Source organism: Canis lupus, chromosome 12 (assembly GCF_011100685.1).
Source record: "Canis lupus familiaris isolate Mischka breed German Shepherd chromosome 12, alternate assembly UU_Cfam_GSD_1.0, whole genome shotgun sequence".
Classification (NCBI taxonomy): domain Eukaryota; kingdom Metazoa; phylum Chordata; class Mammalia; order Carnivora; family Canidae; genus Canis; species Canis lupus.
The window spans coordinates 27,051,939-27,124,027 of NC_049233.1; the positions used below are offsets into that span (position 1 = coordinate 27,051,939).

The 72,089-nt window shown below is 36.6% G+C and overlaps 1 protein-coding gene across 1 annotated transcript; it reads right to left on the minus strand.

The window, feature by feature from the left end:
* Positions 1–22,089: 22,089 nt before the first annotated feature.
* On the minus strand, positions 22,090–51,863 carry LGSN (lengsin, lens protein with glutamine synthetase domain). Its single transcript, NM_001048103.1, is given in 5 exon segments — positions 22,090–23,664; positions 29,440–29,606; positions 35,826–36,023; positions 36,780–36,909; positions 51,814–51,863. Coding segments are annotated over 5 exon segments (1,725 nt in total). The 5' UTR covers positions 51,844–51,863; the 3' UTR covers positions 22,090–22,464.
* Positions 51,864–72,089: the final 20,226 nt, after the last annotated feature.

A 72,089-nucleotide genomic window follows, 5' to 3' on the forward strand; every position in this document is an offset into this window, starting at 1 on the left:
AAAAGTATTCTAACCTGTCTTTTGTGAGGATTTGCAAAATTCGTAAAGGGCTTTTTCCTTTTTAGTTTTTAAAGACAGTTTGAAGACTAAATGTCTGTGGATGTCAGTAATTTATTCAGGAAAGAATGTCATTTAATTAAATTGTAACTAGTATAGTTGTTGCAACTGTACCCTCAGGACCCTTTGAAAATAAGAAAAGAACGATTCAAAGGGTTTCTTCTGATTAGAAGTAAGCAAGTTGCTGGGAGACAGGAGTGGCCCTAGTAGAGAAGAAAATTAAAAGCTCTGTGAAGGTTCTAATGCTAAATCTGATTTTTTTTTTTTCTGACAATGCCAACAGTATGAGTAACAGAGAAGCCTGGATTAGTGGTTTGAGCTAAAGGAAAAAGCAGTGTAGTGGAACCCCAACCAGTACAATAAGCACAGTGAACTCATTTCACTTACTAGAGAATGAAAGTCTGTCTTGTCATTTCTACCAGATATAGTTCAGAAAAATGCCTCTTCATAGAAAAAGAGTATTATTTTTAAGAAAAATAAAATGCTTTAAATTCTCCAAAAATTTCTCCTAAGTTTCCAGAGTACTTAAGAAGAGAAGACATTTTATACTGATTTTCACAAAAGCCAAAATATGTTCACTTTCTAAGAAATAACTCTATGGCAAACACAAATCAAATATTTTATTAATAGGGATGCCTGGGTGGCTCAGTGGTTGAGCAATCACCTTAGCCCCAGGGCATGATCCCAGGTCTGGGGATTGAGTCCCACATCAGGCTCCCTGCGAGGAGCCTGCTTCTCCCTCTATGTCTCTGCCTCTTTCTGTGCCTTTCATGAATGGATAAATAAAATCTTTAAATATATATATATATATTTATTTATTAATATAATTATTATTAATATTGAGTCAAGGGGCATCTGGGTTCAGTTAAGTGTCTGCTTTCGGCTCATGTCAAGATCTGGGGGTCCCAGGATAGATGGAGCTCTGCCTGGGCCCCCTTGCTCAGCAGGGAGGCTGTTTCTCCCTCTCCCTCTGCTTCTCCCTCTGCTTGTGCTCTTGCACCCACACACATTCTCTCTTCCTCTGTCAAAGAAATCAAATAAAATCTTTAAAAATAATAATACTTAGTCAACCTAGAAGGTTGACAATAAGCTGACAGAAATTCCTTGTATTTTGTTTATCACTTTGGCATGCTACAGATGCAACCAAAATTTTATTCTGATTAAAGAAAATCATAAATAAAAACCTAAATATAAATTTCAATTCACAAACATCATGAGATGTGCAATGGATGTCCACTGTGTTCAATGCACTAAATGTGAATAGAAGTCAGATCATGTCATCTTTGCTCAAAGTCCCAGTTGGATCCAAAGGAAAGCTAAAATATATTCAGAGGCCTACAAGGCCCCAAATGTTCTGCTATCAACATCCCCCCTTACTTCTCTGACTCATTTGCTGCTCTTCTCCCCACTTGCTCATATGATAACAACCTCACCAAAGAATCCCTAGGCTGGCTCCTCTGAGGACATTGGCCAACCCTAGACCCATCCTCCTCCAGGTATCTACTTAGCTAACACGCTCCCCTCACTCCAATTGTTACTTACATCTCACCCTCACCATGAGGCCTCCTCTGAATACCTTATCCACCACTGATGTGGCTCCTGCCCCACCATCACCATAGTTCCAATCCTCTCATCTCTGTTCTTTTTTTCTTTCTATGGCACTTGTGGCCTTCCAACATCCTCTACAACTGATTGATTGGTTTCATTATTGTTTCTCCTGCACTACAATACAAGTTCTATAAGGGAGTTTTTGTCTCTTCCATTTATTGATGTATCCCAAGGTCATAGAACTGTCTGAAGCAGAGCAGGTATCATTAACTGTATGTTGAATAAATGAATACAAACTGAGGACAGGAATTTTTTAAATTAACTTTAATCCTTGCAATAAACTGTAAATTAGATACCATTATAACTTACTTTTATAAGTAAACTAAAGAACTAAGAACTTGTCAAGTTAAATGATTTACCTATATCATGCAGCTAGTAAATAACCAAGCTGAAACTCAACTCAAAATCTTAAACATTTTCCAACATACCACACAGAATACCAGTTTTCATTTTTTAATTCAGTAATTATTTCCTGAGTGCCTAGGCCATACAAAGACTACAGGAATTATAAAGCATGAAATATGGTACTTGTCTTCAAAGAGGTTACTATCTGATAGATTTTCAAATGAGAACATGTGAAGATGGGATGGAATCCATCTAATCATCCAGCAGAACATGCAGAGTTCTTAAACTTTTCCCTGACTCACCTATCACAGTGAATTTTGTTGTTCCTGGTTGGAAGGTTTTAGCATAAATACCACCTTCTCTAATATCCTACCTTTTATCATCTGAGAAAATGGAAGGCCCTCTGAATTCTATTTTGTTTGGAAATGTTTTACAGCCTGTAATTAGACTATAGTTACTCTTCCATTACCCTTATCCTATTTGTTCTGCAGAGTTTCTCTAAGATGGGTTCTCATTTTCTAATAACTTATAGATTATGGATATGGAGAGAACAAATAATAACTTAAGTAGAGTACTTCAGGCCAAAGACTCAGACATCCTCCAAAACATCTAGAACTTGTCCTGGAAACTTAGCAGGAGCAATATATTAAGATAGTGTTAACCAAATGGTTATGTCCCTTCAAAATTCGTATGTTGAAGAAGTAATCTTTGGGGTCTTTGGGAGGTAATTAGGTTTGGAATAGGTCATGAGAATGGAACCCTCATGATGAGATTAGTTCCTTTAAAAGGAAAGGAATACATTACTTTCTCTTTCCACTGGCATGCATCAAGAGAGACCATGTGTGCACACAAGAGATGGCAGCCATCTGCAAGGCAGGAAGAGAGCCCTTGCCAAGGCCCAAATCTTCTGGCACCTTGATTTTGGACTTCTTAGCTTACAGAAAGAACTGTGAAAAACAAATGAATGTCTGTTGTTTAAGCCACCCCAGTCTATGGCATTTTGTTACAGCAGCTTGAGCTGACTAAGACAAGAAGACATTACAAAATAAGAGTACCAGATGAAATGAGTAGAGAGAAATATCAAAAGCTTCCTCCATCTGCATTCCCCTCTGGCTCTGTTAATAATGGACCTTGTCAAAACAAGGATTTTCCTGCTGTGGGAAGGGAGGTGAACGAATAAGCCTTTTAGAAAAGACACTGGACCGTTAACACGGGAATTGTTCATACTAAATGTGAGAAAATGTTTACTCCTTTGAGTCTCGATATTACATTGATTACTCACAAGACCCTGATTGGGTTTGTGAGGTCTATAAAATCTCCTGCTAATGGGCCAGCTAGTCTAGGAGCTCAAAAAATGTATTTTTAATTTTGCTTGTGGCTTAAAGAAAATAAGAGATGGAGTGGTAAAGAATATCGTAGCTAGCTTGTGAAGGATACAAGACTTGGACGGATAAAGATGTGGATAAATGGAAGTTCAGATGAAAGGGACACCAAGAAAAAAAGCAGACACATTGATGCAAAAACACCAAGTGAAAATAAAAACTGTGAATAGTTCAGTTTAGCTGGGCTATGGAGAGTGCAGAGGGTAGATAAAGGCTAAGGAATATAAATATTGTTTCCAGGCAGCTGTGAGTCACTAATGTTTTCTGTTGGGGCAGGAGTGATTATATCTGAACTATATTTCAAAAAGATTCATCCATGTATAAGAAGAATTAAATATCCATATTATTAGTAGAAAAATAAAAAATAAGAAAAAGATATCTTGCATATAAGATGTCAACACATGAAAGTGTTTATAAGATGACATATACTTATTTTGTCATCTGAGAACAAAATAGGGGACATACGGCTGGACTCATACTTAGATCACCTAAATTACCTACACCTAATGACTAGGTGTATGCCACCCTGTGAGATCTTAAATTTGAATAGGATTTTGGATTATTTATTATTCTGTCTGAAAAGTTCTCTGGAGAACCCACCAACTGAGAAGATCTGAGTCCTCCAGCCTGGAAGAATCGATCTTTTTGTTAATTACATGAGTCAAATCCTCGGAGATATTACTCTTCCACATGAATAATGAGAAACACATTAAGCCCCCATGAACAACTGCTATTCAGGTATTAGAAGAATGCCTGGCACTCTTGGCCTGCCCTCATGCATAATAACTGCTCTGATGCAGCCCACTCTGGTAGTATCTCAGAAAAGGGGTGAGCCACTGGAGAATAAACCACACATTTAAGCTAATTATTCTATAGTTCTGATCAAATACGAATTACTTTTCATAAGCTATTCCCCATCAACATCATGATGTTATATAATGTTATACATGTCCTTCATTAGAGAAGTCTATTTGAAGCCTCTCTTTCCTTGTCTTCGAAACCATTAATTTCTTAAGTTTGTTTTGCAGCATCTCATCTCTTGAACCTTGAAGCTCTCACTCCGTAACCTGAAGCTGTTGTTTGAATTCCACATCCTCCATTCATTCTCCTGGTACAATTACTCCCCTCGAGAACCTAAGGCTATGGTTCTCATATCCTTATACCACTAGGTCTTGGAAGTCTTCTTTTTCTATTCATCTGTTTGTGCATTTCTGGGGCTATGGTAGTTACCAATGATACTTTTAAAATAGGTCACCAGTACTATATTTTTATAAAGGGATAATTATATTATGACCCATTCAGAGGTCTTGAGGGCATTGTGTGAAGGGTTCATACTAAGAAAAAAAGGAAATCCTGCAATGGTAAAAACATACCTTCCTTGTTCTCTCTCTGAAACTAGGCTATCAGAATAGTACATGTGATGATTTTCCATTGCCAGATCAGGAGATATTTTAAGTCTTCTTGCCGTTTATAATCATAGGCTTTACCAAGGAAGCCAAAGGAACTTAGCCAGCCTGCTTTTCATATTTACATAGTTTGTATTGTCTATAAATATAGACTATTGAGAGGCTTGAATATATTAAAATTGATACATCAGATCAAATGGATATCCTATTTAATAATATCAGACATTATGTTTTCCTGTAATTTAAGAAACTAATAGGGTTTTGGAGAAGAGAAAGAAAACTCAATATAATGAAGCCAAAATTGATCTTTTAAGCTATTTTTGCATATCTAGGATAGAAAAATAATAATTCTATGGATGATGATTATAATACCAGTGATAATTGCAAACATTCTTGGATAGATATGTTCTTGATTAGATAGAAGTCACTAATGATCTTAAAATTAAATGTTTCAAAATACAATTGCATTTTTGAGACTGCCTACATTTTTAAAAGCAACATAATAAATAAGATTCAAATAAAAAAAAACTTGAAATTTTTGTTTTTCTTAATAGATGGCAATTAAGTTTTACGATTGTTCCAGGCTTGATATGCTTCTGCTTAATTATCCTCTCCTTGTCATCCTCCCTACATGTATTATTGCTCAGAAAAAAATTATGTATATGTGATAAAAGTAATGGCTGCCTCTTACTCTCTTCCACACAATGACTGTACTAGACACATTACATATGTTATTTCATAATACCCCACCAAAAATGTAGGATTATTGTGAAATAATAAATAAAATAGAAAGTAAAAACATCAGAGCTGAAAACACAGATCTCTCGAGTTTACATGAGAATAAGTGGCTGCCCCAGGATGCAAATCCAGATCTTTTTGCATCAGTAGAGACTCAATCAATTTATACCTAGCTCAAGAGAGGTTTATCAATAAATAGTATTAAAATTGCACAAAGATTTTCTCCTCCTTTTCTATATTCCCTCCTATTCTTCTTCCCACTTGGAAGGTGTTTCTAGCATAACTTGGACTTCTCTGTAAACTCTGTAAACCATCCCATTCCTCAGCTATGAAGAGTACTGTCAGCAGAAACTCCTATGGAGCTTTAAGGACACAAGTCAGTAGAAATTGTTGTGTAGTTGTCAGAATGATAAGCAATTCTCTATTTCTCAAGTAGCTGGCTGCATAAAATATCACTGAGGAGGTATTTTCTTAAAAGCAGATTTTTGGGACCCGCCCTCAAGTAATTCTGTTTAGTTAAGCAAGATAAGGTTAGGAATCTGTGTCATTAACAGCCTCCCAAGGCAATTCCCATTCACAGGCAGGTTTGAGAATTATTGGTTAAATCAGAAGCAGAAATGATAGTCAATAGTTCCTTAAGGCCAAGATTAACAACTCCCCTGCACATTATAATCACCTTGGGAGGTTTTTGAAAAATCCTGATGTTCATGCCCCACTCCAGACCAACTGCAGCAGGATATTTGAGGGTGGGACCTAAAGCATCAGGGTTTTTCAAAGCTCCCCAGGTAACTGCAATGTGCAGCCAAGGAGAGAACCACTGCTTTAAGGGGTGGAAATAATCAGTCAGAGTTGTTTGGTTTTGTGTTTCCCCGGCTCACCTCTCTCTCTCTCTGCCTTCTCTCTCCCCCCGCCCCTCTTCGGCTGCAGTCATAGAGTCATCACCTCTGAATGTGATGACACGTGAACATCTGACGCCAGTTTGGCTGTAGCTTCCAACAGAGAGCAGAGAACTGGGTCCGAAGCTTCTAGTTAACCTGCCTTCCACTGGATCAGAATACTTAAACATTCTAAACTGAAATGCCAGAGAAATGTCTCTTCATTTCACTCATTTACCCAACAGATATTTAAGCTAAATGTAAATATTACCTTTCACTCTTAAAAATATATACGGATGATTTTCTATTTCTAACTTGTTTACCTGCATCCACACCCACACTCTGAAACACACACACGCGCTTACTCATGTAATGTCCATTGCAAACTCTTGCTTAAAACTTTGTCCCCTTGAGTATTTCAAGACTTCAATGGGAAGAAAGGAAGGTCGGAATGTTGCAAGTTTTGGGCTGGACTAGCCACAAAGAAGATAAAGTAAAAATCTCAAAGATCATTGAAGATAGAGGTAAAGGTGCACAAAACAGAACCAGTATGTTTACACAGTATTTCTCTGCTACTGGGATTCCCAGATATTGTCAGTAAAAGCTTTAGGTTGAGTGGGGGGATAATTCAGATGTCTGAGACAAATAGGAAACCAGAAGCCGGCACTGACATAGCCATGAGCATCCAGAGTCAGACAGTCAGAAGCTAATGAGGTGATAAAGGACTGGAGGACTATGAGTCAGCAACACTTGCTGGCATTTTTTCTGGAACAGGTTTGAATATACTTTTTATCTAAAATCTACCACTACTCTTTTTCTTCCCCCCTTAATGTATTTGAATCTGGTCCAAGATTCTCTAAATCATCTCAAGGGTTGGAGGCTTTCCTCAGTTTCTGTCATAAGAACGTAAAACAGGATAGCAAAAGTCTGACTGATGATTGGGAAGTAAAGGAAAATTGGAAATTACCTCCAGTTTATGTCTAAGTCAATTTAAATCAGGGGATGGGCCCAAACTCAAGCAGGACAAGCTCACAGTTTTATGAGCCAATTCAAAATGAGTTTTAAAACAAATTTAGAACCCAAAAGGCAATTTAATTCAAAATTCCTCTAGGCAGAAAACCAATGGGGCTTTAAAACATGGCAAAACGCAAATAAAAGGGCAGATTCAAGGGTAAAAATATTTTACAAGTTCCAGTGACAGCACAAAAATTCTATTTAAATATGGGATAATAAGAAGATGACATTGTACAGCATTAAAAAAAAAAAAAAAAAGCACTAGACTGGAAATTAGCAGATCCTGATACAATTTTGGCTCTGCCAGTGACTAACAGCCCTAGGCAAGTAGTATAAAACTTTCTGGGCCTTAGGTTCCTCATTTTTAAAAGAAAGGTGAGGGATAATTGATATCTTTCATATTCCTAAAGTGTTTGGTTCTATATCTACGTAAAAGCCTCACACTTTGAATTGTCTGAAAGTTCTACATTATTTGATTGTCTCATAAGCGAAAATCGCTTTAAAATAAAATTTGATACATATAATTCTCTCCCACTACAATAGACTAAAACCCAGTCTGAACTCACCCTACTTAAATTTAGTCTGTAGAAAATTAATAGCATTGTACTAAAAAGGCAAGATGTTTTCAGAATTGAGAAAACATTTCCAGATTAGTAAAATATTTTCTCTAGAAATTATTTTTCCTTAATTCCTAAAATGTCATAATTAAAAGAGACCATGGAATCAAGTAACTATTTCTCTCTGGCAATAAAGAATAAAATTTTTAGTAATTGCTGGATGGGACTTTTCAGTCAATGTTTGACAAGCATCCCATTCTCTTCCATCTTACAACTTTCCTCAATCTTTCTAAATCCTTTTTCCCATACTCGTCTTACCTCTTCCCAACAGAAAGATTTCTTAGACCTTGGTTTCTTCATGACTTTGTGGTTCAGAAAATTGTCTTGCACTTCCAGTAAGTTTTGCTCCTTTTGTCCAAGTAGCTCCAATATTTGACGTCATAGAAGCTCCTATCATTATTCTTGAGAAACTCATTATCTTGGGGCAAGTGTTGGAAATAAGACTTCATTCTTATCAGAAATGTTATGCCTATAGCTTTATTGCCTAATGTAATGGCAACTATCCAGTTTTAAAATAAATAAAGCTACTTGATTTACCATGCAATTCATAGAAGCTAAAAGGTGAATCCTATTGTGAATCTCCATTGATTTAGAGTAAAGCACAGGGAAGCTTACCATATAATTCTGTTGTAAAATGCTATTGATTTACTGTACAATATATAGAAGCTCATGGTGTGGCTTTATTGAGAGACTCTTATTCATTGTGCGGTAGCATGAAACCAACTCAGTCACAGAGGGTAGTGAAACCCTCTGATTTAATACAGATCCCAGAGGATTTTATTGTGTCACTCTATAGTAACAAAACTTGAAATTTCATTAATTCATTGTGAATTTCTCAGTAGAAGCCCTTCATAGACTGAGATGTGGCTCTAACCAACCATGAACAGTAGCAAGCACAGTGTTCTGTATGGAACTCATGAAAAAACAACCTCAGGAGAACAGTTTCTGGCATAAGACATGTGTTGCTAATCTTCATCTTAGTAAGAAGGATGAAAGATTTTATCCTCACAAAAAAAGTCTTAATACCAAAGTTCATAGTATAAATTTGGAAGGAGAAATAACAATGTGATCATTCATTTTAAGATTAGCTATACTTTATAAAATACTTTGAGATTGCTTGTGAATATCTAAATTTGCTCATATTTTTTTTCCATTTAGAAAAGTCTGTTTAATCACTATTTGAACTATGTAGAGCTAAATGAGGTAGCACAAAACACAATAGATTGCTATACTAGGGATGATTTTTTTTTAAGACTTCAGGAAAAAAGTCTTCCAAGATTGCAAATTTGAAAATAATATAGAAAAAACATAAAATATATAAAACTATATGTTTCTTGGTCCAAAAGCTGTTGTCAGTTTGTAATATTTGATTTCTAAATTTAATTATAGATACTCCTCATTGAGATAATTTTTTGTTGAAAAAGTTATAAATTTATTAGTCTTTAGAATAAGCTTGCTTTCCTTGAAATCTAATAAAGTGAGCTCTTTTCAGAAGAAACCCCAGTGTCAAACATTATTTTGAGTGTATGTTAGGTTTCTATCCTTTATATAAATTATTCAAATCTGCCTTTCTCTTAACCCTGGATATTTCTTCTTTGACTTAACATGAAAATTGTACTTGGTAGTAAGCAAAGGAATGAATAGTCTTGCATTTCAGTCCTTTGTATTGTTCAAGAAACACATCGTGATTTAGTATGCTAGAAAGATTCCTTTCAACTTCACAGGCAGGTGAAAATCCATGCTACATGGGATTTCTTCCAGGAACTTCCATTTGCAAAAGCTGTCTTCTTCTTACATATGTATAAAATATATCCACAAAGAATAATGTTTGAAGGACTGCTTGAATCTGATATACTATTATATTTCCTGTCAGTCAAAGATTACCTGTGAAGTGTATTACAGGTAATAAAGTAAATTTTTAGAAACTATAAAGACTAAGAAAAGAAGAAAGGAAAGGAAAGGAAAGGAAAGGAAAGGAAAGGAAAGGAAAGGAAAGGAAAGGAAAGGAAAGGAAAGGAAAGGAAAGGAAAGGAAAGGAAAAAAGAAAAAAGAAGGCTCCCTTATCCTGTCCAGGAATTATTTACAATGGGAAGGAGGAGAACAATATAGAGGTCAGAAGACATCAGGATTAAAGCCAAAGTTTTTGGCTTTAATCCTTAAATCCTAAATTTAGGGATCCCTAAATTTGCCTCCTGTGTACAAGCCCATGATAAATGTCTCCACAAGAACTTCTTTTTTAAAACTATAGCCCCCAGCTAGGAAGGTCTCAAACCAAATAGACAGGGTAAAAGGAAATCCCGTTTTCTCTTGTCACAAAACTTAAATAATATTACAATTTGTTTGCAAAATTTACTGTATGTTTAACAAATGTCAGGCACTATTTCAAGGGCTTTCCATGCATTAACTAATTTAATCCTCACTTTGACTTTTGAGGTTTTATTTTGAGCCTCCTTTTATAGATGCAGAAACTGTGCACAGAAAGTTTACAAAACCTTCACAAGGACAGAGAGATAATGAAAGATAGACCTGGGTCTCAAGCCCAGAGTCTAATTCCAGAGATTGCACCGTCGAAGACTCTGCACTAGACTGCCCAATAGGCATAATAACTGCACTTTCCAAATCACACATTTGTGTGTTGTTTTACGTAGAGGTTTAGATCTATTGTGCATAAATACATTTCTTTCTCTCTCATTCCTGTGTATGTGTGTACGTCTGTGTGTGCCTGTGAATCTGATGTGAATAATGCATTTCAGAAATTTCAGAATCTTTTACAAATGCAATGTGTACAATGTGTTTCCTGCTGTGAGTATATATCCTGACACAGTTGTTCCTGTCCTATGAAAAAAAAATGTGCTGCTTATTAGAGAGAATTAAGAGGCATTAAGAGAATTAAGAGGCATTGCATAACCCCAACTAGTACCAAACAAATCCATGTGACTTCTTGATCATGCAAGAATTTTGCCTCCTGGGAATATCAGATAACTCAATAAGGTTAAATGTCCTGCCAAAATTGTATTCTTAAAAATATCCCAAACCCAGTAAGTTGGGAGCCATTCAGTCAAAGACTATTCTTGATAGAGTTTCTCTCCTTCTTTAAAGGAGTAAGTGATGAACTGAAGTGAGATCATTCACATGTCAAGAAGCTTTTAACTGTCTTAGCTACAAACATGATTAATAGTCATCACATTGGACCTAATAGCACAGCAGATAATGTACTTTTTTGAAGCGTGTAAAAGCCTTTCTTGAGTATTAAGAAGATATCCTAGGTGTGAGAACAGCTGTTTGGCTCTGTAGCAGTTTAGAATAGCAAATGTTAGCCCCAGGGACACAAGAAACTAGAAGCACAGAAGTAGCTTCTCAAAAGCAGCAGAGACTTTGTGTGCTTTCCCCTTAGATTTGGGGCTTATCAAAATCTCCATGAACTTCTGGACAGGCCTTGATCTTGCAGGTCAGTGCTTCTCAGACCTAAGCTGCACAGGAATTGCCTAGAGCACTTGTGAGAACACACATTCCTGAGCCTGAGAGTTTGCATTTCTAAAAAGCTCAGAAGTGATGTTTCTGCTGTTGCAAGGATTCCTTTGAGCATCTCCAAGCAACACTGTTTTAGGGCATCCCTTTAACCACTGTGATTCTCAAAGCTGCCTCAATTTCTCACTATTTTTTTCCCTCTTCTTTCATACCAGTGAGACAGAGAAACAGCTCTGGGAACCACAGGACATGCAAAAACAATTACTATGCCCTGACCAAAAAACCAAAACAAACTATAAGGCCACCATGCAGCATGGGGCTTCCTTGAGTACATGAGTATGAAAAATGAGTATCCCTGAAGTGAGAGAATCATTCTATCCCACTGTCTCTATGAGCTCCCACTGTGGCAAGTGACCTTGCCAATTGAATCCTTAGGGTGTTGTTTCATACTGTAAAGAGAAACCAAGAAGATTTGAGGTAGATTGCATGTGGGGTCCAATTCAGATGCTCTCTGCAGATTTCAATCAAAACATTTCTTTATTCTCCATTCAGCTTTAGGTTTCTGCTCATCTAACTCATGACAAAGTTTTCAGTAACTGTTGGATGATTACATCATATGATCATTCATTTAGTGTAATGTTTCTAAAGGAATATCCAAAGAAGGTTAGTATAATTCCTTTTTGAAACTTCTTAGCAATGTGATCTGACTTTATCTATGGTCTCTTTTTTTAAGTAAGCTTCACACCAAGTGTGAAGTCCAACACAGGGCTTGAACTCCTAACCTTGAGATCATGACCTGAGCTAAGCTCAAGAGTCAGATGTTTGTTTTTTTGTTTTTGTTTTGTTTTGTTTTGTTTTTTAGAAAGAGAGAAGGAGCATGCATGAGCTGCTAGGAGGGATAGAGAAGGAGAGAGAGAATCTTTTTTTTTTTTTTTTTTTTACAATTTTATTTATTTATTCATGAGACACAGAGAGAGAGGGGCAGAGACATAGACAGAGGGAGAAGCAGGCTCCTCACAGGGAGCCTGATGTGGGACTGGATCCCTGGACTGGGATCACGCCCTGAGCCAAAGGTGGACGCTCAACCACTGAGCCACCCAAGCATCCCGAGAGAGAGAGAATCTTAAGCAGGCTCCACACCCAGTGCAGAGCCCAACATGGGGCCAGACACTGGGCAAAATCTCAGGACCCTGAGATCATGACCTGGGCCAAAATCAAGAGTTGGATGTTTAACCAGCTGAGCACACGGGTGTTCCTATAGTCTTTTTAAGTTAAAAAGGGTGGCAGGAGGAAGAATTATTGTAAAAGACTTGCTGCTATGGCTAAGGAGGATATCCTTATTTTATTAATGGAGGAAACCTGACTCAAAGAAATTAGATTACCTGCCCAAAATCACATGCCAAAAGCATAGAGAGAAATGGCAGCTGCAAACCAGTGTGCAGGATGAAGTAAAGCTATAGCTGAAGCTGCCCAGTGTACTATGTAGGCCCTTCAGTGGATGGAGGACATGACTGGGACTCAGAGGGCCCTTACTGCCAGAAGAAGCTGGAGCAACACTATCATGAGTGGATAAGAAGAATTGGGGTGAGGGGGAACCCTGACTATGTCAAGAGAAGAGATCACATGTCTTACCAGGCCTCTTGGGCTTAAACTATGGATGGTAGCTGATGACCAGTAACCAGGCATGACAAGGGCCTTCTCCTAGGAGGAGGTCAGCAAAGACTGAAGAAATAGCAGGGGACTGATAGGTAAATTTTTAGGCCAAAGGTCATGAGTTAAACACTGGATACTGAGCTCGAGATGACAGGGGGACGTTCCAGTGGAAGTGCATTTTGAGAAATCATTTTGGCAGTCATCTGCTTGTAGATGGCAACTGGGGAGATGGGACTTAGTGTGGACTCACTGGGTTTTCATGTAATCCTTGTAAGGATCCCCCTTCTCTGTCCCACCCATGCTGTAATAGAGAAAGCAGCCATGTTTGTACACTCTGACTTCTCCCTCGCAGGCCACAGTTAACTGCAGGAGGAGTGGGCACACTGGCCAACTGAACCAGCCAATTTGAAATTGGAACTGGAAAGTCCAGCTATAGGCAGGTGCTTATTGCACATAAAAGATATGAATTTGGTCTATTGTCCCAGCAGCCATTCTCCATTGTACAGAGACAGAAACAGAAAGCCAGGCTATGGCAAGAGAGAAAGCATAATGCTGGCATAAAGAGAAACACAGAGAGCACAGAGACATCCTGGTTTATCTGCAGTGCTTTGGTCCCTAATTAGACCCATTTCTGGGACCAAGCTGCACCCAAGCTCTCATGGCCCATGAGGCACACTTCGACCTCTTCCAGGAAAAAAAAAAAACCAACTTTCCTTTCATTTAATCAAGTTCAATTTGGTTTCTGTTACTTCAAACCAAAAGCATTAATTCATAAAAAGTAATATTAATAATAGAGATAGGATGTTGTGGGGACAGTTTTTAGAACAAGGAGAGGAGAAGGATCCTGAATAATAAAAATCAACAATAGTAATAACCAACAATAAATATCAGACAGAAGACAGAGGTTCATAGGAGGTTGAGACGTGGCCAGAGAGAGAAGAAAACCCAGAGCCTCTTACAAGTCAAGAGAAAAGCATTTCCACAAAAAGGTAGAGGTCAGCTATGTCAAATCCTGCCTGCCTAGCAGTCATGAGACATAAAGAAGACATGGCTAGTGGGCCTCACAAGAGGGAGAGAGGTCACTATTGAACTTGGTGAGAGCAGTTGGAGTAGATTGGTATGGAATTGTCAGGAGTAAATAACAATAGTAAATAACAACAGGTAGAAAGAGCAAGGGTATATAACCTAATCAACAAATTTGGTTTAAAGGGGAGAGTATAGGGGCACCTGGGTGGCTCAGTGGTTGAGCATCTGCCTTTGGCTCAAGTCATGATCTTGGGGTCCTGGGATCCAGTCCCACCTCAGGCCCCCCACAGGGAGCTTTCTTCTCCCTCTGCCTATGTCTCTGCCTCTCTCTCTTGTGTCTCTCATGAATAAATAAATAAAATCTTTAAAAATAATAATAATAATAATAATAATAATAATAATAATAAAGGAGAGTATGAAGGGTTCTTGGGATTGGTACAGTTGTTTTTTCTCCTCTCAGGTTGTGTGTGCATGTATTATACACATTAGAAATGCATCAACATGTTTATATTCTGATGGGAAAGAAACATCAAGAATGGGCCATACAGGAGATGGAGTAGAAAAGGGGTGATCGGTAGCATTAGGGCCTGAGAAGACCAGAAGAGTGGGATCCTGAGAACATCTAAGAGATGCTTCTTGCATTACGTGGCAAAGCAGAGGTGTAGTGCCAGTTCTCTGTCAATGGATGAAGGAAGTGCAACTGTGGAAGAGCTGTTTCTTCTCTTGTTCCTAGCCACACATCTTTTCCTTCTGCACGTCCTGGAGACACGGAACCCTATAACCCCTGCCATCCAGTGGGGAACGAGGTTGGAGTCAAGGACAAGAAACAAACAGACTTTAGTATTGCTTCCTCAATGGCATTCTCCTCTATGCTGTTTTATTCTCTTCTGCAACACATACCTGTCCTCAGTCCATAGACATATATAAACATGTCTTACTCTCTCAGTGAAGTTGAAAATTCTTGGTGAGAGAGAAACATGTGTTGCCCTTCCCCTTCAGTTTTACACCTTTCTCTTCAGTAATTTATGTACCAAAGACTCTCAAAAACAATCATTTAAAAAGTTAGATAGAAATGCTGTTTAGGAGGCACCTGGGTGACTCAGTGGTTGAGCATCTACCTTGGGCTCAGGGCATGATCCCAGGGTTCTGGGATCAAGTTCCACATCAGGCTCTCCTCAGGAAGCCTGCTTCTCTTTCTGCCTATGTCTCTGCCTCTCTCTGTGTCTCTCATGAATAAATAAATAAAATCTTTAAAAAAGAAAAAAAAAGAAATACTGTTTAGTATCTAAGTCAATAACAATCTAAAATCTCACCATCTTTTGCTCATTTCAGCAGCACATATGCTGAAATCTCACCATTTCTTTTCACTTCTGACACTAAAGTATCATAATTTCTGATTTACCTTGTAAAAGGTGAGTTGGCATGAGTGTTTTCTAGTGATCTCAGAAAGAAAACTAGTACTTTGCGGGATTTACTTAATTTGTAGATGTTTTAGAGGCTTTTATAATCTGATTCATTGAAGTGAACCTCCAAACAAGTGACAAATTATAGCTAGGTTTTTTATCATTCCTTTCATAGCTTGTTAAATATTAAACATTTCTTCTTTAGTCCCTTTCAGAACTATTTATTCCAAATCCATTGCAGAGTCATCCAGAATTTTAAAAACCTGGATTAATTTCAGGCTTCACATAATGAAGCTAATGTTTCCATGGTTTCATATTTCTAATGGCTCTTGAATCTACTCTTCAGTGTCAGTAATAATATATCCTTCCAATGCTCTTTTCTTCTCTCCCCCACCCTGCCCCGATATTGAGCCTGTACTTAATATCTGTTAACCTGAAGATATTCAAATGCAAGTCATGTGATTGGAAATGCATTTCTGCTGTTAGTATTTCTAATACATTTTTTTCAATTTCCATTCATTTAAGATCTGGTTACTTTCATGTTTAATATTAGGTTTCGTGATGAATTCTGAGCCACCGATACTGAATGTTTGATGGTACACTGCCGCCCTCTAGCTTACTTTTGCAAAGTTCTCCACCACATAACAATTTATTCAGTAAATCCCTCATATATGTCCAATCAACAGATATCCGTTGGTTTTCAATGAATGATATACTGAAAGCTCTATCTTTGCACAGCTATTAATTGGAGTTATACATTTCTTTGCTTTCCAGATAAGATTAAATGATCAGAGTTATACATTTCTTTGCTTTCCAGATAAGATTAAATGATCATCTAATCAACTTATCATATTCTAAAAGAAAATAAAAGTCTTAAAAAGGAAAAAAAAAGAAAAGGCTCCCCCATTGTGTGCCAGGTTCTCAGCCGATTCTCTTTTCACCTTAATTTACACCTTTTCCCTTCAGGTAAGCTGACTGTTTTTAAAAATCAATGTACTTTCTCTTATCTTTTATTCCTTAAGCAGCCAGAGAAAAGTATCAAATCTTTTATGCTCTCGGTGAATGCTGAACACTTGTCAGAGGATATCTCTGAAGATGGAACAAAATAATTTCAGTTCAAATTCCCAGGACTGTCAGAAACTTCAACCAGGTGTTTTTATGTTCAAAAAATTATAAAACTATTTAAGGCTTGAATTACTATTCTTCTCTGAAAAAAAGTTCTGAATTAGATACTGTTGTGAGCTGATACTCCTCTGCGATGAGATCTTCTGGCCTGGATAGAGGTATCAGCTATTCATTACCTGAACAATTCCACATCTGGCTTATTGAAATTTATTTATAGTTGAACATATTGACTAAAACTCAATGAAATGACATTAAATTAAACTATATAGTAACAAAAAGGAAAGGTACGTTTATTTAAGTACCTACTTGCACTCTGGTGCTCCAAAGCCTTAAAATTGAAATATGATGTGCAGCTTAATTTTCAGCATTGTTCTTGGCTGGAACTGTGTAGGAAATGACATTTGAGTATAGCATAGAGTTCTGCCTCACTTAACTTCTGAATCCTGCCACTCTTACACTTAAAATGATGAGCACACCATGCTCATGAAATTGTAGAAACCATCAAATGAGACAGTGAATGAGAGAGCGCCAGCATGATGCATGTATAAGCAGCCTAGTCGACCTTTGTTTAATCTAAATCTAATACAAATATTGAATTTTTCCTACTCTTCTAATTAGGGAGCATTCTCTATTATCCTTTTTCCTCTTACCCAAGTTTCTTGTTCCTTGTGTATCCTTATGTACTGTTTTCCAGTCTTTTTGCAAATTCTAGCTATTTTAAGCAGAAAATGAATTTATTAAGAGATATTAGGTAAGTCACAGAATCTGGGAGGGTAAGAAAAGCAGGTTTAGAAGGTATACCAACTGTTGTGCAGAGTTCCAAAGCCACTGTCACTGGGAACAGTACCACCAATGCCACCCCAGGAGGCTACCACTTGTCACTGCTGCCTCCTCAGATTTACCTAGAGTGGAGTCCATGAGGGGTAAATGATTGTGTTTGATTGGAAGACACTGTACCATGGCTGCCAGAAAAACAGGAAAGTTGAGGTTCTAACTTCTAGCTTGGATGAGAGGAGACAAAAGAAATTCTATAAACAGAAGAAAGTTACACAAGGGTTTGATGTGGCCAAAAAGCATAACCACTCCTCTCTGCTCTCTGTGTTTGACGACTCCACATCAAGCTGAGGAAATTGTTTACTCAAGAGTTCCTAGAAATAGAGAAGCTAAAGAAGTTCATCTAATGGCAGATATTTCAGGGCTGGGTGCCTGGGTGACTCAGTGGTTGATCGCCTGCCTTCAGCTCAGGTTATGACCCTAGGGTCCTGGGATCAAGTCCCACATTGGGATCCCCATGGGAAGCCTGCTTCTCCCTCTGCCTCTGCCTCTCTCTGTGTGTTTCTCATGAATAAATAAGTAAAATCTTTAAAAAAGAAAGAAAGAAAGAAATTTCAGGGCAATAACCAACCACAAATCATTGATTCTCTCAGCTGTCTCCATTTCTACTTTTCACTCTCTCTGGACATGTGAACATGTGTGACAGTATCATACTGTACAAGCATAGAACTTATGCTGATGCTATATACATTGATTACTTGATTAAACATTTATTGAATTCCAGAACATCTGCAAGGAATAAGAAATATAAGCACTAATATGAATAAGATCTGTGCCCTTCATTCTTGGAACTCACATTCTACTTAGGAAATCTATCCCATAAACTGCTAACTACAGGCAACATGAAAAACACTTTAACGGAAGATGTAGGGCACTGTGCATATATGTAATGTTTAGAGATACTTGTAGTAGGAAACCTAGGATTAAAGGTATTGTCCAATAATACCTACATGGAAAACATATCGGTAAGTCTATTTTGTTAAACAGGAGACTGGAGATATGTTAATGAACTGTTGTACATTGCTGATAAGTTCAGACCTTACTGTGCACTTTCGATTTTTACTCATATTAAAGTTTTTAGATCTTTCATTGCCTTCAAATCATCATTTCAAGCTTTGCTATTATTCAGACACTGTAAAATGAAATTTTAGATCATAAAGTGTCCTTGAAAATAGATACTTCTTACTATGATACTAATGTTTTAGTTTCCAGTCTTAAAACATTACAGTTTTTCATTTACATTTCTTATGTATACTCATTTAATAACCAACTTTAAATTCAGTAATCACATTTTCCCCTAAGCTTTGATTAGAACAATTATAGTAAATGAAAATAAGAAAGTAATTTCTGTAAAGAGATTCATAAAGCATCCTTTTCAAGCCATAAAGCAGCCATCCAAATAGATTTTTTCAGCATTGGGTCTACCAAAAAAAAAAAAAAAATGATTCTGTTCTGCTGAACATACACAGATTCCAACACATTTTCATTGTCTGCTCATCTTCTTTTTCTGGGTCTAGCCTGGTACTTTGGCTCCCAGCAGAAGGCTTAGCACACAAAATGTGCTAAATAAATGCTGTTGAGTGAGTGTCTCACCCTCTTGCCTAGACTAAAAAGGTAGAAGCATCAGCAGAAAGTCCCCTCTGAGGGGTGCCTAGGTGGCTAGGTTGGTTAAGTATCTGCCTTCGGCTTAGGTTATGATCCTAAAATGGAGCCCCACTCAGGCTCTCTGCTCAGCTGCGAGTTTCCTTTCTCCCTCTCCCTCTGCGCCTCCCCCTGCTCATGCTTTCTTATGCTTTCTGGTGCTCTCTCTCACTCTCAAATGAATAAATAAAAAAATCTTTAAAAAAAGTCCCCTCTGAGATAGAAAGCTTGTGAACAGATAAAGGAAATAGAAAAGAAACAGATAATTGAATTTTTACATCTACCCAATTCTTCTTTAGCCCTAAGCTTTACTCCTGGCCCATGTTTACTTCGGGTTTACCTCACAGAACAAAAATACACATCAGCACACACCTAAGGGAAGTCTCTGTGAAGATTGTCACATCAACTTATTGATTGGTAACACACGGCTGAATATTTTCTGTCAACTCATTGTGGTACAATTAATGCTGAAGGTATTATTGCTAGTTACATAATTCCCTCACACTGCCATCCTGAATATTGTGTTTTTTCAGTTATGCTAATATAATGTAAGAGGAGGAGGCTACAAACAACTTGATTAGCAGAATTTTTATAACATCTTTTATCTGTTGTGGAAAAGCCAAGCCAAAGCGCTAGCTATGCTTCATGAAGGCCCCACAAGGGTGTTTTGCTTTGTTTTGTTTTGTTTTCCCACTGGGGTCTTTATACAGCTCTGTTAGGGTGGGAGTCAGCACAGGGTTTGTTTTTGTTTGTTTGTTTTTGTTTGTTTTGTTTTGTTTTGTTTTGTTTTTTTACATGTGTGTATCCCTCTAATTTAGATTCTCTTCTCAAAAAGTGAAAAGATTGAGGGGCACCTGGGTGGCTCAGTCAATTAAGTGACTGCCTCTTGATTTTGGCTCAGGTCACGATCTCAGGATCCTGGGATTGAACCTCGTGATCAGCTCCACTGTCAGCAGGAGGCTGCTTAAGATTCTCTCTCTCCCTCTCCCTCTGTCCCTCCCTCCTGTTCCTTAGTGCATAATTGCTCTCTCTCTTTGTCTCTCTCAAAAAAAAAAAAAGAGGGAGAGGGAGATTGAGGAAGTGGTCTTTCACTGTTTCTTATATCTTTATTCTTTTATCCCCAAACTCCTCAAATGTTTTCCACACACACATACATACACATTCACCCAGACACAAACACTCATGTACACATACACACACAGTCACACTCACAAGTAGGAAGGAAAGTAAGTTTTGTTACAATAACAAAGACCCCAAATCAGTGTGCCTTAAAGGAGATAGTTTCTTTCTCTTCCAGGTAAAAATCTGAATGTAGGCAAACAGAGCTCAGCTACACTAAGCAGAGCTTCCACCTTGTTACTCCATAATGTGTGGACTCCATTCCCAAGAGCATTACTGTAGCCACAATACCTGCAGGTTAGCCAACAGGAAGGGCAAAGGCAGGACAGAGAAAGGGCAAGAAATAGAGTATCTGTCCTTTAAAGAACTTTCCCAGAGCTTCCATACAACACTTCTACTTCCATCTCTTTGGCCTGAATCTAATAACACAACCACATTCAGCCACAGTGGGAACTCAGAAATGTGATTTTTATTTTCCATAGTGTGTTCCCAACTGACACATTTAGGTACTATTCCTGACAACAGACGGAGAATGGATATAGTAAATAACTAGTGAGCTGCCATGGGGTTCGTTCCTCCCTACTATCCTTCCCATGGCATAATGTGTGGGATTTCATTCTCAGACGTTTCAAGGCAGATTCCTTTCCTTCCCCACCTGCCCTGCGCTGTCTTTTCCTCTACCTTTTAATACACCAAGAACATTATTCTTATGTATTCAAACACATCTCTGCTCAAAGGAGAAAAGAGGGGAATGATTAGTAAAGGACAGATGACTTCTACTATTTAAGCTACTGGGTACTATGAATTTGAATAGGAGGATCTGAGCCAAGTGTAATCCTCTGCTTTTGTGTTTGCTATCTAAATCAAGACCACTGTCAGGTTTAATTGAACAATAAAATCTCTTGTTTGATTCTAAGCAGGAGAATAGGGTTTTCATTTTCTAGTCAGTGGATTTTAGATTTTTCCCCAAAGAAGCTAAACTTTAGTGATAGTTCCAATATTATCTCATTCAAATGAAGGTCTGGAACATTTAGTATTCTCTGGGACATATCAACCTCTGTGGGCAGCAGAACCAGTCATTTAATACAAATTTAAGCCACAAGCATAGCCCTGGTTATATAGGCAGTTCTTCTCACACTTCACAAAGCACTACAGGTGTCTTTGAAATCTTAGCTTCAAAGAACAGAACAAAGCATGAAGAAAGAGCCCATCCATCCCCAAAGAGCCCACCCACCCCCACACACATACCCATTCCACCTGTGTTTTATATCTGGGTTCTATATGAGATATTGTTTAAAGAAAAATTTTCATGACTTTCAAATATTTGACCTCATTGCTCCCCATCAAATCTTACTTCTTCTGAGTTTGTTTCTTGTGGACAGTATAGCCTTGAACTTTCTAGGCCTTTCAGGAGCTAGTAATGAAGGGTAAAAAGAAGGGATGTAACATGAAACTATCTGCTAACTTGCCATCATGACTTACTTTTGATAACTTTTTACAATTATTTGGAAAGATCACAATGATGTTTGCAAAATTTGCTCCACAAAGCAGAGCTTCCACCTTGTTACTCCATCTTTTGCGGGCTCTATTCCCTAGAGTGTTACCCTAACCCTCATGATCTGCAGTTTAGCTGACAGGAAGGGTAATTTCAGAAGGATGGGGGAAGGGCAGGAAATAGAGCATCCATCCTATATATGTTGAGATTAGTGAGATTGCATTAGTAAGCATTTTTTTCTCCCTGGCAGTCACAATGTATGTGCATGATTGAAATTCTCTTTTTTTTTTTTTTTTTTTCAGTCGTTTAAATTTTGCTATGTAATTCTTAAGACTCTTTTATTGTGTGAAGGTATCTGTTGCCTGAAATAACTGAAGGTTTCAATCTAGGTCAACATACACAGAGGAAATGATGACTGACTAACGAGACCTGGGAAATTTGCATATTACAGCTGCACCACAACTTTATTGTTTGTTTCTACTACCAGAATCCTCTCGGCAGTCCCATGTCATCTGTCAAGTGTTCCACCGAGACGAAGAAGAGCGAAAGCATAGGTAGTCTTTTTGTTGTTGATGATAAAAATCCAATCTTTTCTTCCTGGGAGATCAGCTACTTAAGTAAAAGTCACATCTCCAAAAGAATAGTTAAGGGTTCTATCCTAAATAAAATACTCTAAGAATTTATTTCTCTCCGCATCTGTTTCTTCATTTTCCAAATCATATTTTTTCATGGCAACAAAATAGCGAATAAACGTTTCCCCCAGGGCCTGTCTCAGACATTGATCTTCCTCCAGCGCCACAAGAGCGTCTTCCAGTTTCAAGGGGATCTCAGAAGCTTTTGACGGATACAAGTCCGTGCTGTCACCTGGACTGGCCAGGACACCATCGCTGCTTTGAAGTCCATCCAAGCCCGCGGCGACAGTCGCCGCCAGCACCAGGTAAGGATTTGCAGTGGCGGAGCCCAGTTTATTTTCTATCCGGGTGCCTTTCTCACCATGACACTTGATATTAAAAGCACAGCTGTTATCATTGTATCCCCATGTCGTAGGCACGCTCTCCTTGAGGTCTTTACTCTCCTTGGAGTAACGCTTTCGGCAGCTGACAGCAGGAGCCATCAGGCAGCTGAGAGCGGCCGAGTGCTTCAAGAGTCCTGCCAACCATTTTTTCCCCGTGATCGTGAGCTCTTCAATTCCAGAACTACTGCAGAACATATTTTTCTTCCCATCGACATCCCAGAGACTATGAGACAAAATTCCTGAATTGCAAAATCCAGTCTCGATGAAAAAGCTAGCGATGTAATTATATTTCCTTGCCACTTCTTTGACACCTGTTCTGAGGGTAAATGCATTATCAGCTGAACTGATGCCAAATTCGGGCAAAAAACAGATTTCCATCAGACCAGGCCTGGTAGAGGAGGAAAAACTCTCGACATTCGCTCCAGTATGATACAAACCATCAACGAGTTCCTGGATGAAAGGCTGGTCATGATTATTTAGCAATGTGGAGGCAGGAAAAGATATGGTCTTTGAATTGATAATTTCAGGCACAGCAAAAATGCAAAAATCATAGATGAAGGCAGAGAGCAGGGAAAAGCCAGAGTCCTGCAGCTGGCTCAGCTGCCTCTTTGCGATGTACCTTGGGGAAGTCAAAAGAGGCTCGCCAGTCACAGTGAATGTGTCACATATCACTCTTGCAGTTCTCTCAGCCCATGGCAAGACTCTAAAGGTTGAGAGCTCTGGCATTAGGACTATGTCACTATTAAAACATGTTGCTCTTATGTGATCCACTTCATCATCCTTAGGATTTGGTATCAGTTCAAGATAACCTCGGGGCATGCAAACACCATGGATCACTTTTTCCTAAAGAAATGAAAAGACAGAGCAATCAGATTTTGAAACTTGAAAACAAACAAAAAGGGGGGGGGGGGAACATTGCTAATGAGGAAAAATGTGTTTAACATCCGTTGGTTAACACTAGCTTAATATCAAATAAATTTTAAGTATTTTATTTTTTAAAGATATATTTAATTATTTGAGAGAGAAATAGTGGGAAGGAGAGGCAGAGAAGAGAGGGAGAGATAGAATCCTCAAGCCAAATCCCTGCTGAATGCAGAACCCGGATACAGGCTTCATTCCAGGACTCTGAGATCATGACCAGAGCTGAAATCAAGAGTTGGCCACCTGACTGACTGAGCCACCCAGGGGCCCCCAAATTTAAAATATTTTAAAATAACCCCCCAGGTTACTTTTATAAACAGTTCTTAATATTTTTAGCCTTCAAATCTTTACATGCTTTGAGATCTGAAAATAGCGTCATAAATAGAAGGTACAAAGATAAAGAAAATGTCTTTATAGCAAATGACATAGGTAAAGCCTTGTGAAATTATTTGAAATGATTATTACCTAGTCTTTTTGAAAACACTTTTTATTTTATGGCATAGTTGCTAATACTTTAGAGGTTTTATTTTGGCTTATTCTATTGTAATCCCTATAGTTAACTGAGAGTCCTCAGTCCTTCCCAGAGACTTGATTGTGGTTAGTCCTAGCACACACACGACAGTCATCCTAACACCAGAGGAGCCAGATCTGCTGAAAGCTGCACTCCTCTCTTCATTCACTTTTACAACTCAGTAAGAATGAATACATCACAGCCTCAAGGTCCCAGAAACTGCCTGTGAGCGTGGACCTATATCCTCAAAGCTATAGATCCAAAACGTTGTAGCCTTCAAGTCAACCATGAACTGGGTGTCATCAAATCTGACTTCTAGCTCTAGCTCTTTCACTAATTACTTGCTGGAAGTTAAGCAAATCACTGGACTATGTCATCTTCCATGTCTGTGAAACAAGTGTTAGACTCAATGCTTGCTAAGGCACTTTCTAGCCATATACCTCTTGGGGTTAGTGGATTTGGTCATTTATTTAACTTTTGCTATGTACCAGACAACAGGGATATGATGAGGTTATAAAGTTTAGCAGACATGTGAAACAATTTCTAGAAATTGTATCATAATAGAACAAGGCTTCATGTGTTAAAGGTTATATTAATGGTAGCGAAAAAGCTAACTATAAAGTTTGGTTCCCATAATGTCAATGTATATTATAAAACACACTAACCATCTGTAAGCCAAATTGTTTCTTATGTTACCTCCAACTCAAAGAGTATGGCTACCAAAGAGGAGCTATTACTAACAGAGATAACCTACTGGTCACTCTTCTGCCTTTGACCGTAACCCATGACCTCTTTTACTTTCCACCATCTATACATAGACTTTCAAATGTCATTTGACTTGGCTGATACAATCCTGATTTTACCAGTAATAAAGCTGAGAAAGTCAAGCACTATTCAGAGCCTGCTTAATTTTTTCAATTCCATCAGGGACCTGTACACACACACACACACATACACACACAAGCATTATAGAATTCTAGAGGACTTTAGTATGAAATCTTTTAATTTGAATTTCTACTGCAAGAAGTAATGTTATTTCCCTACTTTTCAGTTTTTTAGTTTGAAAATCTGTATGTTAGTTCTATATATTCCTAAAATGAAGGGTAATGTATTTTATTCATGAGACTTCCAAAAGTTCCTACAATTGAAATCTGTGTTTGTATTCACCTGGGTGTGAACAATAGGGAACGGTTGTTACCATTTCCTTCCCCTATGTTTTCACATATTTAAAGAATAGGAAAAAGAGAGAAAAAAAGTAAAAATAAAGAATAGGAAAAAGTCACACTTTATTCTTCAAACTATTTAATATGTGTTTTTCTGAGCACTCTTTTTTAACATTGTAATTTCCTTTATTCTTTTTTTGGACATTCTGAATTCAAACCACTCTTTATTAGTAGTGGGAAATATATATAAACATGTCTTGCTCATGACAACAAATTAAGTTACCTTAAAATGTGTTTCTAAGTACAAAGCACTAGGACAACTTTACACTCCAATGTTGCTCACCAGGGATTCAATAAAAACTCATGTAAAATAGCTCAAATCTGTATGATAACTGAAATTTGGACCACAGTGAAAGCCACCAAACAATTAGTTATAAATTCTATTCTAATATATCATGTTTTGATTAGATCAAAGATAGAAAGAATCCACATTATCTGTATATAATTTAAATAGAAATTAGTCTTTTGATGCAACAGAGACAATATAAGTTGGTGGTAAGTTTTAATCAGCTAATGTTTGTAAGGGACTTAGCACAGTGCCAGGCACCTGATAAATTTTCTTTGAAAAGTAGATACCATCAGAGTTTCCCAATTTGGCTTTTTCCAATTACACAGCAGTCTTTTCCTCTATTCTTAGTAGGTGGCTTGTTTTAAGAAGAAATCAATCTTGTTTTTGTTTTGTTTTTTTTTTTTAATAAGAACGGATACTGGGATCCCTGGGTGGCGCAGCGGTTTGGCGCCTGCCTTTGGCCCAGGGCGCGATCCTGGAGACCCGGGATCGAATCCCACATCAGGCTCCGGGTGCATGGAGCCTGCTTCTCCCTCTGCCTATGTCTCTGCCTCTCTCTCTCTCTCTCTGTGACTATCATAAATAAATAAAAAAAATTAAAAAAAATAAGAACGGATACTTAGCACAAATAAAGAATAAAAAGAAATATAAAAGCTGAGCTGAAAAAAAAAAAAAAAGCTGAGCTGGGGGCACCTGGCTGGCTGAGTCAGTGGAACATGCAACTCTTGATGTTAGGGTTGTGGGTTTGAGCCCCATGTTGGCTGTGGAGATTATTGAAAAATAAAATAATTTTTAAAAAGCTGAGCTGGAGAGTGTAGGTACAGTAAGAAAGAGAAAATAAAGAAGAGAGAAAGGGAGAGGAGGAAAAGGAGGAGGAGGAGAATAGGAACTGGAAGTGAAGAATCACAGGTGAACATCCCAGCTCTGCCTCTAATTATGTGTATAATTTTAAGAAAGCTTTCTTTAACTTTTCTGGGCCTCACTTCACTCATCTACAAATGAAGACGATGGATTATATTCTCTTATATTCCCTTTAAGTGTCTAACAATAATTTTTAAATTGACATTTTGTTTTCCACAAATGGTAAGAGGTTTAAAAATTACTTTAGGAAGATGGAAATTACTTTTCACTAAGTTATAGGCAAATTTAAATCATGGACTCCACTCTTTATTTAATGAGTTCCCCATACAGAATTGTGTTTATAAACAAACACATGTTGTTTATATTATTTTGCATGGCTGAACTTATTTTTTATGTCCATTTGCAATAAATTTTCCAAAATGAATTATTTAATTTTAAATTACAAATACTTGTGATGTCAGTATTCACTATTACCTATACCTCACAAGTTCCAAAATGAATTTAAAATGTTTTGTTAAAAAATAGATACCATATGATCATTAAATAAAAATAAAATAATGACTGGGTAATGAAATGAGAAAGTGAGCTTGTATTAGCAAACTAAGGCTAAAAATAAATGCAGCAATTGAGAGGAAGTATGACAAGATATATTAAAATTCTGATGATAGAAAAATTTTTTCCCCTCATAAACTCCAGGAAAAAAATGATTCTAATATATTGGACACTGAACAAGATAATGAAAAGTATTTTCAATAGTATTTAAAAAAAAAAGAAATGCAAACATTTTCTTTCTATGTCAATTATATCAATCCCCAGCAAGTAGAGGGAGCACATTAAATTATATTTTCATAAGAGTTTCTTTGAGGAACTAGAATAATACTCCAAATATGTAGCTTTGAGATGCCATTAGTGGAATAGAAGATTAGGATTTGACAAAAACTGAATAGCAAACAATTTTATATTGAGGTCTCTGGCAAGTGCCTGAAGTGCCAGTTGTGTTTTCTTATTGATTGAAAGAAATTCATATAAATTAGATTCTCAGCCAGTTCACAGTAAATTTCACATTTTCTTATCAAAATTAGCCAACATGCATTCTTCCCTGAATGAAGAGAAAATAATGTCTGCAGGCAGGTCTAAAGGATTTCTTAAAAGACAAATATGAGGATTTTTGTTTCTTTTTTATTATTGTTATTAAGTATAGTTGACATACAATGTTATATCAGTTTCAGGTGTACAACATAGTGATTTGACAATTGTATACATTATTCTGTGCTCACCAAGAGAAGTGCAGTCACCATGCAACGTTATTACAATAGTGTTGGCTATATTCCCTGTGCTATACTTTTCATCCCCATGACTTATTTATAACTGAAAGTTTTGTACCTCTTCATTGCCCTCACCTATTTCACCCATCCTCTACCCTTGGGAAACTATCAGTTTGTTTTCCGCATTAATGACTCTATTTCAGTTTGTTCATTTGTTTTACTTTTTTAGATTCCACATGTAAGTGAAATCATATAATACTTGTCTTTTTTCTTTCAGACTTATTTCACTTAACCTGACACCCCCTGGTTCCATCCATGCTGTCACAAATGGTAAGATCTCATCATTTTATGGCTGAGAAATAGTCCAGTATATATGTATACTACATCTTCTTTATTCATTTATCAGTGGACACTTGAGCTGCTTCTATATCTTTGCTATTGTAAATAAGGCTGCAATAAACATAGGGGTACATGGATCTTTTTCAGTTTTGGAGGATAAATACCCAGTAATGGAATTACCAGATGGTTTGGTATTTCTACTTTTAATTTTTTGAGTAACCTCCATACTGTGATTTTCCACAGTGCTTACACCAATTTACATTCCCATCAACAGTGCACAAGCATTCCCTTTTCTCCACATCCTTGCCAACACTTATTATTTCTTGTCTTTTTGATACCAGCCATTCTGACTGGTGTGAGGTAATAATATCTCATTGTGATTTTGATTTGCATTTCACTGATGATGAGTGAGGTTGAGCATTTTTAGTAAACAAATTTGAAACTGTTGGAATTATCTTAAAAAGTGTTTTTGATGATGCTCAATGTTTCCAACATAATACAAATGAGAAAATTACAATTAAAATAAATTTGGAGGTTGTTTAGCTTTTATATTTTCCTGTATAATACTAACTGATGTCCCTTCCTTCTAAAAAATGTTTCAGTGACACAACAAATCAGTCAATAAAATAAATACATGACATAAACTGAAAAAAAATCTCAGAAAGTCTCAAAACATATTCAAAAGACAACATTTCTTGGTATCATTATTTTTAAGAACTTAATAGTATTTATTAAGTCATCCAACAACAATAGTGTATTTTTTTATCAGAATTAGAAGCTGAAAGGGATATGCTTTCTACCTAGCAAATTTTAATCTTTTTTTTTCTCATTTTATATTTGCTCTTGGGTCTTCTGTTGCAATTTTCTTATGTCAAACAAAATATAATCTCCATAATTGCAGTAAGAGAGAGAAGATAATTCTATGGAGGCAAATTATTCAAGGCAGAAAGACTAAAATTACCAGTCTTAATTAGTTTTGTATTTCTATTGGGTAAAGGAATTGCTGTTTGAGTCCTGAAAGTGTATGTTCAGCTCCTTAGGGAGCAATGATGTGTTTGGAGAGGGACAAGGGAGAAACAAAATAAATTATTGGTTTTCACCTTTAGTTACTGTATAGATTACAAGAAAATAAGATAGAGTAGTAAGGACCATTTGCTTGCTTACAGTCATGAAATTACATTCAATCATAACTCTATCTGTAAAACTCACTTGGAAAAAGTGTGCAGGGATACTCTTCGATCTGGACACACCATGAAGGTCTGTGGCTTCAAATCTCACAAATTGAAGGTGATTCTTGGCCATCTCTTGTTTAATGTGCTTCATTCTAGAGGAGAGGTGAGGTGTGGTCGGAATTTGAGTGTCCTCCCAGGTGTTATCTGTAGAATAGAAGATGGCCCTAAGACATTAGATCATGATGAATTGAAAAGCAAAAGGAGGCCACAGAGTAGTCTAATCATCATGATTGTCGACAAAATCATCACATACTCATGTCATTGACTTACAATTGGAGATTTTACCTTTCAAACTCTGCCTTTACCATAATCCCAAGAACATGATCTCTAAACAGCCTAAGAGATTGTTTGGCACTTGGGGCTAAGTGAAAGTGACGTTACTTGCATAAGCATAGAGCAATATCATATGTAAGTACTTAACTGAAAATGCCTTTGCTTATGGAAGTTAGGATACATTTGCCTAACTGGACAGCTTGGGCACCATACAAGTCTGCATGCAGATCACTGAGAAAACTGAGTTTCTTGAACTAACTGGTAATACCTAAATTAAAAGTTCTTGTATGTTTAAGGGCAACATTGTTTGGTTTTTGTTTATTTTCTGCAGATCTGCATTTTTTTGTTTTGTTTGCCAAAAGGGCTTTATGATAGCAGCTGAATCTAAGACAGCTACATGTCTCTGTCAAATTTAAACTTTAAAATCAGTATAAATGAGCAAACAAAATTATTTTTCAAGGGTAAGAGTGTAAGAAATGGAAAATCTAGAGTGATTACTCAATATTAAAAACAGAAATCTAAATATATATACATATGTATGTATATGTATGTATATGTGTGTGTGTATATATATATATATATATAAAGATAGACTACAAATTCTAAAACTTCAGAGCTAGAAGAGAGTTTGGCAATAAATTACCTAATCCAACTGACTTGCTAGCTTGAGTCCCAGAGAGGTAGGTACAGTGACGTAGTCCAAATTATTTTCAGTTCATTGCCAAAACTGAAGCTACAAACCAGACCTCTTAACTCCCAGTGGGTGACTCATCACCATAAAATGAATGAATGTATCTAAAACATATAAAAGGGTCAGGCACATAGTACACGTCACAAATGTTAGCTACCGTCCAAACTTTCGGAGAAGTAGCAGACAGTAGAGATTCAACACAAACACTGAAGTCATCTGCCTCCCTCAGAATCCTGCTTGTGCCCTAGATGCTTTCTTACTTCTCTGAGCCTGGGCTTTCTCATTGATACAATATTATCCACTTCATAGGTTTGTTGTGACAATTAAGCAAGTCATTTAACAGTTCCTGGCAGACATTAAGCACCATATAAGTGCTTCTTAAACACATAAAGTGAACACAATTACTCTAACCCTTACTAGGGATCATACATAGTACCATGATCATGTCTGAATCTGAATTCCCATCAATCTGTCACATCACTGATGACGAGCAGCTATAATTTTAAATTATACCTGAATATCCTTTTTTGAGATATAATTGGCTTTAGAAATAAGCATAAAGATTGACAGGTTAAAAAACACAGATTAAGTAGATTTTAAGTACATGAAGCATGAGGAAAACAAATTACTAGTTGCCACCTATACAAATATATTAGAGATAATGTCCTGTCACTGATACATTTGGCTACTCTGAGACTCCTGAGGCTTTATAACTACCTCCCATTTAACACAAACAATTAAGCTGTAGCAATTACAATGTTTCATGCTAAATTAGCAGTTGCTGTCTTCCCAACCTATCCTGAAGTATTGGGTGTTTTGGCCAAGTTGAACAATTCTCCTCACTGAAAAATGAAATTTACAGGCACCTGAAAATATGGAAAATTTCAGAAAAGCAGTATTCTAAAAATAATAAGGACTTATATATAAGCTATAAATATTTTAACAACATAAAAAAATCAGTAGGCATCTCCTATTAAAGGAGTAAAGTCATTTTATTGGCTCACCAGTAATATGATCACAGCCAATCTTACTAATTCTTTGTCTTATCTATATCTTCTAAAGTTTGTAAAATAAATATGCATCCACTCAAGACATGTTGTTTGGTTACCATATACTATTTATTTTGGACATATATCTAGGGCTGGACAATATATTTATTGTATTTGTTTGCCAGGGCTGTCCTAATAAATACCACAGACCAGGTGGCTAAAACAGAAATGTTATGTTCTTACAGTTCCAGAGGGTAGAAGTCTAAGGTCAAAGTGTCAACCATATTGGTCTCTTCTGAGAGCCTCTCTTGTTGGCTTGGTAATGGCTATCTTCGTCACATGATCTTCCCTGTTTGTGGGTGTTCTAATCTTCTTGTATGAACACCCGTCATGTTGGATTAGAGCCCCCCCATAGACTTCATTTAACATTAATTACTTCTTTTAAACCCTATCTCCAAATACAGTCACGATGTGAGGTGTGATGGGATAGGACTCCAACCAGCTATGAATGGGGGGAAACATAATTCAGCCCATAATATATCATACCATTTCCATTTTCTTCAGAGTCCTTATCACCACCCACCATATTGCGTAATCACATGTTTACTTTCTGTCCTTTCCCCCTGCAGGTCAGTTCTAGGAGAATAGGGGCTCAGCTTCACCTGCTGCTGTCAGTGCCTGCAGCAATATAAAAGTATCATAGATGCTCAATGACTAGCCCTTTAACCAGGGGTTTGTGAGTAAATTAACTAATTAATACAGCCTGGGTGATCTGACCTTGTCTAACAAATAGAAATTGTCATCACGTATTTTGGTAAGTATCTTAAGTATCATTTTATTCATTTGAAAGTTTAATTCTTTCACCAAATATGAGAACTCTATCCAATCTAATTTCATTTACAAGGAATCAACCAATCTTACTGAATCATTGTCTGAATTTCTTTTCTTCAAATAAATCATACTTGTTAGTTACAATTAAACCTTTTGGTCAGACCTTCCCAGATGCACATGATGAATAGCAGGCAGATAATTGCTAGTTTGGGGACTCATTTGTTTTTCTTACAGTATAGTTCCTGGGAGGTGTTCTCCTTTCCCATCCCCTCAGAAGACTAATAAATTAAATCAATCTGCTTTAATAGAGGAAGTTTTCCTGCTGTAAGTGTTGGTGGGTGGGGAGGACACTAAAAAAAAAAAAAATTAAAATAAAACCTCAAAGCTCTATAGCAACTAGAAGACCTTGGAGAAATGTTGCCTGTGTTCAGTGATGATGAGGACATATTTCAGTTACAGCAAACAAGCTGTGGTCGCTTATAAAGGCAGATTGAATAGGCATTTGAGCATTCAGAAATATCAATCCATAAAGGAGAAAGTGCATTCAGAAGTAAATACTCTGCAACACATTTATTTAGCTTATGGAATGCCCGGGATGATATGCCATACTACTTTCCCAGGACCCGCTCTCCTTTATCCACATGGCTGCTTTGAGAGACACCCTCTTAGAGCAAATGTGACCCCACCTCCCGTCACAGCATGTTAGCCTGAATAGCAGAATAACCAAGTAAAAGCAGGAACAAAAAGCAAAAACAGTAAAAAACTGGAGAGGAGGAGCTTTTCTTTGAAAAAAAAAATATATTTTTTAAAACGTCAGAAATGGGATGCCTGGGTGGCTCAGGGGTTGAGCGTCTGACTTTGGTTCAGGGCATGATCCCAGGATCCCGGGATCAGGTCCCACAACAGGCTCCCCACATAGAGCCTGCTTTCCCTCTGCCTAAGTCTCTGCCTCTCTCTCTGTGTGTTTCTCATGGATAAATAAATAAAATCTTTTTAAATAAATAAATAAATAAATAAAAATAAAACATCAGAGAAGTATCACAGAGAAGAAAACACCATGTTAAAATTTCTAACACTTATTGAGGAGTAGATTTTCATATTCATCTTTAAATTCTGTATTAGTGGTTTGTTTAAAGCTATAAACTTTTTGGTACTTTGGGTCTATTAAGAAACAATCTAGCCTGGGGCCAAAGAGGGAGCTTCTGAATTAACCAAGTTAAGTGAATAATGATGCCCATCCTCATAGTCACAGTCGGTTGGTACAGAGTTTGTGACACAAGTTTCTTCTTCATATTTTTTTTGATTGAAGACTAAGAAATGGTCAATTTCATCTCAGTGTTATGGCAGAGACTATATAAAACAAGGGTCACAAACTGGAAGAGCCAATGTGGCCAGCAGATGTTTTCTTACTAGTGGTCCCACTGTTTGAAAACTTTTAGAATAGTCAACACTTAAATATCTGAATATTTCATACAAAAATCTTGAGTTCAAGCTTCTCTTGAAGAAATTAAATTTGGTAACACTGGGTGGTTATTTCTCCATAGCAACCACTGGCTAGTGCTCTGAGGTGGCCCGAAATGGGGCGTGTATCCTCTAATTCATGGATTGGCAAATATTTTCTATAAAGGGCCAGATAGTAAATATTTGCAGCTCTGTAAGCCATATGGTATCTGTTGCAACTTTTCAACTGTGCCATTGTAACACAAAAGCAGTCATAGGCAATACACAAACTTTCACAAATAATGGCCAGCAGGCTGAATTTGGCCTGTGGGCCGCCATTTGTCAACGTCTGCTGTAGTTTCTCACAGCCAGCATTATTGACCGTTTCCTTATGCCAGCTCACCTCACTCACTTGTATTATTTACCTGGCCCCTGTGCCATTTGTGTTAATAGTGGAAATGTTGTGGTAGGCAGAACTGCCCCACAAAGATGTTCACATCTTAAGCCCTGAAACCTGCAGAATATGTTAAAATGCAGGCCAAAAGGGACTTTGCAAATGCAAGTAAGGACATAAACCTCAAAATAGGGATATTGTCTTAGATTGTCCTGGGTTCTTAAAAACAGAGAACTTTCTCCAGCTGTAAGCAGAAAAGAGGTATGGAAGAAGGAAAATTTTGAGAGGTTCCAAACATAGGTATTTGAGGGATCATCTTGGTCCTAAGACACAGGACCAGAGAGAGGCTTCCAAGAGCTAAGTGCCACCCCAGAGGACAGCCAGCAAGGAATCAGTACTCAGTCCAACACCCCCAAGGAACTGGATTCTCCCAGTAATCTGAACAAACTCCCTAGAGTCTCTCGATAAGAATCCAGATCCAACCCCTTGACTTCAATCTTGCAAAATCTGAAACAGAGAAACTAGCTGAATCAACCCAGACTTCTGGCATATAGAACTACAAGGTAATGAATTGTGTTCTCTTAAGTTACTAAATTTGTGGTGATTCATTATGCTGGCAATAGAAAACAAATACATATGGAATTCGGACAGTGTTCACTTCCCAGGCTCTAGTTCCTCCTTCGTCCCTGTGTGTAATAAGGAATTTAGCCTTGCCAAAAAAGACCTCTTTACCCTTTGCTCCTGAATGACAGTCTGGAGTATCCTGCCTGACAAGAGTGTTTTTGTTTACCTGGGGCTTCTGGGCCACAGTAGAAAATCCAATAATGTCATTTATCCTGGAAGCTTTGAGTCATATGGTATCAGCTTGATTCCCAGAGAAGCTGGAAACTCTGGTCAGCCACATGAAGCCCCACTTTAGAGCCTCAAAAAAAAAAAAAAAAAAAAAAAAACAAAAAAACAAAAAAAAAAACACAAACAAACCGAAAAACAAAAAACTAGACACCAAGACTGAGGTGAGATTCCCTGCTTGTCAATACTCCATGCATATTGCTACATATCATTGCCAAAAGAGTGGTGCTGTCCATGACTCCACTGGGAGAAACAAATAGAATCTCCATGCTTAAAACTTTCCTGTATTTTCCCCACTGGACCTCTTCCCTTGGCTGATTTTAATCTGTATTTGTTGACTGTAATAAACTATAACCTTGAGTAATAATTTTCAGTGAGTTCTGTGAGTCCTTATAGGAAAACTAGGGTTAGTCTTAGGGAATTCCCTAACTTCCAATTGATATTAGTAGTGAGGGGTAGCCTCATGGACCCTGTCCTAACTTCACATACTGCTGCATTTCTGCCTTTCCAAACCTTGTTTGTTCAATCCTTTCATCATGGATTCCCTTGTGAAATAAATACCTCGTTTTAACTAGTTTTCGCTTAACTCAGTCCCAGAGATTTTTAACCAATGCACTGATAGGCCAAAATAGTTGTATCACTATCACAGAAACTTAAAACAACAAAATTTCACTTTTAGAAAAGGCTAGAAAGATCATTCATTGAAGCCCTTCCATTTTCTAAATGAGCAGCCTAGTGGTTAGAGAAAACTATAAAGTCTTTTATAAATGATAGTTTAAAAATTCTTCTGACTCCCAGACTGGCATTCCTCAATCAATGCCTCATTATCTGTAAATCAAATACAAATTTGGGATTAGTGGCTAGAATCATATGTCAGTTTGTTTCTGAGTCCTTACCAGCATGGTTGGAGTTTGTGTTAAATTCACTACAAGGAGCACTGGCTGATGTTTTGAGGGGTGATGGTTTTATCACTGTCGTCTGATTCTCAGAGTCCTTGTCATCTTGTGGCAGATGAGAGTCTGCGGAGCCAGGTCCCACAACTGGTTTGCTCATATTCCCCAATGTGTGGCACACCATTTGGCTTCTGATCCTTTCTTTAATAATAAAGAAAAATGTTAAAACACATTGCCATTGTTTTCAACTGTATTTTAACATGATATGGAGAGGAATCTTTAAGAAAAGAATATATTTCTAATATATATATATTTCTAGGCAGTGACATACCAAATGAAGGGCAATGGTATGCCCTAGTTGTGGACCAGAAGGGGGTATGTTGTCTGTAGAAAGTTTAAAAACGATAGTAATATCGACAAAAGCTCTGATTGCTTTTTACTGTTACCATACAGTGGCCATTCCTACTGCCCCTGCCTTGGAAGACCACTGTTCTTGGATTGGGTCTCTTGTTCAATTAATTTGTACTTTCAGCACTGTTTCAGATCTACTGAGTCAAGTTGGAATTCTAGCATGTGATATGAAAACTTGTTCCACATCTTTATTGTGGTCTCCCAAGTCCTTAGTAATGATCCTTGCACTCAAGTCCCAGAGCAGACATATGCTTCCCTTCTTATGCATACTTTCCTTCTGTTGTATTCTTTTTCCCGGCTCCCCCACCTCCACTACCTCCTAGTTCTGTCCTCTTTAAATTCTGAATATTTCGATTGCTTATTTTTATATATTTATGTTATACCCTTACATTTGGTATCTTGTACACTGCCTATGTAGAAATAAATTTTATTCCCTTGTTTTTGCTTCTCCCTTAGATGAAAAGAAAATGTGTTAGGAAAAAGAAAACCAAATAGAGGTTGTCATTGACATCATATATTCCTAAGAGATCATAAGAGCTAAGATACCTTTTGAGTTTGATACATCCATTTCTCCTACTTCAGTTGAAAAAATATGTTGTTTTGTGACTTTCTTTCTTGTTCTTCTTAATTTACTCATCCTGCTGGCTTCAGTCTCATTACCTTCATCTCTCGTATTCTGTAATAATTAATAAACAAAAGGCCAAATAACAGATCATGCACGCAACTAAATTTGGATGTCAAGAAAGCATGGCAATTGCATAGCTAAGTTTTAAAGTGAATATAAGAGATTTTTACAAAGAGGTAAATTTTGTCACTTCCATATGCTCTTGAATAATTCAAAATTTAAAAGTCTAATATTTTGCTTACAGTCTGGATATTCTACAGTCCTTTTATATGTGGTATAGAAGTGTCATTAAATAAATTAAGATCTTGTCCAACTAGTGAAGATTTCTATGTTTATTTTTTACCCTGGGATATTTTATATTATCCATTCCTAAAAATATTTTACCAAATCCATTTCAGCTTCAAAGTCCTCTTTTTATGACTCCCATCTTTTTTAGGATCTCAAACCTTTTGGCCAGAAGCACAAGTACCTGAAGAATTAGATTTTATTCTCTCTTTTTTCTTACACTCATCCTTATTGTATCTATATTTACTTGAAAAAAAAAACAGTTGCATTCATAAAATACTATTTTGTATGTGTAAAACAAATATTATACTTAAATAGTTTTATGGCTTGGGAAAACCTAAAAAAACATTTTATTTTTTTATTATTATTTTTTTAATTTTTATTTATTTATGATAGTCACACAGAGAGAGAGATCGAGGCAGAGACACAGGCAGAGGGAGAAGCAGGCTCCATGCACCGGGAGCCCGACGTGGGATTCGATCCCGGGTCTCCAGGATCACGCCCTGGGCCAAAGGCAGGCGCCAAACCACTGCGCCACCCAGGGATCCCTAAAAAAACATTTTAAAACAAAATAGCCTAAAAAAAAATAGCCTAACTTTTACAATCTAGTTCTCATCCTTGACAGAATTCCTTGATAGACCTGTCGAGGACTATTCCCAGCATGGAGCTGGGTGGTGAAGCAGGGGCTGAGGGGTGAAGAGCTCCTGCATCTCTGCACTAACAGTGGGAAGAATCGTCCCTGCAGTCCCAGGACACAAAAGCTAACACTGGAAAAAAAAAAAAGAAAAAAAAGAAAGAAAGAAAACAAAAAAAGCTGACATTGCTGTTTTTTGTTTTTTGCAAACCTTTTTTGTAGTTTGAAGGAGGAGGAAAGGAGCAGGGATAGAGTCAATAACTGTAGTCTAAAATGTTTTGAGCTATTGTCTTTTTGAAGAGCAGGTTCTGAAAGGTTCCACATCTGGGAGCAAGTTATAAATATGCGTCCAGAGTGGTTGCTGGGGAACAGCTGCACACATTTGTCGATACCAATTCACTCTCTAAAAGCTAAAATAAGTAAAAAGAATTGAACTTGTATTTATATGTAATTATGATACATTGTTATTATTGTTACTATGTTTAAAAAAGATATTTCATAGGATAAAATCTTTCATGTCATCTTAGAATTTCACATCTTAGAAGATTGTGGTTCCTTTTACCCCAGATAATTTTATATTTGGATGATGTGATACTTCTTGCAAGATATAGTTATTTTTTTCTAGCAGCTTATTATTTAAATATTTTCCCAATACACTTCTCATAGAATTCTGACAGTGATATACTGGCCTTATTGTACATAGTCACTATCTCCAAAATTGCATTGCCAGAAATATACATTATATAATTGTACTTTTTGCTAAGTGTTTTTATAAATAAATGACTCTAGCTTTATTAAGAAGTCTTGTTTAGGGGTGCCTGGGTGGCACAGTCACTTAAGATTCTAACTCCTGGTTTCAGGCTTGAGTCATGAAATAGAGTCCCACATTGGGCTCAGTGGGGAGTCGACTGTAGGATTCTCTCCCTCTACCTCTTCCCTCCTCACCCCTCGCTTGTGCACTTTCTCTCTGTAAAATAAAATAAATCTTAAAAAAAGTCTTGTTTAGAAATGAAATACTTGGTCAGGTATATAAATATGAAAGGAAATTGAGTAAACTAACATTTGTGTTAACTTTATCCATTAAGGATCCTCTCACATACAAATTAAAGGAATCAAATGAGATAGACTTTCTTTCAGCTTCAAACTCTAACCTCATGCATCTGAGTGGCTCAGTGGTTGAGCATCTGCCTTCCGCTCAGGTCATGATCCTGGGGTCCTGGGATCGAATCCCACGTCAGGCTCCCAGGAGGGAGCCTGCTTCTCCTTCTGCCTATGTCTCTGCCTCTCTCTGTGTGTTTCTCATGAATAAATAAATAAAATCTTAAAAAAAAAAAAAAAAACTCTAACCTCAATTGAATAACAATGTGCTAAAACTGAGCACTTTGTCAGGCACATTTTTCAGCATAACCCTTAAGGTAACAGAATCTCCATTTTACAAATGAGAAAAGTGAGACCTAAAATAACTTGCCCGAGGCCACAGAAGTGAATGAGATGCAGTTTACAAACAGGTCTTCTAATTTCCAAAATGCCATTCTACTTCCTAAATGCCAGAGATTCAAGTTTAGAGAGGATTCATTTTAATAACGTTCACCTGCTTTCATATAAACCAGATCAAAAGGGAAAGTTTAAGAAAAAAAAAAAAAAAGATAATTCACCTCATTACTAACCTGAGATTTTTACCAATTAAAGGCCAAGAACTAAGTCATAATTCATGCCTCTAACTCCATAAAGATGCTCAAAAGAATTTTTTTCAAATTAAGAATACATTTAGTTCAGTCCTTTGAATTATTTTTTATATACAAGGATGATCAAAGTATAGACACAGCTGTAACAGCTGAACCAAATTTATTAGATCCTTGGCTTATCCTGACCCCAGTAGAATGTTTTTGTTCTCCTAAATCTTTCAATTATATTTGGTTACAATATGAATAATATATCAGTAAAAAAGCCAACTAGCCAAGATTCATGAAGTTTGCATTCTAATTCTGACTTTTCCACTGAGTTGCAAGTCCTTCAGGAGCCTTGTCATTTTCATCTGTAAACACTGCTATAAATATAAATATACCCAGCAATTATATTCACAATTTACAAGTATTTTCATAATCAGGCAATATTTTAAATTTAATTTAATACAACAACATCAAAGGAACTTTTATTATTGCCTACATTTTGCCAAAGCAGATATAGGTCCATAGAAGTTAAGTGATTTGTTCAAGGTCATATGACAGCCAAGGAAGAATGGGAATTATTTGAGGAGCTTCCCACAGCACTGTACCCAGACAGTTGAACTGGAGGAAATTTCACTTCTATTATATAATGTTATCTGTACAACTGGTAAAACCTTGTTCACTCAACTTCCTCAATTACAGATTTTTTCATTTGCATATTTTTTATAACTCTTCTCTGTCTAAGGCTTAAAACAACCTTAAGTCACTACCAGCTTTAAATTTCATCAGTCCAAACAGTGAGGACTATGCAAATTGCTATGGTAAGGCAAAGTCAAAGAGATAAAATAAATAAAACATGATATGTTTCATAAACAATCTTACAATTTAGTACAGGCAATAAAGTGTTATAGAAATTGAAGGTTTCCACGTTGCCAAGAAAGAGATATAGGTCGGGGATAGCAAACTCAAATACCAGACAGAAAACAAAGAGACTCAGTGGGCTGGAGAGTGACCACCAAAGCTGACATCTCTCCAGGAAGAAGCCTAACTTGGTTTGAGCCAATCACTGCCGTGACAAACATGGCCCCAGTGTTGCCAGCTTTAGAATGCCAGTGTTGGCAATCTAAGGAATGCCAAAAGTCTGGATTTTGGTGAAATTTTATGATTTTTAAATGTTAACAATTAAAGTATAAGTAGGGAATAAAGAAGGAAAGAAAGTTTCTCAACTTCCACCCAGCCAGGTCTCAAAATGACTGGAATACAGTTCAGAATGTGCAGCAGATCTACAGGGGCCTGGTCACAATGATAGCATCAGTGGCCACGTATATTTTCCCTAGCACTGGTATCTAGTGTGGTACTAAGAGATAATGGTCAAAACATTTAACTCTTATTATAGCTGACAAAAATAAAAAACACTTTTATTATATCTACTACATGTCATCTCTCTTCTAAATCCTTTTTATATATCAATTCATTTAGTCTCAAAACAAGCCCTTGAAATAAATATATTATCATCCTCGTTTTAGATTATGAGGATAACTGAGTCAAAGAAAGACTAATTAACTGGCTCAAAATCACATTTCTCATAATTGGCAAAGATTTGAACCCAGGCAATCGGCTCCAGAGTACAAGCACTTAATGTATCGCTAATGAGTACCATCAGAATATCCCTGCATCACTGCTGGGGTGCTGGGAAGCTAGGGCAAGGTTCTAGAGAGCCCCTACAGAGCCAGATCTTAACTCTTTAGTGGATGGATCATGAAAATGTACAAAGGCCCAAGAGGATTAGTTGGCTAGATACAGAAGTTAGGAGGCTTGGGAGGAGACAAGGGACTCTTATCAGCACCTGTTTACCAACTAGTTTAGAAACTTTTTACCAGATGTGCCTGGGTGGCTCAGTTGATTAAGTGTCTGCCTTTGGCTCAGGTCATGACCTCAGGGTCCTGGAATCCAGCCCCATGTTGAGCTTCCTGCTCAGTGAGGAGTCAACTTTTCCCTCTCCCTCTGCCCTTCTCCCACTCATTCTCTCTCTCTATCAAATAAATAAATAAAATCTTTTTTAAAAAATAAAAATAAATTTTTCATCATTTGTCAGGCATTCAATAACATAGTTCCAATTTACAGATCTCCTGGTTGCTCCATCATGTTGGATAAGCAGTGCCTGATGTATATAGTAACTACTAAACAGATGTTAATCCTGATTATTATTACAGAGGCACTGTGCATTACTGGGGATCTCTGTTGGGAAGATATCTCATTCTAGGTTACCACATGCGCCCCTGACTCATGGGAGCTGGCTCTCACTGAGTCAAGCACTAATCCCTTATCTAAAGAGCTCTAGATTTGGGGCACCTAGGTGGCTCAGTGGTTGAGCATGTGCCTTCCGTCCAGGTCGTGATCCCAGGGTCCTTGGATGGAGTCCCACATGGGGCTCCCTGCAGGGAGCCTGCTTCTCCCTCTGCCTATGTCTCTGCCTCTCTCTGTGTGTCTCTCCTGAATAAATAAATAAAATCTTAAAATAAAAATAAACAGCTCTAGATTCTGAACAATAAACTAGAGGAACCCCTCAGAGAGATTAGGGTATGTCAAGCAGTCTGAGGGTCCTCAGAGAGGGTGCTGTGACCTATATACTCATGCTTAGACTCTATAGCACCGCTATTATTAAACAGGCAGACTATTTTACAAATAGTCTTCAGACAGCCAAGGAAACTAGGCCAAGCTTTAAAATGAAGAAAGGACACTTAAGCTGAAGATAGAGGTGAAGTAAACCAGGTTGGAAGAACCACAAGCATAAGCACAGATATTCAATTTCATTTTGATAGCATAACATAAATATGCAAATCTAATTCATGTTTAATTTAGACAATCTCAAAATTCTATGACAACAGGTTGATCCTGACTTGATTTGACATTTCCAATGGAGAAGCTTTTCTCACTTCAGAAATGTTTCTGTTATCATCCCATTAGAGGACTCCTTTGTCTCATACATGGGACTGGCCTTAAAGAATGTTTCATATCACAAGAATTTTTCACAATTCATGTTTTCCTCATCACATTGTTTCTTTTTGAAAGCTGTTATATGGTTTAGTATAAGTTTATCATTTTGCATTTCAACTCAGTGGCTTGATCAAATTAACTAAAAGAGGCTTCACCTAAAGGGATCCTGCCAACCATTAAATTTAGACCCTAATTTGACCTAATAAGTTTCCGTGCCATGTATTAACTGGTGTTATTTAGATTCTAAATATCACTGACTTACTCATTTGCTTTTCATTTTTTCTAATGGCTACCTTTTTAATATCAATACTTTAAAAACCTTTGTTTTACCCTTATATACTGGCTATAGTCTGAGGCATAATCATTAATGGATCTACTAAACATTCTGATTTCATTAATGATAAGGGTGTGTGACAAAGAGAGCAAGCCAAAAAGAATCTTATCAAGTTTTAACCTCTGTTAGAAATAATGGGAAAAAAGTATCGATGTTTACCAAATGTAAAAGAATATGAAAATGCCTTCAGTTTCCTTAAAGTGTGCTCTTCAAAGAAAAAGGGGGGAAAATGTATTCAAAATATTTATAGAAGAGATACTTCAAAGAACACAGTGCAAACTTATGTCAACTAATCTAAAAATATCCATACTGATTTACCACTATTTCTTCTGGCAATTTGTTCTAAGGATATAATACAAAATATATAAAGTTATATGTGCATCCAATGCCACCTTTGTTATGATAAAAACTTGAAAGCAGCACACAATGAAGTGGGAAGAGTTAAATACATTGTGATAGTTCTACTCAGTAAATTCACCATTTAAAAATGAATGCTTACATTTCCTATTTTTGTCACCTGGATTACCACAATAGTTACATTGTGGTTCATTCCATTCTCCACTTCTACCCACCCTTCAGGGTACTACCCAGGGTACTTCTTTATTTAAAGAAAAATCTATTTATTTATTTGAGAGAGTGAGTGAGCAGACAGGCAGGAGCAGAGGGAGAGGGAGAAATAGACTCCCCCGCTGAGCAGGAAGCCAGACAGACTCGGGGCTCGATCCTAGGACCCAGGAATCGTGACCTGAGCCGAAGGCAGACACTTAACAGACGGACCCACTGAGGCACCCCACCACGGTGCTTCTTTAAATCACAATTTTGGTCTTATTATTTCTCTGCTTGGGATACTTTCACAATTTTACATCACCTTCAGAAAAAAATTTAAATTAGTATTCTCTGAGGCTCTGCAAAGGCCAGTCTCACTGATCCCTGCAGATTCCGTAGCTGGCCATTTTTATGCACAAACTTTATCTCCATCCATGGGAAACCAGTTTTATCATTCCTCTGACTCACAACCAAAAGGCAATGATTAGCCTAACTATTATGGTTCCTTAAGTGCCAAGAATATGTTTAGGTGTTCTTCTAGAATTAATAATCACTGCAGCTGGGGATCCCTGGGTGGCTCAGCAGTTTAGTGCCTGCCTTTGTCCCAGAGCGCGATCCTGGAGACCTTGGATCGAGTCCCGCGCCCCGCTCCTTGCATGGAGCCTGCTTCTCCCTCTGCCTGGCTCTCTTTCTCTCTCTATCATGAATAAATAAATAAAATCTTTAAAAAAATAATAATAATAATCACTGCAGCTATAAAACATGGAACTACTTATAACCCAAAATGCACTTGGGCAATCTAGGATAGAGATCATAATTGATCAGACTATGGTAATGGCTGTAAGGATGGTGAAAATGAGCATACTACAGATATATTTGGGAAGTAAATTTGGCAGTTTGGAGATTGACTTGATATAGGAAGTGCAAGAGATAGAGGGTCAAAGGTGATAGTCAGGTTTCTGACTTGGGAACCTAGAATGAGGAGGAGACCTGAGAGATGAGTTGCTAAGTTCTGTTTTGAGTGCATGGAATGTATGATAATTGTGTCATCTGAAAGCATCCAGCAAGCATTGGCCATGTGGGTCAGAACCCAAAAGATAAAATGGAAGGAAAGAAAACTCCTGAAAGTGCTTGGAATCATTAAGAGAAAGAGCAGAGATTGAGAAAATAAGAGAACAAGATAGAACTGGGAAACAACAATATCTAATAAGTAAATATAGGAATGGAGTCCCAAAAAAGTAATCAGAGAAAAAAATGATGAGAAAGGGAAAGAAAATTTGGAGCAGAGTGGTTTCACTGATAGCAAGAGGTAAAGCTGTCTTAAAAGAAGGGAGCACCAATAGGCCTACTACTGAAATGATAAACAAGGTTGGTATTAAGACCAGTTCATTGTATTTTGTGACCCAGGTCACTAGAGGCATTGGTAAAGTCAGGTTCAGTAAAAGAATGTGAGCAGCAGCCAGACTGCAGTGATCTGGGGAGGAATGAGAGGTGCTTAACCCAGGGTCTACACGTGATAAGCACACCAGGAATGTTCTCTACTGCTAAGTGGAGACAGTCTGGACATATAACTCAAAAGTGAAGAAGGAGACAGACAATGACCACTGGAGAAGTACATAGAGGTCTAAGAAAGCTTATGTTGCTTTTAGGAAGAACAGACTTACACACATTTAAATGCTTAATGAAAGGAGTTAATAGAGATACCTGGGTGACTCACTGGTTGAGCGTCTGCCTTTGGCTCAGGTCATGATCCTGGAGTCCTGGGATCAAGTCCTGCATCAGGCTCCCTGTGGGGAGCTTCTCCCTCGGCCTGTGTCTCTGCCTCTCTCATGTGTGTGTGTCTCTCATGAATAAATAAATAAAATCTTAAAAAAAAAGAAGAAAGGAGTTAATAAAGATGTTGAAGAGAGAAAGAAAAAGGATAAAGTGAGGTTCCTGAATTCAAGCAGAAAAGATGGAAACTAGAGTTGCAATGAAGGGATTAACCTTAATATATCCTCCTCTATAAGAGGAAGAAAAGAAGACACAATGCTAGAAGAAAGCAAGAAGAGAAAACTTAAGGAAGAAAGGAAAATTAAGAGGAGAGGAAGGAGGAAATTGTCAACATTTAATGAGTGCTTTTCAGATGACAGAATGGACGATTAAGTTCACCCAGTAAGTGGCAGAATCTGAATGTGAAACTAATTTTAAAACCTCCATCTTTATCTATAGAAAGGTAGCCAGTTATGGAACTTCCAGTTTTCTCTTCTAGGTGAGAGGTGCTCAGACAGTAGAAATATGGAAGACTAAAAATTTAGAGAGAATGGAAATGGTTTGCCATTTGTCATAGCAGAGAATGTGAAAAAAATCAACTCGGGGAAAAAAATGTTGAGTGCCCCATAGAAATTGGAGACTTTTAAGTTATAGTGGCATCAATCTGCAAGGGTAAATTATTTTTTCTCCAGCAAAACTCTTTCAGAGATGTGAAAAACTCAGGATTGAGGTTTTGTGAGGATACAAACTTAGGAAGACAATGACAAAAAATAGGTTGGAGATATTGACAAGGAAGACTAAAATAATGAAATATGGAATCCAAGATAGATGGAATGGAAAATGAAATCAGGAAAGACTGATAAGAAGAACCCAGTCAACAAATTGGAGTGCCCTAGAAGGTAGCATTTTAGATGTATCATTGAGCTGAGTATATTGACTAGAATAAAATAGGAATTGAGTAAATATTTTTTAATAAAATGAATACAACCAACGCCTACCATGTTGAAATATAAGGCCAGAAGGAAATTTTGACTCAGATCTTTCCTTCATAAATGATTCAAAATTAAATATTTTTGGATGTCCAAAAGGACCTGATGGCAATTCAATTGGTTGATGTAATCAAAACATTTTTTATTACATGAACTCCTTTAGTTTTCTCAAGAAGAGCAAAGAGAAAAAGAAGCTCCGCTGATAATAAGATGCTCCACAATGACTCTGTTCCTTTATGCCATTAATTCTACCTTTTCTTCAATATTTTTTCACTGTATTTAACCTCAAAGCCACACCTTATTTTCAAGGTTATAATTATTCCCTTTAAGACAAACTCTTATTTTCTGTTTCCTCATAGTATAATTAAAACATGCTGATATTTCAAAAGAATTTTCTAAATATTAAGGAACAGTATAAAAGAAATAAAAAAGAACCAAAACTACAAAATATCAGTTTTCTATTGTCTTGGTAATTAAATATGTTCGATTTTAATCTGTTGTTTATCCTACTTAAGATCTGTCTGAAGTATTTTCCTTTTAGTTCTCTAGTTCACCAACCAGATAAATAAGCATCATTTGGAAACTTATTTGAAAATTTAGAACACTTCTTCATGGTCTAGTAAGTGATTCACTCTTTCAACCAGGCTGTTTCTGCAAAGTTATGTTAGTCTTATATTAAATCAGAGTCCCTGAGATCATTAAAGACAAGGACCCAAATGAGCACCATTTCCAAACTTTAAAAAAAAGTGAGACACTTTTAGGAAGACTTTACCAACAGATCTACTTATCCCCAACACTAGACCTTCATCTGTATATTTTTAAAGAGTTTTAATCCTTAAACTGCATTGCATTTTAGGAAGTTCCATCTAAATACATGGACTCTCTGGAGATTTTTGTTATAATTTGTTCTTTATTACAAATGTAACAATCTTCAATGTAAAAATTCAAAGGTCAGAAACTCATAAAGTAAAATGGAAAACTTAAAAAACAAGAAGAGTCCTCTGTTTCCGTCTAACCTTTAGATTTTTGACAAGCAAATATTTTCAGAAATACTTATCTCCTACTACTACAAATAACTCTTTTTTTTTTTTTACAAATAACTCTTATAATGGCTTATTTTCTGATATAAGTTTAAGAATTGTTTTCAGTGATGATTTAATGTGTCAATATTGATCGGTACTAGACACATTTTGAAATATACCAAAAGTAGAAATTGAAGGGAATAGATACAGTACATTCATACCCCTTGTTGACGGGTGAATACTGGGGCCATCCTTTGTATGAAATTCACTCATTTACTTAACAAATACTTAGTGAATACCTACGAGAGGCCAGTCATAGGTCCGGATGCTCTAAGAGAAATAAAGATGAGCTACTTATTGTTCCATGGAAAATAAATATAATACATGATAGTGGGCATAGGTATACTATACATGAGGAAGCTACTACTAGAACCATCTTCCTGATGAAGCAGCTGAGCCTCTGAAAGTTGCAGTAACTCTTCTGACTTCACACCTAGAAAGTAGCAGAGTCCAAACGTGTAGTTGGAAACTCTTCTTCCATTTTTTTTTATCCTACTTATATTGGTTACAGGCAACAAAACACTGAAAACTAAAAATGTTGCCTAAAAACTAAATACTGAGCAGATTTATATAAAAGGCAGCAAGAAATTCAAATGTCTTCTTTTTAACTTCACAGTTCAGTATAGAGTTCAGTAGTATCCCTGCCTTTTGAGGTAAAAACTAAGCACAGAAAGGTAAATACAGGTAAATTTCTTGGAAGTTACAGAGAATCCAAATTTTACTTAATAGAATGTCTACAACTGGGATGGGCTATTTGGAAACTTGTCAGGTTTCTCATCCTCAAGCACATCTGTGGAGGGGTTAGAGAGAGTCAAATGTCAGAAATGATTCAGATAGTTTCCAGATCTTCCACCAGAGACACCACTTTTGTAATAAAATAACCTCAATCCAAGTCGGTAGGTTAGATGGAACACTGTTCCACCTATATCTCCACCCTCACCCAAGAATATAGGAGAACTATCGTTATAAAGAGCTTCTATGTGAAAGAAATGTCACAATGTAAATGATGCGGCTGTTCCCACAATGTAAATGATGTGAAGAGCTCTGGATCTCACTTCTGTTTCCAAGAAGATGACAAAATATGCAACAGCAGCAACAAGCCTAGAGCAAATCTCACCTCTGGAGGTAAGGCAATGCAAAATCTGTAACAGAACATTTCATATGAGAAAATTGTGCATAGCCAATAGTTTGAGAAGGAAAATAGTGATTTTATAAATATCTAACAGCATGTTATTTTCACAATACGAAGCTAAATAACAAACGAAGCTAAAATAATTAAGGATCAAATATTTGGTCAATTCCCTGAGCTTGGTGCTAGTACTGGCTTTCTTTTTTTATTGAAAAAGAAATTTCCATATTTTCCAGAGAAATGAAGATTTTTGTCCCTAAATAGGTTCAAAGTAATTTTTGAAGGTTTGGTGATAGGCAGAAAAGCAACACAAAAGCTTCAAAGCTTCAAAGGTGAGAAAAGATTTGTAGAAAAATTTGAATATACATATAGTATATGATATATATTTATGGCAATGGGTTCTATAATACAGTGTGAAGTAAGATCCAAAAACATTATAGAACTGTCAGTGAAGATATCAGCTAATAGGCTGTTGCAGATAAAAATATTGGGCTTCATCAAAAAGAAGATTTTAAATGTGACAGCAAAAGGTGTTCCATCTTTTAGAAAAATATGATGTGCTTATGGCTGGAATACTAAATATAGTTCTAGTCACTGTCCCTAGGAAAATATTAATGGGCTAGAAGTGGATCAATATGTGTTTATTTATATAAATGTATACCACATAGAATTGTTATCATTATCATATAGAAAGGCAAATAAAATTCTACTGTGTAAAAGAAAAAGTGCAAAACTCTTCAAGGCTATAAAAATGAAAACTTAGGGGAGTTATTACTGGTCATCTACAACATAATAAAATATATATGATGAATAATTCCTGTTATTCACTATGTTCTAGGCACTATTCTAAGCACTGAACACATATTAACTCATTTAATCTCTTTACAAAATCTCTTCCAGTCGATAATATTAACATCCAAATGAAACACAGAGAAATCCAATAATTTGTCCCATCTCACCCAGTTAATAAGTAGTAGAGCCAAGATTAAAACACAGGCCTTCCGGTTTCAAGGAATATACTCTTAACCACTGCATATGAAACACAGACCTAATTTTTAACCTCAAGAGACGTACATAAAGGAAAGTGGATTTGAGGTAAATAAAAACAAATATAAAATGAACTAAAAACCTTGGAATCTAAAAACAAAACTGAATTTTAAGAGACCAAACACATTTAAAATATGAAAACAGAATCAGGAAATCTTTCTAGAGTTGCACAGAGAAGCATAAAGCAAGGAAATTTAGGGTAAATTGGGATAGGGGAATCTCAAGCCTTGAGTCCTGCTTCTAGAAAGTCAGTCATGGCCTCCCACAGAGCTGCATTTAATGCTCCAACACACACACACACACGCACACACATACACATGCACGCATGCACACACAGATGACAGGCTGCAGAACAGAGTGAAACTCTGGTCTGAGCCAGATAGGATCCATTCTTCCTGCAGTATGGAAACATCACCCCTTTGTGTCTACCTGTGCAGGTGTTTTCCTTTGTGTCTACCTCACAGGTATTGAGGCATAAGTATCATCTACAGGGCAGAGAACAGATCTTCCCCAACTCACTTGGCATATTACTCTGCTCAGTATCTCATACATGGCTTTTGACAAATAGATTTTAATTATTATGATGTGCTGCCATTTCCCCTCAATTTGCAACTTCATACACCTGTAGGGTCTACTTTTGGGAATAAGACTATTTTTTATCTATTTTCTGTTCACTACTGCTAAAAATTTGGCTGGATACATGACTTTATGACATTGTTTTGAATAGAGAATCTCAGTAAAATATTCTTTAGGGAAATACTAAATCTAAGATTAGGAACTATTCATTTTCACTGAAGAGACTCTACTAAAGAATTTGTTCAGGTTGGGGAAGTAATCATCCTGGGAGTTTTCTTCACACATACAGTCTGACCTTTTGATTTATCCAGCCTTTGTTCAGCTGCTGTATTTTTTGCAGTTAACCTCATGCTGCTGCTGCTCACGTTACCAGAACATCTGGTATGGAACAAAATCATTGTCCTTTTCCAGATACTAGTTAATGGAAAATGGAATGTCACACACTATCTCCCTCCCACCTCCCACATTCTTTCTCTTCCTGAGAATATGACTCTACACAGGGCAGCACAAGAGCTATTCAGTGGAGAGTTGGGTCAAGTGGACACCAAGGCTTACTCTTATTACATCTATTAAATATAATGTTCTCTCCCAGTTATCAAGGAACTTTTCCCCAAGAGACAGTGTTTGTCTCTTGCTGTGAAAATCGTGTACTTTAAAACCATATTGCTGGTTTTTCTATTCTCCAATCAACATTGATCTACACTGCTCTTGGGAGACTGTGACTCGTAAGGATTTTCACAAAAAAAGAGTCACCTGGGATCCTTGGCTAAAACTGTAGGAGGTAGGGTTAGGAAACACAGTTTTGCCATAGGATCACAAGTAGTAAAACCTAGACCAAGAAGAAGTCGAATAGTTAGACATCAATATCTCAAAAAGGTAAAGATGTGCATACTAATTACTTTCTCAAAGCCATCAGTTGCAGCTACAAATTTACTTTCAGATAAACTTGTTCTGTTGAACAAACATGTCCATCATTTGATGTCTCAGACAATGACAGGATGATGAACCACAGCTTCTTTCCAGCGAGCCCCTGCTGCACATACTGTTGCCTAGTTTCCTTGTGGAAAGTGCATTTGTTGTCTCCATGAGCATTGCTCATATTCATTAAACATAGCAATGACCCCATTATTCCTTGATCTTCCAGCTTTCTTCTCCACTAGACGGAGGAGTGGATATCAGGTCTATTTTCTCTATGCCACTATTTCAAATACAGTGCATTTCTCTACCACTATGCATTGCACATAACAGTTGTGCTTCTTCTAGTTTATTTTCTTAACTTCATCTAAAGAAAACCCACATCCTCCCAGACTTGACCACAGCATGCCTCCCAGTCTACATTTCAGTCTTTTAGAATGGTCTGTCAAAAATACAAGAGTAGAAGCTGGGTACATACACATTAAAAACTAGCAAGAAATGTTACATGTTGACAAGTGAGTATTTTAATATATTCTAGAGCAGATGAGAGGCTATCACTATTTAAAATGCCATGCTTTTCAATTATAATTTGAAAATGGGTTTTCACCTTTAGCCACTTAACCTCAAAGCATTTTTATTACAATGAGACAAAAGCTTTGAGAAAAACAAAGATTGGGCTCTTAATAACAACCAACATAGGCATAGAAGAATTTTATAGCATCCTTATGCTTCTGAAACCCAGTGCGTAATGAAGTTATTTTCAATGATCGTTCAAACTAAGTGAGCTTTTCTAATGCAAATTCTGAATTTAGTTTTTATTATATTTATAAACTCAATACATAGTGGAGGAGAGTTTCTTCACAAACTTCTCCAAAGCAGACATAAAGCAAGCATAATCATGCTGCCCTTATTCATACTGGCACTCAAATAGATGACATAGAATAATAAAAATCTTTACTGTCAGTATTTTGGTAAATAACATTTTAACTATTAACTTCATACCTCCTGCAGAAGGTCCCCTTCATCATTCATCTCACACTTTTTTATTTAAGTCGACTTTGGAAACCACAATATGCCCAACAAATGCATTCAACATGTATTTATATGTATACCTGAAACAAACACTGCAGATGATGAATTCCATGGAGGCTCTTTCCAGAGTGGTCTGGCAGGTAATAAAAGATAAACACCAGACTCTGATGTGTCATGCCCAAGGCACTAGAAGAGTCAAATGACAAATGCTGGAAATGCACTAGAAGAGTCAAATGACAAATGCTCATTTATGCCTGACTCCCTACAAACAAAGGACATTACAATGCTTAAAACTGTGTTGATTGACTTTTTCTCCAACATACTGAATTTTGTTATATAACAATTGTATTCTAGAATGAAATCTATTGTTAGATTCAGATGATGAAACCTGTATTAGACAACTATGCAATCACGGTCCACAGACAAAACACAAATGGAAAAACACAGCTGTAAGTGACCCAGATTTGTACCAATGGCAAAGATCCACTCATTTGTAGTTCCTATTTTTCTTTTCCTTTCTTTTCTAGGGTCCCTTCTAGCCTCTAAATTAATTCTGGTCCTTCATTATATAACAAAACCCATCTTTCTTTAGCCTTTCTAATTCTACAAATGTCAGCCTCTGACAAACCCCAGCCCTTCCCAGCTGGCCAGGGGGAACATACAATGATCTACAGGTTACCCTATATGGTCCTAGGAACAATCCTAACTCAGTCAGAGAGAACAGGGAATGCTTTTTCAATGAAATTACATTTCTGCTGCCTTCAATTGTGACTTTAAGTTGGTGGAAGAGGGTAGAGGGTGTTTCTAAATCAAATCAAATCCTTTCTAAGCATTTTCCATGTTTGAGTGTACAGTCTTCCATAGCTGATCACTTCATTCCTGGACTTTGGCCTGAGGAAGCTCAGGCCAGCACTCCAGCCCAGCATCCAGGCCTAACTCCCTTGTTCTATTTCCACAATAGCTTAGTTATTATTTTATGGTTGTTGTAGTCAACTCTACTTTTTCATTTATTTCTTTTTTTTTCACTTATTTCTTTACTCATCTTTCCACCTGCCTCTATCTTTGTGTCTCTTTTCTACATTATAAATTTCAGTATCTTCTTAGTTTGCCCTCTGTGTCTACTTCTAATCAAACCATAAGATAGAATTCAAACACACTGTTTATAACAGAAGCTATACTGCTGATAAGTTTTCTTCTCTGTTCTTAATTACAAAACTTAGTATATAAAAAGTTTTTCATTTCTCTCCTAAAACTTAAAAAATCAAATTGGACTTGTTTACCTAATTACTTTATGTTGATTTTTCATAATTTGATCCAAATCCAAATGTCAATACTAATTTTCTTAATAAACTTTAATAAATCAAGACAAAGTAAAAAAATTATAGCTGAAATTTTCAGATAATCAATATTATTTATATGAAATATAACAACTTACATACTGTTTACATCCATAACCATACTCTCTTTCTTTAACCCTCCAATTAATCATCAATTCTTATTCTAATAAACAAGGTAAAATGAAAATATTGTTGTATCATAAAACAGGGAGTTGGTACATTTCTGAAAAATAAGTCAGATAAATAGTTAAGTCTTAGTAAGTTGTTAGACCTTCTTTATTATTCATTATATGAGAGTTTTCATGTCACATGCAAAGCAGTTTTACCTGCCCAATAGTGGCACAAACTGCACACCATATGTCAGAGAGATCTTAATTCAGAGATTCTAATTTCCAATGACAATCTATTCATTGATCATCTTTCCAATTTTGTTGTATTCAGTAGACCTGTAACTCATCATTTCTGACCTCCCAGTCAAATTGCTTTAGACTCTCCTCACTCTAAACCTCAAGATAGCTACTTTAACAAGTCGCCTCCACGACTGCTTCCACTTGTCTAGTTGTATACTTACTAAAAATTAATCATAGTTATTTTCAAAATTGCTTATCTTAATTGCACTAGTTATTGCAAATATGCAGTTTAATTAAATATTATATAAACTAATACAAATAAAGATAGTTAACATTGCTTCAAAGCTAAGATGAACATTTTACAAAGACTTGAAAATGATACAAGTCTTAGTTTGTTATGTTTAAAAAAATACCATTGCCTAGGTAGTTTATAAATTATAAAAATATATTTCTTATAATTCTAAAGGCTAAGAAGTCCAAGATCAAGACACTACAGATTCAATGTCTGGTGAGGGCCTACTTCCTGGTTCATAAATGGTAGTCTTCTCATTGCATCCTCAAATAGAGTTTTCTGGAGTCTCTTTTAGGAGGGTACTAATCCCATTCATGAAGGATTCAGTAAATAGCAGTACATGTATAATAAAAAATTGTTGCTAAATTCTGTTTAGGTAATACACCTGTAAAAAAATAAGATAATTTATTAAAGTATAGAATTTTCTTTTGGTTTATCCTAAGATCTTACATCACTAAATAAGTAAATAATCTTCTATTATTCTTATATGAGGCACTATGATAACAGTTTATGCAAGAAAGACAATATGAGATTCAAATCAGTGAATATATACTCAAAACAAGGTATTTATCCCAAATCAATAGATTGGATGATAAATGTATAATTATATGACTTAAGTTAAAAGAGTATCCTCAGATAAGTACTCCTTTTTAGGGTACTTTATTTCAGCTGACTTTCCTGATCAATCAACCAATTTACCACTGATTGTTTAAGATAAAAGATCTTCTTTATCTTTACAAACTTTTCTTTAAAAAGTGGATGAGGGCTTTTGGAGAGAGATGCCAGATATAACACCTGCATTTACTTTTGCTAGCTAAAAAAAAAAAAAAAAAAAAAAAAGAGGGAGAGAGAGAGAGAGAGAGTGAAAATCTAACTAAAGGGCATAAGTGAAAAAGAAAATGGAAATGGTGACAACAGAAAAAAGATTTGGGTGGTAGAAAGTATGTAGACAAATTGTAGGAAACATTTAATAAACCACAGAAAGCTAATTCTAAATAATCAGTGAGAAAAGTCAAGAAACAATGCAATGTGCATTGTAGAACTTTCCAGAAATAAGAGAAAAAAGACAAAGAAATGAAAGAATAAGATCAAAGGGACTGAAAAAGAAAAAGATGACCAATCTAGGAGGTTTGACATATGAATAATAAGTTTCAGAAAAAAAGAAAATAGAGGAAAAATAGAGGGGAACCTATCTTCAAAAATAATCATTTCCCAGAATTGAAGGGCATGAGTTTCCAGAATGAAAAGGTATGCTGAATAATTAGCTAAATGGATTAAAATTCATACACATCAAGACTCATTATCATAAAATTTCAAAACTCTAACACATACAATATATGAAGAATCCAAAAGAACCCAGACTTCTTAATGGCAACACTGGAAACTAGAAAACAATGGAGAAAAGATTTTGAAATTCTGTAGAGAAACACTTAACCCATTATTCTATATTGAATCAAAACTATCAATCAAATGAACAAAATTAAGGCATATTTCACATGTTTCACATATGATTTATATACCCTTTCTCAGAAAACTAATGATGGATATATTTTTCCAATAGAGGAAACCAATACAGTAGAAAACCATAGATCCAAGTAACAGCAGATCCAACATGGGAGACAGTAAAGTGAATCCCCAGGAAATTGATAGGTAAAATCTCAGAACAACAGCTGAATATCAAGAGTAAAAAAAAAAAAAAAAATCACATTGCTCAACTGTGTATAGCTTTACATAATCATGATAATGTAGATAAATACGAAATATTGATTTTAATAACATTACAATGCTTTGTTAGGACAACTGTGGGAATTGAAATTTTGCATTTCAATTGTATTTAGGGAGAAGCAAGGAGAGAACTAAATCCTCATTCATCCAAAGTGAGAAGTCCATAGTTAATGCCAAAAACTTAAAGATGAGTAAACAGTAATATAAGTGCAATTTTTAGATATACTGAGTTAAAAAGATCCAGCTAAAGAAATTGAGATTAGATGTCTTGGGAAGGGAAACAGTAGTGCGATGAGGAACTGCTCGATGCTTGAATCCATGATCTTTAATAAACATGAAAATTGGTGTGTGGAGGAGGGGTGAATTGCTGATATTCATTCTTGAAAAGGCGGCTCTTCCAATTGTGTTTACTTGATTTTTCTTTCTTCTTCTTTTTTGCTTTTTGGTAAAAAGTCTTATGTAATTTCTTTATGTACAATTAATCACTTTATCCCTTCACGTAAGTTTATATAGTGTTTCCCATATGGTAGAGTATTTTACCTGTCTTTTATATCCCCCATCCACACTGTGAGTTTCTAGAGGGTTTGGATTCTATTTTGTAACTTGAGCACCTGGAACACTGCCTATTTCATAATAAGACATCAATATACTTTTGTTGAATGAATGAGGTGTGAGAGAGACTGAGTTTATTGTTTAGGGAAAAAATGCCACACTCCTGTTATGAGAATTAAGTATATATTGCCAAAAAACCAGATAGACTCTTTTGCCATTCTAAATAAAATTTTTATGATAACTCAGTCTCAAATGATAACCTCTATGCTCCAGTCATTCACTGTAGCCACTGAAGATAACATGAGTGCCTTCTTTCTATTAAAGGACTGAAAACATCTATTTTCAGACATCTGCACCCAGAAGTGACAATTTATATTCAAGATTATGATTATGTTTTAGGTAAAGTCAAAGCCCTTCATATAATTTATATACCAAACACTTGAGTGTTCTCTGACCAGGTTGCTGCTTTAGAAAATAATATGTATTATTTCAGATTTGTTGAGAACCTCTACAGGGTACTCAATTAAGAAGATTCACAAACTGAACACCATATTCTCACCACATTGCCTCCTAGACAGTAGACAGAGTTAAGGATAAGTTGTATATTCTCTTTGAATCTAGATGATTTATGAATAATTTTTTCTGCAAAATAGATAGAATTATAATCTACACACAAAATATTAAAAAAAATAAAGACAGTAGACTCTAATAGGGCCAAACCTCATTTCAAAAATTTGATTTCCATTGTGTTCTGGCTGTTATAAAGGATGGAAGATGATAATCTAAATGGTATATTTCTCATGTGCACTGGTATATCACAAACAAATTTCTGATAGCATCATAAATTTTATTTTTTTAAAGATTTTATATAAATAAACTCATGTTTATTCATTCATGAGAGACAGAAAGAAAGAGAGAGGCAGAGACACAGGCAGAGGGAGAAGCAGGCTCCATGCAGGGAGCCCGACTCGGGACTCAATCCCGGGACTCTAGGATCACGCCCTGGGCTGAAGGCAGGTGCTAAATCACTGAGCCACCCAGGGATCCCCTGGCATCATAAATTATAAAGTAATATGTCTTTAATTAAGCAAACATACTTAAAAAAAAGAAGCAAATAAAAAAAAAAAAACCTTCCCAAAATACCTTTTTTTGGGGCCCACTAATTGCACTTCTTCAATGAAAGCCCTTTTACTGATATAGTGTGTTTCAATCTCTTTACTTTGGAACTGTGACCTAGATGAAGTTGAAGAGCCCACATTGTTTCCTCTACTCCTGTTGTAAAAGTTTGTAATCATGACAAAAGCTTTAGGAATTTTACAAATGTTTAACCCTGCTACAACATTGTAGTAGATAAAATAAGACACACTCATATACTTCTTTGTGTGTGCAAGCGAAAATCTAAGTGCTTCACAGATGCTAACTCATTTGATCTCTCCAAAATTAATGAGTTACTATTATTACCCCCATTTCACAGATGGAGTAACTAAGGTACATATATCTTATGTATCTTGCTGAAGCTCCACAGCCTTAGTGGCAACACCAGCTTCCGAACTCTAATAGCTCCAAAAGTCCACAGTCTCAACCACAAGGACAAGATGGGAAGGGACTCAAGCTTAAAAGAACACAGTTCCCAAGAAAGCATTAATATATCCATAAAGTTAAAGTGAGGAATCTTTAATAATCCTTGTCTCTTTGCATTTATGCAAACCTATCGGGAGCCTTATGGGTTAAAGGAAACTCTGCTGGTATCCTCTTATTTCCCTTATACATATTGATGTGCATATATTTAACGTCCTTTTGGAAAATTCTCATTTTTTTGCTAGTCCACTTAATCATCCCTTTATTCATGATGCAGTCCAGCACATGTGTGGTGAATAGCTGCATCACAGGCTAACTATGCAGGCAGCTACCACAATCACTTGTTGTGCATGGATAAATGGTATATAACCAACCCTGTGATATTAGCAGGAGATACATTAAAAGTCTTATTATTATAAAAATCAGTTTTCAAGAAACCAAATGTTAGTAACAGGTTTAAGAGATAGATAGGGAAAAGCAATGAATTGTCAGAAGTCCATATTCAATATTTCTCATTCACAAGCACTTGTTCAATACCTACAATATCAGGCAAATGATTATAGCCACTGAGCCATGAATGTAAGATTCAAGTCTTTTCCCTACCCCTCTTCTGAGACAACATATGGGAAGACTGTTCAACTCGAGTACTTCTCTTGCCAAAAAGAGGTAATCTAATTGAGTGGATCCAGAAAAGAGTGGCTAAAATGATTAAAGGAATGATGGGATTCGTTTTATGAGAACAGATTGCAGAAGCTAAAGTTTACTAAGTACCAACAAGGGGAAATAGTGGGTTGTTTACCACTAAGTTACTGCCTTCTGATGAATTATTTAACAGGACTGGAGGAGCAAAAGATGCAAATTAAGTACAAGATCAAACCTATTCTTTCAATGTAGAAGAAACAGTGGGAGAAAATGAAAACCATAATAATTCTGGTTTCATTTCATGTTTATGTATATTATATGTTACAAGACAATGTATGAGACACAAAGTTCTTGCCTTCCCAGCACTAACTGCTAAAGAAATAGAATAAAACATGCCCAATGTGACTAAGGGCCTAGGTGATTTGTGAGAATGATTACTGAATACAGAGGAGAGAATAGTCTTTTTTACCACCTCCATCCATCACAAAATCATAGTTTAGGGTCAGCAGGAGGCCTTGACAACAGTGACAAAGGATACTTCCACCTGTCTTTCTCCAGATTTGTGGTAGTTCTAGAAGCTGCATGGGTTTGCTCCTCTTTCATATGTACCTGTTGAAGAGAATGTGGCCAAACATTGTGAAGAGCAATATTTGGGCTTTCAGAAGTTCTGGAACTCCTGATCAGAACAGCTTCCTGTAGTCCCCTCCACCTACCCCGCCCCCAATTCTCCCCAATTCTGTCTAGAAACAATTCATCTTCTAAAGAAACAGTAGATCTGTTTACAGGATTGAGATTTAAAACCTATCATTAAAAATAAATAGTTTGGGTAGAGCTGAGTAGAAGATCAGTGATTTCATGAATGTGCAGAAAAACACACTGCCGGGGTGGGGGAGATCCTGGGTGCCTCAGTCAGTAAGATAGCCAACTCTTGATTTCGGCTCAGGTCATGATCTCGGGGTCCTGAGATCAATCCCCACATTGTGTTGGGCTCCACACTCAGTTGGGAGTCTACTTCAAGATTCTTCCCTTTCCTTTTCCCTCTGCCCTTCCCCCCGTACTTGCTCACTCTCAAACAAACAAACAAATCTTTAAAAAACACACACATAAGCAGGAGATCGGAGGATTTTTGTTGTCCTTTTCATTTACTCTGGAAAAAGAATTTCTCCTATCATCTGATCCTTCTATAAATTCAATTAAGCAGTAAGTACTAAATAATGCAACTCCCTAAAAAAAGTATATGACAATTATGTAGAGTTGGTAAAATTAAAAAAAAAAAACTAGTTCAAAATCATTTAATACAGCATTCTCAATTATTATTCATATATTTAGCCAAACTCCATAAAGTTAAATGAAGTCGATCGTGAATGTAGGAGCATGAAATCTGAGTTCCAAGGCACATAAGGAGCTTGCATTCACGTATAATGAGCTAAAAATTACTCCAAAACAACCAGAGCTCTATTTAGAAAAAGAAGGGCAGTGTCATAGAATACATTTTTATAACACCATTAATTTAATAAATTTGATAGCATTGTCCATGTGTCCTTCTCTTACTAATGTCCTTCCAAATATTAGGACAGTGCTTAAAAATTATTAGCAATTCTAAAATCTTTCATTTATGTAGATATGTCATTCAGTATTTAGCATATTTCAAAATAGAATAGTGATGAACATACTAAATATTAACATAAAAATATATTTACAAGAAAAATAACTATATTCTCCAAAACATAAAAAAGAAGCTTGCCACCATTTTATATTTTTGCAAATCTTTTTTAATATCTAGAAGTCAAAACTCACTAGAATCTCATCTCTGCTTTTGCATTCATTCCATTGCAGTACTACATGCCATGCAGCCTCTGAATAACTCCACTCTACACTCATGAGAGAATGAGAATGAAAAAGACAAATAACATCTTACTACAGAAATAATTTTGACTTCATAGTCTCCTCAAAGGGTCTGAGGGGATCCCTGGACCACACTGAGAACTGCTGCTATAGGGGAACAGCCAGCAGATTAAAGACCTGAGTTCAAATAAAGCCTTGTTCCTTAAAGGCACATCACCTAATTTGCTTGATCTTGGCTTCTTTGCAAAATGAGGATTGAGGTAAGATGATGTCTCAGATTCTTCCCGTATTTATGCTCCCTGTGGTGTATTCCAGGTTTTATGTAAACCCTTCACTTTCATGCTGTAATTGCCATAATAGAAAATTGACCTTATAAATTAATTCCAACTAAGCACCTAGCATGAGTAGCCCAGGTAAGAATTAGAACATTTCCGTGTATCGGGCATAGGGAATAATAAAAAAAAATGAAATAAAAATAAAAGGATGGAATTCCTAAACACAAGATGGTATCTGAAACAAATAAAGGACATTATTGGAAAAACTGGTGAAATACAAATAAATTTTCTAGTTAATAGTATTGTGCCAAGATTAATTTCTTAGTTTTGATAAATGTTCTATGGTTATGTAAGATGCAAACATAAGAGGAAGCTTGGAGAAGAGCATGCTGGAACTCTGTACTATTTTTGAAAGTCCTTTGTAAATTTAAAATTATCTTAAAAAAATAAACAAGATGGCATGGAGAGCAGCACTGTGATATCACTGTGACTGAGCTGAGGGCAGAGGGGTAGAGATGCCCTGCAGATCCCTCCAGAGCAGCCATCTGCTCTTCAGGCCCTCACCATCTCCTCATCATTTTTTAAGAACCCCAAAGAGAACAAAAGTAGTCCAGTGCATCAAGAACATAATGTGAAATCTCATAAAGGAATTCAATGTTTAGAAAAATGATTAAAACTGGGATATTTTAAATGCTATTATCAGTGAATGGTAAAAGTACAAATATTCAATTTGCTATTTGCTTTATCAATTCAGTTAGATTCATAATGAGCATTGTTTACTCATAACCTCTTATGGATATTGATGCTGTTCTGTTACATTTTGTTTACTGCCTAGAATCTAAAACACATCTTGTGTTTGGGGGGAAAAGAGACCTATGTTGAGAATGTTGGTGGAAACAACAGACCAATTCTCACTACAGAGGCTAAAAATACTAGATTCTCACATTTCTAACCCTACAGTTAACCTGTATGCACCTCATCTAGGAACAGGTATTTGTCTTCTGCTCAGCCAATCAGACAGAACTAAAAAACTCTCAGTCCAAAGCTATTGGACAAAGGAGCAGGGACAGGGAAGACTTCTCTGTACATGGTAGCAGTGGCTGAAAGATCCAGTTTCTAGAGGCAGAAGTGGCAGGGCTTGGTGTTCTGTGAGTAATTCAGGGACAAGCTACATCATCTACTGCTCAGTGGTGGATGTGTCTTTGTACGGTCAGTTCTGTGCCATTCTTTTAAGCCATAGTTCAGTCTACTTTTCTCCAATTTCTGGGGCTAGTATCAGGTTGATGACTTGATGACTCTGTAAGCTATCTGATGTCTTTGCAAGTTTGTTTTCTGTTAAATCTATCAGAGTTGATTTCTGTTACTAAGTACCCCAACTGTTATATACTCATTTATGCAACTCTAGAATTAGTTCACTCCAAAGTACAAGTAGTTACTATGATAGGCCGAATTCTAAAGACGGGCCCCCCAAGATGTCTATCATCTGGTTATTCAATGGAATACTAATCTAGGTACTGCTATGAAAGGATTTGCTTAGGCAATTCAAATTCCATATCATAGACTTTTACGATATAGAGATTATCCAAATGGATTTAAACTAATCCCATTAGCCCTTTAAAAGCAGAGCATTTTCTCTGGCCAGGCAGCTGGAGGGAAAATCAGAGATGGAAAGCACCAGAAAGATTCAGGGGACCATTTGTTGCTCACTTGAAGATAGAAGAGGCCACTTGACAAGCAATGTGAGCAACCTGCAGCTGAGCTCTAGCATGAAAATGGGAGCCTGAATCCTATAAATGAAAACCAAATTACATCAAAAATTTACAAAGGCTTGAACATAGATTCTTCTCCCATGTGTTCATCCAAACCTGCTATTGTCTTCTGTAGCATGGGCTCAGAGGGAACCCAACCATCATCCGTAACTTTAGTTCTACCTGAAAATATATTCCAGCTCCAATCAAGAAACTTGCAAATGAACTTTGGAATAGATACCATTATCCCACAAAAATAAAGACATCCCTTTAAAGAATTATTACATCAACAGTAGAGAGATGAAACTTGGCTGATTTCTCTTTCCTTTTTCTTTCCCTTTTAATGTGTTTTAATAAGATGGTTTCTTTTTTATTTCTTCTTTTTTTTTACTTTTTGTAGATTTTTAATTTCTTTCTTAAATGCATAATCATAACAGCCTTATATCTGTGACAGCTAGAACAAGGTTCATCTGGAGATGACAGAAAATCCAAAATAATAGCAGCACAAATAAAGTAAGATTTTATTTTTCTCCAAAAATAAAGCCTAAAGATAGGCAAGCTAGTGCTCACAGTATCATGAACCCCTGTTCCTTCTATCTTATTTCTCTGCCAACTACGACCATTGCTCTTTCCACATGGCCAGGACTGCTTTAAGATAGCAGGTATTGTGTTCCTTTCAACCAGCAGGAAGGAGGAAAGGCAAAGGTGGCTATGCCCTTTACTTTGAGATCACAGGACAAACTTCATGCTTCCAGCCCATTGATCTGGAATTAATCACATGGCCACTCTGCTGTAAGTGAGGCTGGAAGGTAAAGTCTCTACTGTGGGCATCCATATTCTCAGCTGGAAATCATGGTTCTACAACTAAAGAGGCAGAGAAGAATGGGCCAATTAGCAATATCTGATGCAACATCTTTTGCTTCAAAATGTTTCCATTTAATGAAAGACCACTCTTTAAATTTCCAAACATAAATGGTATGTTTCTGAATTCCATATTACAGTCTGTTGACCTATTTGTTGAGTCTTACACTAATTCTGCATGATTTACTTACTACATATTTAAAGTACGCTTTGGATATACAGTGGGTCAAATCTTACTTTATTGTTCCTTTTTCAAAAAATGTTTAATAGTTTTGTGCATTTTCCCTTACAGATGAATTACAAGGCTAAAAGAAGAAAAAAACCTATTTGATACTTTGGATTCACATCAACTTGTAGAATATTTAGGGAAAACTGACATCTTTACAATTCATAGTGTTATTATAATGACATGATTATCTATTTATTCGGCTCTTCTTTGTGTTCTTAAGTTGTAAGGTTTTGATTATGGTTCAAATGTGCATTTTTAGAGTTTATTTTTCTCTGCTTCAGTTTATTTTATAATCCATTTTTTCCATAAGTTCGTCACTTTTTTCATTCACAAATTAATTCTGTTTTTCCAAAATGACTTACTCCAGTTTGTCTTTAAAAGGATCTCTAAGAGGGGGATCCCTGGGTTGCTCAGTGGTTTAGCACCTGCCTTCGGCCCAGGGAGTAATCCTGGAGACCCGGGATTGAGTTCCACATCAGATTCCCTGCATGGAGCCTGCTTCTCCCTCTGCCTGTCTCTCTCTCTCTCTGTCTCTCTCTCTCTTTCTGTGTGTCTCATTAATAAATAAATAAAATCTTTTTAAAAAATAAAAATAAATAAAAAATAAAAAAGGACCTCTAAGATAAGGTACCGTTCTTCACAGCTGATAAAATACATGCTTTATGAAATAAAATTAGATAATGACAAAGTCCTTTGAAAATTCAGAAAGTTACCAAGTATCTGTCCTGTTCTTATTTTTAATTAATTATAACTGTAAATGTGCAAGCTGCATCTCAGAATGACTAATCATGTTTCTAAAACCTGCTTAAATAAATGGTAACTCATTTGAAAATCCAGAACAATCGCTGAGTCACACATGACTCATATAACAGAGCCCACTAGTCAAGGAATGACTTGTAGAGAAATATTACTAATATTAGATAACGGTTAACTCTCTGTGAATGAGAAAATAAGATAAAAGACTAAGTGTGTCTCTAGTTCTTGAAAGTTTTCTTAAATTTAAGCAGAAAAGCATTTTTCTCTAGTAAATCAAAAACGTTTATTTATAATAAAAAGAAAAGCAAATAAGTTGATCATTCAATATTAAGTACGCTTTGAAGAATATATTTTAACTTAAAGACCATAGCTCTGGAGTCAATGACCTTGAAATATAGTAACCACAAAAGAAAGAACAGACTATCAGCCCTAACTGCCAAACATGTGGATATGTAATTAAGTGTTTACAATGAAGATCTATGAATTCTTGGCCCACTCTGGTTTTGCAACATAAAATCTCTACAAGGTACTATCTAGTGTTGTAGATAGACAAAGATGAATCAAATCCAGATCTGGCCTAGAAGAATTCGCCATTCAGTATGAGCAAGAAGGCATTTATTATTTACCTTAACCCAAGGTGGAGCACCGACTACTTAAAAAATTAAGTAAAAAATATAAAGCATTCAAAGGAGAAGAGGTTAATGCAAAATTCTTTGGAACAGTTGGCATTGGAATGCAGCCTTGAAACATCATTTGAAATTTGTAAAGATGAGGGCAAGGAAAAGAAAAAGTTGAAGCACTGAGCTTGCTGTACACAGGACAAACAGGGTGAATTCTCAATTTAATGATGCATGAAGGAAGGTAGAGAGAAACAGGTGGCACAGATCTTTATTTTCAATGACCTTACTTACACCCCATGAGAGACCTTCAAAGTGTTGGTTGTTTTATTATCAATTTAAGCAAGATATTAAATTTAATCAGAACTGTGCTTTAGAATGATTCATTGAGGGTCCTACTTTGTAATGTGAATTTATGGGAGTATTAAGGCAGAGACTGGAGATAAGAGGCCAAATTAGAAAAAGCTTGTAGCTGCACAGATGTCAAGCATGGTCAGCAAAATTTTTTAAAGTCCCCCCAAATTCTCAGACCTTGGTGTGCACACCCCTTCTCCCAGTTATTTAGTCAAACGTTAATTGAAATGTTGCTGTGAAGGAACTTGGAGATGTAATTAAGGTCCCAGATCAGCTGGCCTTAACATAAAGAAGTCATCCAGGAGCGCTTCGGTGAATCACATGAGTCCCTTTAATCTATCTGTGTCTAGAAATCAGACATAGAAAGTTAGAGTCAAAGCATGAGAGGGTTCAACAAGGCAAAATTTTTCCACTACTGGCTTTGAAGATGGAGAGGGTTCTGTATGGCAAGGAAGGTCAGCAGCCTCTGGGAGAGCTAAGATTGGCCCCTCGGTCAACAGCCAGCAAGGAAATGGGGTCTTCAGTCTTAACAACAGACAGGAACTGAATTCTGTCCACAACATGAATAAATTTGTAGTAGATTGTTCCCTAGAGTCTCCACACAAAAACTCAGTCTGACCAATATCTTGATTTCAGCCCTGTGATACTTTGAGCCCAGAATTCACTTACATCTTGCCAAGATGTCTGACCTACAGAAGTTTTGATATCATATGTTTGTGTTATTTTAAGCCTCTAAGTTTTTTGTAACTTGTTAGCAGCAATAGAAATGGTACAAGCAATGAAATGTAGTACTTTATACCATTTTAAAGGATTTGCTCTTTACTAAACCAAGTATTCAGCACACACTTAAGGAAGGCAGCATTTTGGGACCTACTTTTCCAGGTCAGTTTAATAGGATAAGAATACATTTCAGTAAACTTCATTTATTAGAGACTTGCTCAAAGATTTGGAAGTGAATGGCATGATTTTTTAAAACACATGATTTTTTAAAAGTGTAAATCACTTACACTGGGTGTCATACTTTATTTTGGCAAATTGAATTTAAATAAAAAATTAAACTAAATTAAATAAATTAAATTAATCATTTAACAAGCAAAAGTTGAAAGAGTTGAATACCTACCATGTGAGTTAACTAAACTAACTCCCAAGGAATAATAAGTGAATAAGCTAAGAGTTAATAGAATTGGATTTATAGTTATTTGGACCATGTAGTCTTGAACAAGTATCTTGATTTCTTTCAGTCTCACTTTCTTTATCTGTAATATGGAAACAATTACTGTACTAATTACTTCACAGTATTGTTACTAGCACCAAATTCACTAAGCTATACCAAAAAATTATATACTGTAAAACAGTTCACAGATTTTAATTATGATTATTACTGGGTCAGGAATAGTTATTTGTCTGCAAGCCATAGATTATCTCAGTGCATTTAAATTAGCCTGAAATAGGGTTGCAAAGATTTAAAAATTTTTACTTTATTTCTAGTTTGAAACAACATCATACTTAAAATAGTGCTACACGTACCTCATGGAACTATGAAGTAAATGTTCATTAGTAGAATAATTGGTATTTTATCCTAATAAAAAGAATTTGACAGTCAGTGACATCTCAATCTATTTACAGGAAATAAAAGCACATATTTGTCTTATAAATATCTTGATTTGAATCTTAAAACTAAAAGCAATCCAGTAATCTTAACTTCTTTGACTTAGATTGGAGACTAATATGTTTTTAATATGGAGTCTCAATTACACATACTATATATCTTTTTGAACCTAAAATTTTTTTCAACATACTGGGGAAGATTTAAGGAAAATTAGGTTACTTCCTCAGGATTTCTCAATGTATCAGTGGAAGGATTTCTTGTGATAATTTTGTAGAGTACCAAAGAGTAAGTGATTAAATAAATTATTTTTAAGAAAAGAAGGAATTGAGATAAAAATGGTCTTTGTAGAAAAAGAAATGCAGTAGGAAGGAAGAGTATGGTTATATAAAGTGAATTATACTTGTATGTTCCCAGGCAAACAGTAGGTGGCAACATGTACACAGTCTTGTTTTTGAAATGATTGTATAACACCAAGATAAAACAGGCTAATGATTCATGAAATGTGGGACTTTCCAAAACTCATGTATTAAAAGGGATATTTATGCACGAACATATTCTATGTTTTTATTCTTTCTATTTTAGAATATCATGCTGCTGCCTTATCAGAAGGACTTCACTGAAATCATTAATCTTAATGTTTTATTTGTGAGGCATATTAGGTTGTTCATCTAAATGAAGGGATGGAGTTTTTTTCCTCACACGAGTTGGTCAGATGAGGTGGTTGAATTAGATAAGAGTGAGGATCAAGAGAAACTTGGATACTTTACATTAAAAAAAAAAACAACACCATGGCGTGACCTCAATAGAGTTTGCAGCAAGTTGCTGCTAGAGGCACATCTAGGGGTCAAGGGAAGGCAGAAGCTGCATCAAGTTTCCTTTTCTCTTCTGAGCACGTTGGACTCTCAGTAACACTGAAGGCTGAAGACACATGGCCCTGCATGTGGTTTCTCACAGATCAGTTTCCAAACCTAAGAAGCCATTTTAGAAGATAAATGGCCAAAGTCACTGTGATCTTTGAGGCCTGGGGGTATTTTTATTTTCCAGAACGATGAGATTTGTTCCTGAACATTTTCCTGGTGGGAAATCAGATCAGAGCACAGCCCTGAGAGGTGAGCAGAGGTGCTGCTTTATAACAGCAGAGGTCAGTAACGGCAAAGGGGAAGGAAATGGAGCAACTCTGCCAGAAATTGTTGTCACTTTCTTTGAGTTGCACGATCAAGAGGCTGACAACACACAGGATATCCTAATCCTAAGTACCCAACAGAATCTCCTGGATAGGCAGTGTCTTCATCCTGGTCATGGTGCCTTCATGGACCCTCTCAGAGATACTTAAGACTCTGCCTACCAGAGAATTAGTTCCTACCACAGAGTATCTTTTTAGGGAACCATAATAGAATATGAAGTGAGGGGCACCTGGGTGGCTTAGTCGGTTAAGTGTCTGTCTTCTGCTCCCAGGTCATGATCTAACCCCCCTCGGTCTCCCTGCTCAGCAGAGTGCCTGCTTCTCCCTTTCCCTCTGCTACTCCCTCTTCTTGTGCTCTCTCCCTCTCTCTCAAATAAATAGATAAAATCTTTAAAATAAAAAAAGAATATGAAGTAAAATTGTCCTCTATACTCTTTTACAGTTATTGAATTTTTTTCCTACCCCTCCAATCCTGGACTTGGTTTTATTTTTAGATAAGAAAGAACAAATAGTAGCAAGGAAAAGAATAGGGAAAAAATATATTTTATCCTTACACTTGGCAAATATTTATTGAGTTCCAGGGACTCTTCTAAGTACTTGGGGTTCAAAGTGAACAAAATATATCACATCTCTTTCCTCATGGAACTGGGAATCTGGCGGGGGCAGGCCGAAGTTACACAAATAAATGGTATATGTCAAGTGATAAATTTATTTCCTAGAGCTGCTACAACAAAGTACCACAAACTAGATGAGTTAAAACAATGGAAATTTATGGTCTTGCTGTTCTAGAGATAAAATCTAAAATCTAAAATCTAAAATCATCTGCAAGGCCATGCTTTCTCTGAAACCTATAGAGACACTTCCTTGCCTTTTCCTAGCTTCTGGTGGTTTTCCAGCGATCCTTGGTATTCCTTGGCTTGTAGATACCTCACTTCCATCCTCTGTCTTCACATGTATTCTCCTCCTCTCCCTTCATATACTCTTCTTTGTATACATGTCTATGTTTATGCACAAATTTCCCCCTTTTATAAAGACAGCAGTTATATTGGACTAAGACCACCCTAATAATCTCATTTTAATGTGACTACATCTACAAAGATGTAGATGTAGCCACAATTTGTAAGACTGTGAGCTTACAAAGAAGCTCACAATCTGAGGTGTTAGGAGTTAGTGGTTCAACACATATTTTGATGGGGACCAAATTCAACTCATAACCTATACGATGAAAAAAATAAAAGAGTAAAGGCAATAGAAAGTAGGAAAGGGAGGGGAAGCATATTTAGGTAAGGTGGTCATGAAAAAAAAAGATAAGGTGGTCATGGAAAATGACATTTGAATAAAGTGAGATTTGAACAAAGAAGTGAGAAAATGGATCATGCAGATTACTGAAAGAAGAGATATCTCCTCCTGAAATTATGGGATTTTAAATGTCAAAATTGTAATGTGAACAATTGTCTTCATTCCTGAAACTATTTTCATGATTATAAAAGAAATGTCTATGAGTATTACAACCACAAATAATTCTTTTTAACTCTGAACAAGCTAATGATTTTCAGTTAACTTATCTTTAGCAAGAATGGAGGGGATAGTGATTGTTTATTCTTTAAACAAATATTTATTTTGCTGCAAATATTCATCTTGCACACTTTTAGCTCCTGAGGACAAAGCAGTGAACACAACTGTAAAACTCTTTGCCTTCAATGAGTTTCAATAAAAGGGGAAACCAAGTTTGACTTTTGATCCTTTCTCCCCCACTGGTTAAGTATTTGTATTTGTCAGATAGTGAATCTTTGATAAGAGTCCTTAAAATGGCACCAACTTGTGTGTCATCACCTCTAGCAACAGAAGTTCACAATCCATACAACTTCACCATCTACTGGAATTTCTCTCACCCAGGCTTCCTCTACTCCAACAATATAGTATTGCTGCTTTTCCTGAGGAAACACCAGGCCCTTCACTTGTTACTCTCCAGATACATTCTTGGCTAGCTGCTTCAGCTCCTTCAAATATCTATTAAAATGTCACCTTCTAGGTAAAGCCTTTCCTGGTCACCTCATTTACAAAATAACCCCCCACCATGTTGCCACCTCACTGCCTTTTTTCCATTTCTTTGCATTATTTTTCTCCAAAACTTGTATCGTCACCTAATTTTTTAAACTTATTTATTTTATTGTCCGTCTCCCCCTATTGGAATGTAAACTTCATAAAGGCAAAACTTTATATCTGTTTTAATTTACTGCAATGTCCTCTGGAATGAGAAGCATGCCTTGCACAGAGCAACTGCAAAATGAATGTTTAAGGAACAATCATTTTTTTTAAGATTTTATTTATTTATTCATGAGAGATTTTATTTATTTATAAAGATTTATTTATCACAGAGAGAGACAGAGACAGAGGCAGAGGGAGAAGCAGGCTCCATGCAGGGAGCCCAATTGTGGGACCTGATCCCAGGTCTTCAGGATCATACCCTGGGCTGAAGGCAGGCACTAAACCGCTGAGCCACCCAAGCATAGTCATTTAAACTTACAATTAACAGCCCCTCTATTCGTGCTAAGGTAGAGTTGACTGACCTCTATCAGCTTGTCCCAGATGGGGCCACATCTAAAGTAACACCAAGCACTATCTTCAGTTACAGTTGTGGAAAATTCAGAGACATTCCTTCAAATTGGTGTTGCTCATATTTGTCTTTATAAAGGGATTAGGGTGTGTCTTTAAATTTTAATATGGAAGGGAAGCTCAATTTAAGTACACTATGTTATGATGAACTAACTCATACCCAGATAAAACTTGGAGAGATTGGCCCAGGGAGTTCCTAAAGTGACTTCAGCAAACATCCAGCATGATCTGTAGATGGAATAAGTCGTGTGAGTTGCACACATATGTGCTGCTTCTTAAAATGTCAGTAGAGGTCCATTATGATGAGTAAGTACATATGGGTGAAACAATTTGGTGTTCGTTTGGCCACGTTCATAAGTAAATGTAATTGTAAATACTACATATTAGATGGAAATGATGCTAGGTGACTTGAAATTTATCCTGACAAAGAAAAGACACCTTTTGTGGAAGAATTTAGTCCTCATCAGGCTGCTTGGGGCTATAAGTAGAGCAGTGGTGCTTGAACCTATTCTCAAACTAGAATCGCCTGGGAAGATTTGCAAGCACTAGTGCCTGGTTATCACTTCCAGAGGTTCTGCTTTAAGTAGTGAAGGGTAAGGCCAAGTATTTTCTTAGCTTCCAAGGTGATTATAATGTGCAGGTAGGTAGAGAGTCAATGTAGTAAAGAACTATTCTCTGGAAAATAACCAAGGGAACGGTTAAACTTGTATAATGAGTTTACAGAATTATTCCAAGAAGCACATGGTATTAATAGGAATAGGGGTTTCAAAAACATTCAAGAAAAAGAATCAAAAGTCAAGTTTCTCTTGAAAACATGGAGAATTATAGGCATTACCATTTATGATGGTGGAAATGCAATTATTTCAGTCTACAATTCGTTCTATGAACTGTGTATGACGTTCCTCTCAAATAAAAAAATCACATTGCAGGGGCACCTGGGTGACTCAGGCAGTTATGTCAGACTCTTGATTTCGGCTCAGGTCATAATCTCAGGGTCATGAGATGGAGCCTGCGTAGGGCTCCCTCTGGGCATGGATGGTGTCTGGTTAAGATTCTCTCTCTCTCTCCCCCTCCCTCTCTCAAAAAGAAGAAGAAGAAAAAAAAAAAAAAAAAAAAGAAGAAGAAGAAGAAAGAAAAGAAGAAGAAGAAGAAGGAGAAGGAGAAGGAGAAGGAGAAGGAGAAGGAGAAGGAGAAGGAGAAGAAGAAAAATCACATTGCAAAGTTGGAGCAAACTGCTATGTGTGCCCTAAGATAGATTCCAGAAGAGAATAACCACCAGCAAGATGTGCTGGCACAGTATCCCAAGCACAGGCACAGAAGTCAAACCAACATGGGTTTAATGTCCAATTCTGTCATTTAGCAGGCATGAACATTCAGTTTACCTTCTTTATCAAATAAAGATAACAGAACCTACCTCAGAAGGACTTGCAAGCAAGGCCATGTGACCAGTAGAATCTCACAGGGCCACACTCTGATGGGCCCTCTGTTCACAGTTGTAATTCTTTGTGGCCATTGTCTCGAAATTCTTGACAATTTTATCTTTGATTTTCACTTTGATAAGTGAAGTCTAATGGGACAATGGAGTAGGCACTAGATGCTCAGAACCTGGACTCCCATAGGGTCCTGCCTCCCCCTCTCTCCAGGAAGACTTTCTCTTTTTTTTTTTTTTTTTTTGAA